At 41.4% G+C, this 72,089-nt stretch overlaps 1 protein-coding gene across 1 annotated transcript; it reads left to right on the top strand.

Moving 5' to 3' along the window:
* Positions 1–13,628: 13,628 nt before the first annotated feature.
* LOC134341080 (tubulin-specific chaperone cofactor E-like protein) lies at positions 13,629–69,700 on the top strand. The gene is made up of 7 exons (XM_063038829.1): positions 13,629–13,761; positions 15,299–15,438; positions 28,510–28,691; positions 33,577–33,833; positions 45,252–45,378; positions 54,764–54,877; positions 69,376–69,700. The coding sequence occupies exons 1-7, from the start codon at positions 13,629–13,631 to the stop codon at positions 69,698–69,700; spliced, it is 1,278 nt and encodes a 425-aa protein (XP_062894899.1).
* Positions 69,701–72,089: the final 2,389 nt, after the last annotated feature.

The raw sequence follows: 72,089 nt of genomic DNA, 5'->3' as shown, positions 1-72,089 counted from the left end.
GTTTGAACAATGTTGCAACATTATAAGTGATTTAAGCTTGCTGTAGTCAGGGTTGATAGAAAAATTTAGTCAGAAGTTCTAAAATTTCTTCATGTATGTTTTTTAATAACCTGGTATATATAATGTTTAGGATTAGATGTTTATCTACTTTAAACTGTCATCATCCTTAATTTTACTTTTGCTATATGGTTATCCTATCCAACATTTCAAACATATTAACATTCTCTGATTATTTGTAATCAACTTGTAAGTGAGCAGTTGGCAAATAAGAAGTTCCTTACTCGTGTTCATCCATCGTTGATGTGGATGAGGACCTTGACACCATTATGAATTCGTGATTTGAATTTAAGTGAGGGAGAGTTTCACAGTATCTGCCTCACTCGCTTTTCCCAATTCTCATCTGGATCCAGTGGCAGGACAGAGTCGAGATGACTGGAGATGGGACTATTCGCAGTGGATGACCAGGACGTCTTCTGTGTTTTGTCCTGATCTACACGTTCCACGACGCTTACAGAGACCGCCTTCTTGACCATTGGACCTTCCATTGGTCTCGTCTGCTCAATCCGCCGGAGTCTGTCTTCACATGCTGGGATAGACAACTCCCTGTCTCACCGAGGGTTTGAGACCCATCGGCTACCCTCACCCGGTTTAGCCGGCTTGTCGAAGCTGTTGCCCCGGGTGTGGCCGCTGTCGCATGCAAACAGCTACGGGGAGCCACAGGTGAGAGCTGAATGCCAGGTGGGGACCAAAGGTGGACTAACCGACTTGAAAAGGATGCGACATGTTCCTCCACCAGAGCTACCCCTCCCTGGCACCCCATACACCCCACTTACTTACATGACACATATACACATAGGTTGACTCTAATTATCAGCCATATTTCTTTATAATGGCTATTTTTAACCCCTGAAAAATTTCAAATTCATTTGAATTGGTTTATGAAATTCAAAAACTTCTAAATGGGGCATTTGATAATGTGGCAAATAATTGGAGACCAAAAGTCTTAATTATTAACAGAACTGTCAGCCTTGGCCCACCAAAGAATTTGTAAATTGTTTTAACAGATCTTGAAGTTCATTTTATAGGTAACTATCTAAACAGAAGTTCTTAATTTTCAACTTTTGGGGGGGAGAATATCAGTGCCTTATTATTCCCATAGAAGAATAATGTTCTGTATTTTGTAATTGCAAAATGAGCTTGCCTGTAAAGTTAAAGGTGCTTTAGATGTTCAAGATTCAAAATTATTTATTGTCTATAAAGGAAAAGAAAATAATTGTACTCAACATCTGATACAGTACAAAAAGACTCAATGGTCATAAAAAGCACAATATAAAAACAAAATAAATATAAATACATTTAATATAAACATATTTGTATATACCATATTTAATCCATAAGATTAGCAATATACATGTGGACTAATTGTATGTACATAAAATGACACTAGGTATAGGAGTACCTATACATAAGATGCCTGGCTGGAAATGATAATGTAATGGTGGTGTGGAGTGTGGTGGGGTAGGTTAATGGGTGGAGGGTGTAGATAAGCTTTCTTTAGTGTAAGTAACCTTTTTTGATTTTGGTGGTGTGGCGTGGATGCTACGTAGCCTCACTTCTGGTGGGAGTGAAAGAAACAGTCCATGACCAGGGTGGGTATTTCAATATAAAGGTGGCTTTTTTCAGGCACCTTGACGACTGGTAGGCGAGTGCTGGTGATGGATTGAACAGTCTTAACAGCCTGCTGAAGAGCCTTCCTGTCTGCCAGATCAATCTTTGTAATAAACTTAACTTTTCCAACCTTGTCTACACAATCATCCACTCTAGGGATTGGATAAGCATCTATTTTTGTTACAACATTCGCCTTTTGGTAATCAGTGCAGAATCTGGTACTACTATCTGGTTTAGGTACCATGTCACAAGGTGAACTCCAATCCAAAGTAGATCTAATAATATCATTTTCTAACATATACTCAATTTCTTGTTCAGAAAGTTTACATTTTTCAATATCCGTATGATATCGATGTTGTTTTATAGATGTGTTATTACCCACATCTACATCATGTAAGGCCACTGTGTTTCTTTTTGGGATATCAGGAAATAAATCCTTAAATTTCATAATTAACTGCTTCATCTGCTGCCGCTACTGTGGCTATAAATGAGCCAGTTTCTCATCAATATTTTCCAAAATAGTCAAATTTGTCAATCTGGCTGGTGTTACGTACCCCGTAACTGGGTTGCCAAATCAACAGAAATGGACCACTTGTTGGAGTCTGGTTTAACAGAAGATCATAAAGTTTTATTAAAGAAATAAGTAACACAGTACTCTAATTGTAAGGATATAAATGCAACAGGTTAGCAATGATAACACTCACATGTACACAGAACTAGGGTAATAGGAATCAACCAAACTCTATCGCAGTCTAGGGGTAAAATGATCAGTCTCAAGTGACGCAGAGCTCAGTTCAGCTTAGTACAGTTCGCAGTAATCGCTGTTGTGCCGTTGGAGAGAGAGAGAGAGATAGAGATATGCAAATCTGATTCAGCAGACCTTTGTTCTTCGCAGTTGGCTTTCGGGCGGACCCCTTTTTATGTCTTCTGTGGTCACCGACTGTGACCCCTCCACTCCGGATACAACCATTCTTCCGCGGTGAACCCGGCATCCAGGCAAGGACGGACACACACACCAGCTTCCCGCCGATCGTACCTTTTCACCCTGTCAGTCTATGGTTGGTTCCCTCAAACCAGACCTCCAAACTCCCACGAACTTGTGGGGGCACACCGCTCTTCCAGGGTCTCGTTATCTCGTGATCTCATGGTGTGTGTTGTGCCTTAGCGAACCTGTTCTTTTTATCCCCCTGCTGGGGTATCGCCTGTCCATCAAACTTCAAACAGTTCAGGTTCAAAGCAATCGGTCTGTCAATATCTGAAATGTGTTTCTTTCTCGTAAAACTCTCTCTTCTCTTTTATTAGCATTTTGAATGTTTCTTCATTGTCTCCCTTCTCTCTCTCATCAGCATCAATCTTCTGGTAACTTGGTTTGTTGTCACACCCCTATCCTTCAAAGGATTTTTACCGGGGTAAAAATTATAGGCATGAATACATTATTAGATACACACTAATATACAGGGTCATCAGCTATTTGGCTAATACAGAGAACTTTAAGTTTTCAACACCTTGACAGACAGTCAGCAATCACATTTTCCGTTCCTTTTATATGTTTTATTTTGAATATCAAGTTCCTCTAAGACCAGGCTCCAACTTAGCAACCTTTTGTTTTTATCCTTCATAGTGGCCAAAAACACTAATGGGTTGTGATCAATGTAAATTATTAGTGGTTTCCGTGCCGGACAGATGTAACAAAGATCATCCCACACAAACTTCGCATTCTTTTGCAAGAGCTTAGTAAGAGGGAGGGTAATATCCACAAAGTTTTTGCAAAACTTCCTATAGTACCCCCTTCTCAGGGCTCTCTTGTCTGTCGGGGTAGGGACTTCAGAGATAGCTCGCACCTTAGCCTGCATCGGTGCCAGCTGCCGTTGTCTTACCAACAAATCCCAGATAAGTGATCTTCGCGTGGCAGAATTCACTTTTTGCGAGGTTCACTGTCAGGCTGGCTTCAAACAGCTTTTTAAACAGCTCCTCTACTGTCGTAATGTGCTCCTCCCACGTGTCACTCCAGACCACTACATCGCCAATATACACTTCTGTGTTCTTTAGCCCGTTTGTCACTGAATTAATCATTCTATAGGAGTGTTGCTCACTAGGCTGACCTGATGTGGCAACAGCTCCATGTCCCAGCTCTTTACATTGCCTCGGGACATCTGGACCTATGTGGGCGTGCTGGTTAATTAGCTTTATCAGCGGCTCGCTCTGTTCGGGGATTAAGTGAGAGAACTCATCAGCAAAGTTGGCCAAAATAATGGAGTTTTCCCATCTGGTTGGCACCATACTTATCTTTTCAAAATGGGTTTTCCCCTTAATCAGGTGGCACCCTAGCCTCATTCATTTTCAACATCGACTAGCTCTGTTCTCTTATTGTGGCAAGCTGTTAGCATATCAATAGCCTGTAACTGTGTTAGCTCACATCTACAATAGTCAATAGAATCCTTCCTCCTGTGCGGCCAGTAAGACTCCTTCACGATTTTATCGACTGTTTTCCTCACCCCAAAATGTCCACCGAGGGGTATCTTGTGGGCCAGGTTAAAAATCTCATCCCCATAAATTTTCGGCACTATCACCCTCCCATTCCTCATCTGCAGGCACGGTACTTGGTCTCCATTTCCTCCTTAGTACTCCCTCCTTCACATAATAGCCCACTGGCTCCCTTTTTAATTCTGCTTCGGAGAGAGCTGTCTCCGTCAAAACCATCAGCTCCTCATCTCACTCCTGTGCCTGTATAAATTCCTTCCTCACTAATGATAAATCTGCCTCAACTCCCTCACTTCCTTCCGCTCCACTCTGCTCCTTCTTCACACTTTCTTACCCCTCCTGGTACAAGGCTGGTAAAAATGTCTCAGCTAAATCTATATTAGCTTCGGCAGCCTTTCTGGACATGCGCCGAGTCACTGCGCAAACGGGATAAACCTGTGAGTCTGTGGGTGGGGCCTCAATGCTGGCAGGCTGGCCTGTCAGTTTTACTGCTGAGAACACATTTCCGCTAGTGAGGTCATTACCGAGTAAGACCTCCACGTCATCCATCAGTAATTCGGGCCTCACCCCGATCGTGACCGGTCCGGAGACCAAGTCGCTTTTTGGGTGTACCTGGTGTAAAGGTACTGCTTCAGTCCCTTTCCCAATGCCTTTTATCACCCTGACCTCCCCAGTCTGGGTCTCTGAACTAAAGTCTAACACACTCTTTAATATCAATGACTGACAAGCTCCAGTGTCTCTCCAGATCCGTACTGGAACCGGGTTTAACCCCTCCTTCACCAACACCAATCCGACCGAGATAAACTTCTCGCGCCCTTCCTGAACTTTATCGGACCTCTTCTCCCCTAGCGGTTTGTTTGCTAGCTCAATACAGCCAGTCGGAACCATTTTTCCTTTCCCCGTCTCCTTCTTTGGGGCAAAGCACCTGGACGCAAAGTGACCGGCTTTCCCACAATTATAGCCTACGACCCCAGGAGACTTCCTACCAAACTGCTTCCGGTCTTCCTTATCCTTCTCCCTAGTCTCCGGCTTACTTTCTGGCTTTTCTGGCGGACTCTCCCCGCCCTCCTGACTACCCTTCCGGTAGCTTTTACTCGGGGTAAACTTTGCTTTGTGTGTTAACGCATATTCATCCGCTAACTTAGCAGTTACGGCTAAGGTTTCTGCCTCTTTCTCATCTAGGTAGGGTCTCATACCTTCAGGGACACAACCTTTAAATTGTTCAATCAGTATTAGCTGTAGCAGTCTATCATAATCTCCAGTGACCCCTTTCGAGGCGCACAAACACTCACAATACATCTGTATCTCTCGGGCAAACTCTAAATATGTGCGGTCCCACTGCTTCCTCGCATTCCGGAACTTCTGCCGGTATGCCTCCAGGACCAACTCATAAATCCTGAGTATCGCTTCTTTCACCACATCATACCTCTAGGCATTTTCTGCAGACAATGCCGAGTAAGCTTGTTGAGCTTTTCCTTTTAGTACACTCTGAAGCAAAACAGCTCCAGTCGTTTTACCCGGAACTCGTGCTCGAGTCTCAATTTTTCCATCTGCAGCTGTACTGCTTCTCCGCCAGGTTTGCCCAGAGATACCACCCCCAGCTCCCCTTGGGGAAACACACCTTTAGATACATAGTGCTCTATGATAGCTCTGTGCGTCTCCGCTCTCCTCATTGTCGACTTCCCCTTAAAAAGATTCAACCATTTGGCAACAGTTGCCAACTCTGATTTCCTGGCATCCTCTAATGCCTCCAAGGTTGGCGCCTTTAGAAATTCCTCAATCTCCATTTCTGCTGTTTGCCCTGTCTTTCTTTCGGGAATTTTAATCTAATCAATTTACCCAGTCCCAAATTTGGCGTTCAAAATCGCGGATGAGATCCCCACTTATGTTACGTACCCCGTAACTGGTTTGCCAAACCAGCAGAAATGGATCACTCAGTTGGAGTCTGGTTTAACAGAAGCTAATAAAGTTTTATTAAAGAAATAAGTAACATAGTACTCTAATCGTAAGGATATAAATGCAACAGGTTAGCAATGATAAAACACATGTACACAGAACTAGGGTAATAGGAATTAACCAAGCTGTATTACAGTCTAGGGGTAAAATGATCAGTCTCAAGTGATGCAGAGTTCAGTTCAGCTTAGTACAGTTTGCAGTAATCGCTGTTGTGCCGTTGGAGAGAGAGAGAGAGAGAGAGAGAGAGATAGAGATATGCAAATCTGATTCAGCAGACCTTTGTTCTTCGCAGTTGGCTTTCGGGCGGACCCTTTGTTATGTCTTCTGTGGTCACCGACTGTGACCCCTCTATTCTGGATACAATCGTTCTTCCGCGGTGAACCCGGCACCCAGGCAAGGGCAGACACACACATCAGATTCCTGCTGATCGTACCTTTTCACCCTGTCAGTCTATGGTCAGTTCCTTCGAACCAGACCTCCAACTCCTACCAACTTGTGGGGGTGCACCGCTCTTCCAGGGTCTCGTTAACTCGTGCTCTCGTGGTGTGTGTCATGCCTTAGCAAACCTGTTGTTTTTATCCCCCTGTTGGGGTATCAGCTGTCCATCAAACTTCAAACAGTTTAAGTTCAAAGAATCCGTCTGTCAATATCTGAAATGTGTTTCTTTCTCGTTAAACTCTCTCTTCTCTCTTATTAGCAATTTGAATGTTTCTTCATTGTCTCCCTTATCTCTCTCATCAGCATCAATCTTCTGATAACTTGGTTCGTCGTCACACTGGAATAATGTTTGCTTTAACCTAGGCCTCAGATGGATCAGCTAATAAATTTCCAACAAGCTCACATCCATCTTGGTTTACAGCAACCGCCATAGCTGCAGTTTTTCATGATACAGCTTAAACATATTTATGTGACAAGCTGCGTTGGCCTTTGTCTATCTAGGATTTTGGCTACATAGTCCTTATCATTAACTTTAGCCACAATTTCATAGGAACTATGAAACTTAGCCTGTAGAGGGTTGGTTTGTACAGGAAACAAAACAAGCACTTTATCTCCCCACTTGAATGACCTCATTTGGGCTTGTTTATCATACCAAATTTTCATTCTTTCCTGGGCTGATTTTAAATTTTCCTTTGCTAGGTTGCAACCCCTTTGCAATTTGTCCTTGAACTTCAAAACATAATCTAGCAAATTAACATGCAGGTCATTCTTAACCCACTGTTCCTTTAACAATGCCAAAGGTCCTTGGACCTAGTGACCAAACACAAGTTCAAAGGGACTAAAGCTTAGGGACTGTTGTACTGTCTCCCTTACTGCAAATAAAAGCAAATGAACTCCCTCATCCCAGTCCTTCTCATTTTCAATACAGAATGTCCTAATCATAGTTTTGAGTGTAGAATGGAATCTCTCTAAGGCCTCTTGGGATTCTGGATGATATGCAGATGATATAATCTGTTTGGCTCCCAGTTTCTAAACTACCTGCTGGAATAATCCTGACATAAAATTACTCCCTTGATCAGACTGAATTTCTTCAGGCAAACCAAATAAAGTAAAAAAACTTTACGAGAGCCTTCAACACAGTTTTGGCTTTTACATTTCTGAGAGGTATTGCCTCTGGAAATCTAGATGCCGTACACATGATAGTTAGCAAATACTGATGACCGGCTTTAATCTTTGACAATGGGCCAACACAATCGACAATAACTTTTGAAAAAGGTTCACCAAATGCAGGAATAGGCCGCGGTGGGGCCACTGGGGTGACCTGATTAGCTTTACCCACAATCTGACAAGTGTGACAAGTCCAGCAAAATGTTGCAACATCTTTCCTCAAACTAGGCCAGAAGAATTGTTTTAAAAATTTGTTCACAGCTTTCTTCACACCTAGACGGTCCCCAAGGATTTACTATGGATCAAAATAAAAATCTCATTCCTATGGGCTTTAGGAACTACAACCTGGTGAACAATTGCCCATTCCTCACTTGCAGGAATATCAGGTGGTCTCCACTTCCTCATTAACACTCCATCTTTGAAATAAAACCCCACTGGCACTTTGTCAATCTGCTCACCTGAGAGAGCTTTTTCTCTTAAAGCTTCAATCTCAGGGTTTCTGCTCTGTTCTGCTATAAACTTCTTCCTAGACAGAGATAAACCTTTATTATCAGAATTAATACCTGGATCCTGGTGAAACAATATTTCACCAGGATCCAGGAAAGTCCCTGACAAATCATCAAAATCTGATTCCCTATTTGGGCTATCATGAGTAGCCGAATCATGCTGCACAGGCCCATCCGTACTGGCAAGTTTCTTGGACTAGCTCGAGTTACTGCACACTAAGGATAAATGTTAGGGTCTGTCTTTGAATCATCATTGATTGTCTTAGTTGTCAGCTGCACTGCAGGAACAACTTTACCACCTGTTAGGTCATTCCCTAACAACAAAGAAATACCTTCCACCGGTAAATTGGGTTGTAGTCTTGTTGTAACAAGTCTTGAAACTGACTCTGACTTCAATATTACCTTGTGCAAAGGTACAGGAACAGCGTCGCATCCAATACCTCGAATAAGATTTACTTCACCAGTGACATTCTCATCACCAAACTTTAGAACACTGTCTAACATAAGTGACTGAGAAGCCGCAGTATCTCAAAGACTTTTCACCGGTACCCGGGTTGACCCTTCCTTTACTGAAACAAACCTATCTGATGTAAAATGAAGAAATTCTTTCCTAACCTGACCAGACGTGTTAGCCTTTGACAGAGCTTCATAATAATGTTAAGAACCCCAAGGGGTTCACAGGTGTTTCAACATTTTGAACACAGGCATCTGGATTTGCCTCCTTTTCCTTCTTTTCTGACATTCCAATTCCTACCATCACAGAGAACCCTGTTAAAAGTTTTGGGAATATGTTTGATGCCACACTCAGAGATAAGGTGGCAATAGGATACACCTGTGGGGAGTTTGAACAATGGTTGCAAGAGGTTGACAGGACTGGCCTTCCAGGACGGTTTAAGGCATGTATCTACCAGCACGGTATACTACCAAGAATCCTCTGGCCACTGCTCCTCTATGAGATTCCGATTTCCACTGTTGCTGAATTAGAGAGCGTTATCAGCCAGTTCCTGCGAAGATGGCCGGGTTTACCAAGGAACATCAGCAGCATCGCTCTGTTTGGGAATAACTGCAAACCGAGGCTCCCCCTGAAATCCATCGAGGAGGAGTTCAAGGTTTTGTGAGTAAGAGAGGTGCTGCAGTTCCGGGAATCTTCAGATCCAAAGGTTGCCGGAGAAAGAGTGGCGGTGAGAACTGGAAGAAAGTGGAGAGCAGGAGCTGCTGTGGAAGAAGCTGAGGCGCAACTGTGCCACAAAGTGCTGATGTGCTGGTGGGGCCAGTCGCCAAGGGAGGAGTTGGACCTGGAAGCCTTGAAGTCCCCCATTTTGACAAAGTACAAGGGAAAGAGCGACGAGAACTGGTCCAGAATGAAGTAAGGGCAGCTGTGGAGGAGGAGAGGACCAGCAGAGCAGTGGCAATGAAACAGCAAGGAGCCTGGACCAAATGGGAGCAGGTGATCGAGCGAAAGATCACATGGAATGATCTCTGGAAGGTGGATCCACAGCGCATCAAGTTCCTTATCCAGGCTGTTTATGATGTCCTTCCTAGCCCATCCAACCTGCACTGCTGGGGTCTTGCAGAATGACCAGCTTGCCCTCTCTGTGAGAAGACCGATACGCTAGAGCATTTTCTGAGCTGCTGCCCCAGAGCTCTTGCTGATGGCCATTATTGGTAGCGGCATGACCAGGTCCTCCGGACAATTGCTGAGACAATCTGCTGCACCCTTAACATCTGCCGGAAAACAAGTCCGGTCAAGAATACCATCTGCTTTGTCAAAGAGGGGAAAGCCCAACAGAACACCAGAAAGCAACTGGGTTGCTCTCCACTGCACAGGACTGGAAGCTGAAGGCAGACCTGGGAAACCAGTTGCAGTGTCCTCCCCATATCACAGAGACTACATTGTGGCCCGACATTGTGTTGTGGTCCGACTCATTGAAGCATGCTCTTATGCTTCAGCTTATGGTGCCATGAGAAGAATGTACGCAGGAGGCCTACAAGCGGAAAAGAGCCAAGTATGAAGATCTGAAGAACAACTGTCAAAGAAGAGGCTGGAGAGCAAAGTGTTGGCCCGTGGAGGTCGGCTGTCGTGGCTTTGCAGGCCAGTTGCTCTGCAAAGTATACACTGCACTTGGAATCACGGGAGAGAGAAGAAGGAGAACCATTTCTGCCACCATAGATGCAGCAGAGAAAGCATCAAGATGGCTCTGGATAAAGAGCGCAGATCCGTGGATTAATGCTAGGGCACAGGCTGGGGTCTGATCAATCTGGGCAAGGGTGTTTGATGTTGAAAGACCCGAAGCACCTGACTACCCCAGGTAACATCACTGATGATGTGCCCTAGCTTAGCATCATGCCGATGTTTCTGTGAGAAGAAAAATGAAGAAGAAGGAAACAATTAGACATTACATGACCAGGTTTCCTACAATAGTGACAAGTAGGACCAGAGGGCTTCTCCTTTAGTTGTTTCCCTTCATCCTTACCTTTGTCACTAGACCCAGATTTAATTTCTGGTTTACCCTGACTATCCATGCTACTCTTTTGGAAAGTCTTACTCAGGGTAGACTTAAACTTGTGGGATAAGGCAAACTCATCTGCTAATTTAGCAGACTCTTGCAAAGTGGCGGTATCCTTTTCATCTATGTATGCCTTTATGTCATTAGGGATGCACCTCTTAAATCTTCAATTAAAACCAACTCTTCAAGTTGTCAAAATCACCATTGACATTTTTAGATGTGCAACAGCGGTCAAAACACACCACACAAACTTCTCATAAGCAAATTCCGCATAAGTCTTGTTCACAGATTTCCTCAAATTTCTAAACCATTGCCTGTAGGCTTCTGGACCAATTCATAGGGTTTAAGTACAGCCCATTTCATGATCTCAAAATTAGCTGCATCTCCCATTGATAGGGCAGAATAAGCCTGCTGAGCCTTACCCTTAAATACACTCTGTAACAAGAGAAGCCAACTTTCTTTTGGCCACTTTAGGCTCTGAGCCACTTTATTAAAATGCTAAAAGTATTTATCAACCTCAGTTTCATCAAATGGAGGGACCAATTTAACTTCCCAACTGGCAACAAACTTATCACCAGAGTCAAATATTGGATCCCCTTGCTGTAACTTCTCAATCCTGTCTAGCTCAAACCTTTTTTTCTCTGTTTCTTCAGCTGCAAACCGCCTCTGTTTTTATGCTTCTTCAGCTTCAAGCTGTTTTTGTGGTAACTCAATCTCGAGCTGTTTTCCTCTTAACTCGGAGTGGAGCTGTTTTTGTTTTAACTCAAGCCTCAAACTAGTTTTTCCAACTCGAACTGGAGCTCAAGATCACTGGGTTTACTTTCAGGAACCCTTTCTAACACCACCTCATCAAACTTCCTCAAAGAAATATAGTGCTCAGCTACTCTCCTCTGAATCTGTACCTTTTTTATATCCCGTTTTACTGCAGTAAGTCCCTGCTCCTTAGTAATGGCCAACAAGTCATCCTTTCTGGCCTCCCCCAACGCCTTAGGGTCTGGTGATGCCAGAAATATCCCAATGTCCATTGCTGCTGGTTTCCCCACACAAGTCAATCAAAAGCATAGTAGCTAATGAAATCAATAATCAATCAATAATCTCCAATTTTGTTCATCTCCCGGACGAGGCCCCAGTTTTGTCATGATTTTGTAAAGTACCAGCAGCAAAGGATGACAAATTAAGTCAAGTTTTAATATTAAAACAACTATATTTATTTACATCTACTCAAAAATATAGAAAATTAAATAAACTACTTCCTTAAACAAGAAGTTAAGAGTGTTATGCATTTAGAGCTCCTAAACAGTCAAACTTAGAACCGGTTCTTAACAAACCTTACTCGAGCAGTCTTAAAGTGGCAGTTCAGAGAGTCCCAGTAATTCATGAAATAGATGAGAGGAGATACTTGTGGATTCACGATGCAACGACGAGGCGGTCACAATGAATTCCAAAGATTCCACGGCTAGTGAATGAAGAAACGGTTACTGAAGATCCCAGCTGAGGAATACTGTTCCGAAGTCCACAAAGAGTGATATCACAAAGTGACTGTCACAGAATCAACACCCATGGATCATACGAAGGCCGGACATGTCTCCACAAAGCATAGTGTGCTGCTGATTAACCCAGTCCTTTGGGTATGGGTAAGCATTAGACTTTTACCCTTCTCGATTGTGAGCTGTTCTCAGACAGCTTGAAGCCTGCAATCTTCACTCTCTGTCTCTCTCTCTCTCTCTCTCTCCTTCCTTCAACTCCCATCTCAGCAAAATGTCCACATTTCTTCTATACGGTCAAGATACATCATACGGTAACGCTAACAGAAACGAAACTGTGGACTCTAAAGTAAAACGAAACTGGGGACACGTGACTCCCACAGTAAACGAAACTATGGACTCTGAGGAAAACGAAACTGTGGACATGTAACACTATGCTCCCTCATGTTAGTCATTTCAATCCTGGGAAAAAGCCTCTGACTATCCACATGATCAATGCCACTCATCATCTTATACACCTCTATCAGGTCACCTCTCATCCTCTGTCACTCCATGGAGAAAAGGCCTTGTTCACTCAGTCTATTCTCATAGGGCATGTTCTGTATATGTAGAAGGTCATGAGCATCTTTAGGATTTAACTATCATTTTCTTAATCTTCTTAATAAAATATATTATTATCTATTAGTTTGGCCAGTAACGTGTGTTTCTTATTCCCTAATATTAAAGGTCTAGATTGGTGCAGGTTGCAGGTATTTTGTCATTGATGTGGGTTTGTTCATTAGTTAGCTCCTTTAGTTCTGTGTGACTTATACTCTCAGAGTCCAAGTACATTCACACCTCTGGTCATACCTTATTATTTGCAAAATAAAGCTCTTCTCCTGCAAGGTTCACCAGTTTATAGCTCTCTTTCTGAGATTTCATAGCATGTTGAATAAATGAAAATAACTTGTAATAGAAAAGTACTATGTAAAATAATGAAAAGCATGATAAAGAAGAATAGTTGTTCAGAACTTTAGAAATACAAAAGACAGCTGACTAGAATTCTTTTAACTTTCTTCTAAACTGTGAAATAATTGCTGTTAATACATTATTTCGGTTAATTTAATGAAATTGAATTACAATATTCATTTATACCCAAACATATCTTGCAGACTACAGAAGGGAAAAGTCATTCAGCATTGTGGCTTAAGACCTATTCTAGACAGTCTTGCATAGTCTTGAACATTTTCAATAAATTGTCTAATTTCTGTGGTTGTTATGGTAACTGTGTGCCCAGCTCAAGTACAAAAATAGATCAATCAGATCTTAATCTTATTTTAATTCTTTGTTTACATTTCACTAAACAGATCAGCCAGAAGTAACACAACCAATAGACTTCTTTTTGTCTCTACAGTCTGCAAATTGTTCTTGACAGTTGGAAGATGAGTGACACACGTGGACGTAGCTTTGTTGAGGTTATTTGTGAGAAGTATAGCCCAGAAAACTTCCCTTATCGACGAGGAATGGGTATCGGCATCCACGTCTTTACTGGTCCCCATGGTTCACCTGTGAAAGGTGAGTGAGCCTTTATGTTTTCCCCAAAACTTGGCTCATGTATTTTTAATACTGGGTCTTTGCAACTTCTAAGATCCTGAAATTAAATAGTAGTGGTGAATTATAAACCATTAGATTGCTCACAATGTTAACATATCCCAGACTTACATACTGCTAATTATGTATGTATTTATGCATCAAGGCTCTGATTAATTTCAGAGCACAAGCTTATTATTTCTAAAATATTTTTCTAGTAGGTGAATTATCAAGTTGAAACTTGATCTAATTTATAAAGAAATCCAAACCTTTGCAGGTATGACACTGTAGATACAAAAATTCAATGTTTTTAAATTATTTTCAAAATAATTATTTTTGTCAAAAGTAAGTTTCCCAGCCTTGATAAACAGGCAACCTTTTGGGCCTAAACATGAGGAATTCTGCGGACGCTGGAAATTCAAGCAGCACACATCAAAGTTGCTGGTGAACACAGCAGGCCAGGCAGCATCTCTAGGAAGAGGTACAGTCGACATTTCGGGCCGAGACCTTTTGGGCCAAAACCTCAGCCTGAAACATCCATTGTTTATTTTTCCCCATAGATGCTGCTTGACTTGCTGAGTTCCTCCAACTTTTTGTGTGTGTTCTTCTGGATTTGGAGCATCTGCAAAATCTCCTGTGTTTAGGATTTGCCAGCCGTAACACTAATTTTCTATCCATGTTCAGTAGCTGTCACTTCAAAAATTTGTTAATGCTGATGAAACAGTCCCAGTGATGATGATGCCTCGGTAACCTGAAGATTAGATTATGAACTTCATGGTAATGTAACTATCCGTGATATAACCTAGGAGAGCTTTAATTAATACACGTATGGTGCAGTTGAGATTATATACATATATCAAGATCAGAAGTGACTAACTGGCCATTATGTAGCAAATTCACCGTTTTAATATTTGAAATAAATTACTTGACTCTAAATTACAAATCAATATGTCTGAATTCTTGTTGGGAGATGTATTCATTCTTGTGTACTTGGGTTGCCGGAATTTTTTTGTGGTCTTGAAATAAGGAATGATTTTCTTACACTCAGACCTGGGTATCTGAAAAGTTCAAATTTATTATTGAAGTGCATACATGTCACCATAAACAACTCTGAGATTTGCTCTCTTGTGGGCATACTCAGTAAATCCAAGAAACATAATAGAATCAATGAAAGACTGCACTCAATAGGGCAGACAAACAATTAATATGCAGAAGACAACAAACTGCAAATATGAAACAAAGAAACAATAATATTAATAAATAAGCATTAAATATTGAGAACATGAGATGAAGAGTTCTTCAAAGTGAGTTCACAAATTATGGGAACAGTTCGTTGATCAGTCAAGTGAAATTGAAGGCCTAAATTGATAATTGACAGAGCCAAGTTTTCAATCTCATAGATTGACTGTATGGGGAAAATATGGCAAAAGGAAATGGAAAATAATTATTGGTCACAGCTGGTTGTTTACACTCTCTATTGTTTAAAATGAAGCAAAATATATGATATATATGTTTTCCTTAGCACGTTTAAACCTCCCTGCTGTCCTTGTGCTGAATGGTTGTGGAATTAACAGAGCTGGAGAGGAGAGTGACATTGCTGCCATCTGCTCACACGTTTCTGAACTTGACTTAACTGATAATAATCTTCAAGACTGGTTTGAGGTAAATAAGAGTTGCTAATTACACTATTTGTAAGTGCTGCTGTGTTATCAATAAGGTAGAAGAATACTTTAAAACATTCCTGAAATTGATAGTTTTTTCCCCTCATTTTGTTTATTGCATAAATGCATTTTTCAGTGTCAGTTTTCCCTGCTTCCCTCCTCATAGAGGCATTGCCTCATTGATGATGTGTATTCCATGGCAGTGGTTAACATACAAAACAGAACCTTATGGAATGATGATTGAGATCAATCAGCATTTCAGGAGGAATCAGCATTTTAATTTCACATTTCTCTCAGTATATATTGTCCAACAACTTGGCTTCACAGATATTAGTTCTGTCTTCTGATGTTCATACTAACTCTTTCCATGAGAGATTATTGTGTCAGACAGAAATATGTCTTTGAGATTTTTCTCTTCAGGTAGTGATGTGAAGCCATTTGCAGTAATTCTTAAAGCACTGTATTTCACACTAGTTCTGTTTAGAAATGTTCTCAGGGACAGAGTTTTATATGACTCAACTACACATAATGTAAACTTGCTTAAACATTTAGAAGCTCATAGATGAAATCTTTGTTACCTCTTCAGAACAACCTTTAAAAAATAGCAAATGGACAGCAAGAGCAAAGACAAAATATTTGGACTGGCTGATGTGTTGTATTGAATATTAAGTTTTCATTATATTGTAGGTTTTCACAAATAAAATGGCAGAGTCATTTTATGTTTCAGAAAAGTTGTAGCAACTTATTTATTAAACACTAAAAAACGAAAAAAAAGTGTGCTAAAAATCCTTTATGTAATTATGTCATCACATCAGACTAGCCTCTTGAAATTAACCCCAACTCGGTCATTATGAATTATGTACATTTCCACCAATTATGTTACCCTACACAAGCCCCTCCCCCTCAAGAATTAACTGAAATTGACATTGTGAGCCTGTCTGGAGCTCAGATGAGCCGCTCGTGTGATTGTACACATTTGTTTGTTGAGTGTGCTGTAATAGCAACCCAACAGTCCAATATGATCAAGGAATTGATTTTTGCTCTGGAAAGAGAAGTCAAGGAAACGCACGTAAGAAGAAATCTGCAGATGCTGGAAATCCAAGTAATGCACACAAAATGATGGAGGAACTCAGCAGGCCAGCTAGCATCTGTGGAAAATAGGACAGTCAGTGTTTCAGGCCAAGATCCTCAGGCAGGACTGGAAAAAAAAGATGAGTGGATTTAAAAGGTGGAGGAATGGAGAGAGAAACATAAGGTGATAGGTGAAAGGGGAAGGAAGTAAAGAGCTGCGGAATTGATTGGTGAAAAAGATAAAGAGCTGGAGAAGGGGAAATCTGATAGGAGTGAACAGAAGGCCATAGAAAGAAAAGAGGGGAGGATCCCGGAGGATATGATGGATAAGGAAATAAGGAGAGAGTGGGAAATGGGGATGGGGAATGATGAAGGGAGGGGGGGCATTATTGGAAGCTTGAGAAATTGATGTTCATGCCATCAGGTTGGAGGCTACCCAGACGGAATATAAGGTGTTATTCCTCCATCCTGAGTGTGGCTTCATCTTTACAGTAGAGGAGGCCGTGGATAGACATGTCAGAATGGGAATGGGATGTGGAATTAAAGTGGGTGGCTACTGGGAGATTCCGCCTCTTTTGGTGGACAGAGCCTATGTACTCGGCAAAATGGTCTCCCAGTCTATGTTGGGTTTCACTGATATACAGGAAGTCACACCAGGGCTGCTGGAAGGACTGTTTGGGATCCTGAATGGTAGTGAGGGAGGAGGTGTAGGGGCAGGTGTAGCACTTGTTCTGCTTACAAGGCTAAGTGTCAGGAGGGAGATCGGTGAGAAGGGACAAATGGAAAAGGGAGTTGCGTAGGGAGCTATCCCTGCGGAAAGCAGAAAGTGGCGTGGGAAAATAAAGATGTGCCTGGTGGTAGGATTCCATTATCCCTTGGAGGTGGTGGAAGTTATAGAGAATTATGTGCTGTATGCAGGGGCTGCTGGGGTGTAGGTGAGAACAAGAACCCTATCCTTGCCTGGTAGGGTGGCAGGGCAATGGTGTAGTAGTAGAGGTGAATGAAATGGAAGAGATGCAGTTGAGGGCAGCATTGATGGTGGAGAAAGGGAAAACACTTTCTTTGAAAAAGGGGGACATCTCCTTCATCCTAGAATGAAAAGCCTCATCCTGAGCGCAGATGCGGTGGAGACGGAGGAATTGAGAGAAGGGGATAGCGTTTTCACAAGTAACAGGGTGGCATGAGGTATAGTCCAGGCAGCTGTGAAAGTCCGTGGTTTATAATAGACATTAGTAGATAAGCTGTCTCCAGAGACAGAGACAGTGAGGTCAAAAAAAGGAAGGGAGGTGTTGGAAATGGACCAAGTAAATTTGAGGACAGGGTGGAAGTTGGAGACAAAGTGGATGAAGTCGATGAGTTCAGCATGGGTGCAGGAAGCAACACCAACGTAGTTGTCAATGTGGTATAGGAGAAGTGTGGGACGGTCACCAGTGTAGGCTTGGAACATAGACTGTTTATGTATCATAAATATTTTGCATCTACTGCACTGTACTACTAACACAACTAACACAAAACAACAAATTTCACAACATGTATCAGTTATTTTAAACCTCATTCTGATTCTGAGTTGGTTGTTGGAATATATTCATTGAAACTTTAGGAAGGATATGTGCCACATTTCACCTCTGAGGTAACAGCACCCGGAACAATGTAGCCTCAAATAAAAATGAAGTGCTACAAATACACAGCAGTTTAAGGTGTAACCATAAGATTGGAGTTAAAAAATTGTGTTATGCGAATCACTTAATTATAGTATAGTGGAAACAGAACTTGCTCTCAAAAAAATCAAAATAAGTTGGGGATTCATAGAACAAAGTAAAATACAGCAATAGATCGGGCCTTTTGCGCAATAATATCTGTGTCTACTCTGATTCCAAATTAAAAACTCATCTGCATATAATTCATATACCGTCATATCCTACATATCCATGCATAACTATCTAATTATCTGCTCATCAGACAAAACTTTCCTCCATTCTCATTACACTTCATGAAAGGTTTCTTTAAACTTTACCATTCTTCTCACTTTAGACCTCTACACCCTAGCATTCAATATTTCCACCTGGGGATATTGGAGGAGGGGAGTGAACAGACTCATAATTTTATATATTTTCAGGTGTCACATTGGATTTGGATTTTCTGAAGAAAACAATTCAGGTCAAAAAAGTTGTCTTTTCTGTTAGCCATACTCACTAATCCAGGTAACTTGCTGGTAAACCAATTCTGCACCTTTTTCAAAGTTTCCACATCCTTAGTGTAATGAGGTGACCAAAACGCACATTATACTTTAAATTAGCCTAACCAAAATTTTATATGGCTGCAGCATGATTTCCCCAAATTTTATATTTACTGCTACTATTAGACCATAAAACATAGGAGCAGAATTAGGCTACTTAGCCCATTGAGTCTGCTGTACCATTCCTTCATGGCTGATCCCAGAAGCTACTCAACCCCATACTCCTGCCATCTCACCATATCCCTCAATGCTCTGACTGGTCAGGAAATGATCAATTTTACTTTAAATATACTCACGGACAGCCTTCACTGCAGTTTGTGCCAATGCATTCCACAGATTCACCACTCTCTAGCTAAAAAAAATTCCTCCTTACATTTGATCTAATGGATTGCCTGTCAATTTTGAGGCTGTGCCATCTAGTTCTGGGTACACCCGCACCACAGGAAACACAATTGTCCACATCCAGCCTATCTAGTCCTTCCAACATTCGGTAGGTTTCAGTGAGATCTGCCCCCATTCTACTAAATTCCAGTGAGTACAGGCCCAAAGCTGCCAAACAATCCTCATATGTTAACCCCTTCATTCCTGGAATCATGTTCGTGAATCTCCTCTGACAACAAATAACAACATATCCTTTCTGAGAAATGGGCCCAAAACTCTTGACAATACTCCAAGTGTAGGCTGCCTAGTGTGTTATAAAGGCTCAGCATTATCTCTACTTTTATATTCTATTCCCCTCATTCAACTTCCCACTTACTTTTGCTACCTTATGTGCCCTTTTCTTGGTTTGTATGCAGTCCTCAACTTCTCTTGTCAGCCACGGTTGCATAGTCCTGCCATTTGAGAAGTTCTACCTCTGTGGGACATGGTCTATCCTGAGCCTTGTGAACATTTACCAGAAAACTTCAGCCATCTCTACTCTGCTATCATCCTCGCCAGTATCCTCCTCCAATCTTCCTGGGCAAGCTCTTCTCTCATGCCTGCGTCGTTCCCTTTATTCCATTGAGATACAGATATATATGATTTATGCTTCTCACTCTTAAATTGCAGTCTTAATTCAATCAGATTATGATCACTGCCTCCTAAGGGTTCCTTTACTTTAAGTTTCCTAGTAAGACCTGGGTTATTTCTCAACATCCAAACTAAGATAGCCTTTCCCCAAGTAGACTCAAGCACAAGCTGCTCTGAAAAGCCATCTGATAGGCATTCAACAAATTCCCTCTCTTGCGATCGGACAGCAACCTGATTTTCCCAATCCACTTGCATATTGAGGTTCCCCATTACAATTGTGTCATTACTCTTATTATATGTCCTTTCCAGTTCTCTTTGCTTTCTCAACCCCACATCTTGGCTAGTATTTGAAGGCTATAACTGATTCTCATAATGGTTTTTTCACTCTTGCAGGTTTTTAACTCGACCCACAAAGATTCAACTTTCTCTAACCCTATGTCACCTCTTTCTAAAGATGTAATTATATCTCTGACGAACAGAGCCACACCACCGCCCATGCCTTCCTGCCTGTCCTTTCGATGCAAAGTATATCCTTTGATGTTAAACCAACTATAGCCTTCTTTCAGCCACGACTCAATGATTCTCACAATGTCATACCAACCAATTTCTAGTTGCACCACGAGTTCGCCGACCTTGTTCCGGATGCTACCCATAGTTAAATACAGCACCTTCAGTCCTGCATTCTTCGTCCTTTTGAATTTTGTCTCTGTGATGCAATTTAACTCTTTGCTCTGGCTGCATTTGTGCCTAATAATTGGCTTGTCCTTCCTTACATTCATATTACGCCCATCATCTACTTGCAACACTGCTGGCTCATGCTCAGCTGCTTCCCATCCGCCTGCCATATTATTGAAAACGCTCCCAACAGCTCTAGGAAACATGCCTGCAAGGATATTGGACCATCTCGGTCCAAATTTATACAAGTCATACCTGCCCTGGGAGAAATCCAATGATCCAGAAATCTTAATCCTTGCCCCCTCCCCCGTTCTTCAGCAACGCATTTATCTGCCACCTCAGTCTATTCCAGTCCTCACTGTCGCATGGCACAGGCAGGAATCTCAAGGTTACTATCCTTGAGGTCCTGTTTCTCAGCTTCCTTCCTAACTCCTTATATTTTTTCAGGACCTCTTCCCTTTTTATTCCTATGTCGTTGGTACCAATATGTAGCATGACTTCTGGTTTCAGGATATTCTGAACAGGTTCAGAAGCATCCCCAACCTTGGCACCTGGGAGGCAAACTACCATCCATGTTCCCTTTTTGCATCCACAGATTCATATATTGTCTCCCTCAAGTAGGTCGTTCTCCCCAACAGTACTCAAAATGGAGTACTTATGGCCACAAGGGTGCTCTCCACTATCTGATGTTCTCTCCCTGCCTTCTCCTGACAGTCACCCATTTATCTGTCTCCCGTAACCTTGGGGTGACTGCCTCCCTGTAGCTTCTGTCTATCGCTGCTTTACTTTCTGTTACATGCCGAAGGCATCAAGCTGCAGCTCCAGTTCCTTAAGAAAGTCTCTAGGGAGCTGCATTTTGATGCATTTGTTGCAAATGTGACCTTCAGGGAAGCAAGTGGTCTCCTAGAAATCCTACATCTGACACCCAGGACAGAACTCTGGCCCTGCAAAAACACCCTTATTTTCTCTAGAGTTAATTCAGAAAAAAAAGTGCAAATAAGAATACTGAATGAACTTAGCTACTTACTTTGTCTCTGCCTGTTCTCACAGAAGCTTTATTACTCTGACTCAGACTGCTTGATGATGACCAGTTCGCTAGGCAGTACTTCACTTTTATAGAGACTGGCTTTTTAAAGCTCTTCATTAGACTTGCACCAGAATGTGTCTGTTGTGTCTGTGCATTACTCCAATCAACAACAAACCTAAGGCTGCAGAAAATGCAGAAAGAAAATTAGGAAAGCAAAGGCAGCATATGAAAATTAAAGGGCTAACAAGTATATAGTTGGGGTTATATGTAAAGGTGAAGAATGTGGTATGTTTCTTAATGAATATTCTGTCATCCTCTTCACAATGGAGGACAATGCTGGTGTTTTAGTTAAGATGAAAGTGAGTGAATTAAAAAGAAATAAACCGAGGTAAGCAAAATTATTGTAAATGTTTTGGAGGAACTGTATAGACTTTCAATTAAGAGTATTTAAAGACAACATGAACTCATAAAATTAATTTATGTCAAACTTGATTGAGCTTTTGAAGAGATGACAAGGAGAGCTGTGAGGGCAATACATTTGTGTAGACTGCTTGAAGTTAGGAAGTATTTTAAGAATATGGTCAGCTATCTAAGTAAATACAACCTGCTTGGAACTAAAATAGAGTAATAAATTCAATAGAAAATTAGATAAATAGATGCTTGCAGAGACCGTTTGACCTTCCATTGGTCTTGTCCGCTCAATCCGCTGGAGTCTGTCTTCACATGCTTAATATTATATTATATTATTCTTATTATTACACATATTATTATATTATTATATAATACATTACGTAGAGCCACAATGTTTACTATATAAGCATGTTAGTTACAGTGTTCCATCAACCATTATCCTATACTATTTTCTGCAAGCATCGTGAAACGTGTAGAGCAGGACAAGATACAGAAGTTGTCCTGGTCATCCACTGCGCCTAATCTCATCTCCAGCTGTCTCGACTTTTGTCTTGCCTCTGGATCCAAATGGGAATTGGGAAGAGAGAGTGAGCTTGATGCTGCGCAACTCTCCCTCACTTAAAACCAAATCAAGTGCTAGTCTCGACACCATCACCATGGTGTCGAGGTTTTCATTGATGCGATGGATAAACAACAACATAATATATTAATTATCAGACGATAAGACCATCCTCTGGCAAAGGAAATACATCCTCATCTCAGTTCTGAGGCTATGCCATCTAGTCCTATAGGAAGCATCCTCTCCACATCTTCTCAATCAAAAACTTTCAATGATATCGTTCCCCAGCCCCATTCTTGTAACTGCAGCAAGTACAGGCCAGAGCTAACAAACACTTGTTGGTTACTCTTCCATTCCCGGGATCATTTTTACGAATCTTCTCTATACCTTCTCCAATGGCAGCATATCCTTTCTTAGAAAAGGGACTCAAAACTGTTCATAGTACTCCAACGGTAGTCTGATCAGTGCCATATAAAGCATCAACATTATTAATTTTGCAAACACGAGGAAATCTGCAGATGCTGGAATTTCAAGCAACATACACAAAAGTTGCTGGTGAACACAGCAGGCCAGGCATCTCTAGGAAGAGGTGCAGACGATGTTTCAGGCCGAGACTCTTCGTCAGGACTAACTGAAGGAAGAGTGAGTAAGAGATTTGAAAGTGGGAGGGGGAGGGGGAGATCCAAAATGATAGGAGAAGACAGGAGGGGGAGGGATGGAGCCGAGAGCTGGACAGGTCATAGGCAAAAAGGATATGAGAGGATCATGGGACAGGAGGCCCAGGGAGAAGGAAAAGGGGGAGGGGACCCAGAGGATGGGCAAGGGGTATAGTCAGAGGGACAGAGGGAGAAAAAAGAGAGTGAGAGAAAGAATGTGTGTGTATAAATAAATAAGTAACAGATGGGGTACGAGGGGGAGATGGAGCATTAGCGGAAGTTTGAGAAATCAATGTTCATGCCTTCAGGTTGGAGGCTACCCAGACGGAATATAAGGTGGTGTTCCTCCAACCTGAGTGTGGCTTCATCTTTACAGTAGAGGAGGCCGTGGATAGACATGTCAGAATGGGAATGGGATGTGGAATTAAAATGTGTGGCCACTGGGAGATCCTGCTTTCTCTGGCAGACAGAGCATAGATGTTCAGTGAAACGGTCTCCCAGTCTGCGTCGGGTCTCGCCAATATACAGAAGGTCACAACGGGAGCACCGGATGCAGTATATCACCCCAGCCGACTCACAGGTGAAGTGTCGCCTCACCTGGAAGGACTGTTTGGGGCCCTGAATGGTGGTAAGGGAGGAAGTGTAAGGGCATGTGTAGCACTTGTTCCGCTTACACGGATAAGTGCCAGGAGGGAGATCAGTGGGGAGGGGGGGGGGATGAATGGACAAGGGAGTTGCATAGATTTGCTTTTATATTCTGGTCCTTTCAGATTTGCATTTGCCTTCCTTTCTGCCTAAACAACCTACAAGCTAACCTACAAGGACTCTGAAGTCCCTTTGCACCTCTGATTTTTAAATTTGCTTCCCATTTAGAGAATAGTCTATGCCATAATTCTGCCACTTTTCCTAATCTTCCTAAGACTCCCTGCTTCCTCAATACTACCTCTTCCTACACTTATCTTTGTATCACAAAGCCATGATTTCTGTCATCCAATTTGTTGACATATAATGTGAAAAGAAGTGGTCTCAGTACTGACTCCTATAATACCACTAGTCACCAGCAGCCATTTACAAAAGACCCCCTATATTCTCACTCTTTACCCCCTGCCTTTCAGCTTCTATCTATACTAATATCTTTCGTGTAATATCAGGCTCTTATCTCGTTTAACAGCCTCATGTCAAAACCCTGAAAATCTAAATATGTCATAATATAATGTATTGGTTGCTTCAACAATCAATTCAGACCAAGAATTGTACTAGAGGCAGCCACACCTTGCTGTAAATTGCCACGCTTCAAACAGTAACACAGCATGCTCACTGCTCACTGTACATCTTTGGAATGTGGGAGAAACCAGAGCACCAGGAGGAAACCCATGTAGTTAAGGAGAGAATGTACAAACCTTTTATATATAGAAGCAGGAATCAAACCTGGTTGCTGACACTATAAATGACTGAACTTAGCTGCCTTCCTACCACGCTGCCTATGCTAGTAAAAGACTTTACTTCCAATGGCATATCTGTATCAAGGTTATGGTGCAACCATATATAACTATAATTAGACCATGGCTTGAGTACTGGAGTTCAGAAAGAGGATTGTACTGGTGGGGATACAGGGAAGCTTACAAGAATATTGTCAGGGCTGGGTTATTTTCACCATCTGCAAAGATTGATTTAGTTGGGGTTAGAACAGAGGAGGCTGAGGATGATGTTAATGAGGAATAGAGAACAATGAGACCTAGATAAGGTGAATAGTAAGGTTTATTTCCTGTAGCAGAAGAGACAGGCAGGAGCAAATTGGTAGAAAGATTTGGAGAAGGAATAGCTGCTTCACCTTGAAGGTGGTAGGGATCTGCAACTCACTACCTCATCACATCTGAAGAATCTTTGAATGTGTATTAGAAAAATAATCTGCTGAGATACAAACCAGTTCCAGACAAAGGGATGCAGTTGAGTATTTGTGAACATGATGAGCATAGTGGACTGACAAGCTCCTAATACTTAACTTTTTAATGTTTTATTAAAGAAAATGCATTAGATTCCAGTTATCTGTAACACATGGGGAACAGTTTGACCCAATTAAGAGGCTACGCCAATTAGCCAAAGCTTCATGGAAATAGTTAAAAGGTATAAAAAAGATAAACTACTGTTTTAACTGAGTAACAATTTATTTATTTAAATAAAATACAAAACAAATTAGAAAACTGCCAATATCACTACATTACTATAAATTGTGCGTTAGCTCCTATTAGTTATCAACAGAGAACTTCATGTATTGTATTCTTTTGATTGTAAATGAACAAATTAATGCAGAGAATGACTGCCTTCATACAATGCTTTTGAAGGTTGCGTCCTCCAAATCTTCACTTCGATTTTAACATTCAAGCTGACTGTCAATACTTCCAAATTCCTCATAGTTCCTGACTTGTTGAAGTAGGGAAATGATTTCATTTTCACTTCTGGATGTTTTTAGAAACTTCAAGCCCAATTGCTTGAAACTTTAGTGAGCAAAACAATTCTGAATTGTCTTACTGCTTTTTTCTGAAAAACTATTAGTGACAAAAATCACTGCTTTTTGAACACAAACATATGCAACACTAAAAACTGATGCTCTAATCACAATACAGTATCTAATGGCTGCGCAAGGATACCCGACAGATGTTAGTTAGAAACTTTGACAATAGTCTCCTGCCCCAGTTATGTGGCATAGTATTCCATATAGATGAAGGAGATCCCAGTTACTTCCTCTATTTAATTTTTGTTCTTTAAGAATTATCATAAATGAATGGCTGTCCTGATTAACCGATGGCCCAATTAACTGGAAACCTCTAATTAGGAACAAAGGTGGTTCTTAAGATCATATTTTCGTAATTCAGTGGAGAGGTCAGAGCCAAATACTGCATTTGTACCTGCCTTGCTGAAACAATTGGGAGTAAAAATCATTTCAGACTCCGCCACAGAAGAGCCAATGGAGAAGGAATGTGTTATGGAAGTAGCATGGTGCATTCTGTTGCGAAGGTTTACTTTGGCTAGCATAGTTTGCTTCTCTGAGCACAGTTAAACTCATTGAGGGGGTGGAAAGGAAATCTTGAGAAGAAGAGTTTGAAAAGGAACAGGAACAACTTTTAAGAACAAAGCAGGAATAGAAAGTGTAAATGTAACAATTTGAACAGTGGAACAGCACAACTTGAGAATGAGTTTAGCTAAATCAATTACTGAACCCAACAATAAAGAAGTAGTAAATAGTAATATCAATATAAACTACATTTACACTATGTTTATTAGAGCAACTGAGGAAAAATAAAATGATATAGTATATAAATCAAAGAGTAAGGAATCAACAGATTGGAATAGATATGATATGTATTTAATTAAAAATATCATTGACTGTTGTGAAACCACTGACTCATATTTGTAACCAGTCTTTGATTGCTGGAAAATTTCCCAATAAAATGAAAATAGCCAAGGTCATTCCAATATACAAATAAACATGTATTTTCAAATTACAGACCAGTTTCTTTGCTCTTACAGTTCTCCAAAATATTGGCAAAGTATTTGTAAGAAGGTTGAATGATTTCATAACAAAACATAATATACTCTGTGAACAGCAATATGGTTTCAGAAAAAAACAGAACCACTACAATAGCATTAATAGATTTTGTAGGAGAAGTATCAAACACTATGGAAAGAAATGAATACACAATGGGAATATTCCTTGATCTAAAAAAAGCATTTGACACCATTGACCATAATTTACTGTTAACAAAATTAGAAAGATATGGTATTAGAGGGGTGGCACATGACTGGTTAAGTAGTTATTTGAAAGACAGGTATCAGTATGTACATATAAACAACTTGAATTCAAAACTTTTGAGGGTAACTTGTGGGGTTCCACAAGGTTCAGTGCTTGGTCCATTGCTGTTCATTTTGTATGTAAACAATACATGTGTGGTCTCTCAGACATTAAAATGTGTATTATTTGCTGATGGTACAACTATATTTTGTAGTGGGGAACATCGGAAACAAATTTTGGATACAGAGGAGAAAGAATTAAAAATTTTAAAGAAATGGTTTGATACTAACAAATTATCACTGAATCTAAGTAAAACTAAATTCATAATATTTGGAAACGTGTACCAAACTCATATAGTAAACTTAGAATAAATGATGTTGAAATTGATAAGGTATCTGAAACAACATTTTTAGGAGAGGTAGTAGATAGTAAATTAAGCTGGAAACCACATATAAATTATGTCAAAGCAAAAATGTCAAAATCTATTGCAATACTGTACAAAACGCAAGATTTCTTAAATCAGGAATCTTTGTATGCATTGTACTGTTCACTTATAGTCCCATACATGACTTACTGTGCGGAGGTATGGGGAAATACATGGAAGACAAATACAAATTCAATTTTTCTACTCCAAAAGAAAGTCATATGAATTGTAAATAAGACAAGTTATTATGAGCCAACCAATCCACAATTTATTCAACTAAACACTTCAAAATTCAGAGATTTCATAGATTTTAAAATATAAATTATGTATAAAGTAAAAAACAGTCAACATGATTTGAGAGGAACATGTATTTTCAAAAACAAAGGATAAGAACAAATGTAAAAAATCATTGTATTTCAGTCAGAGGGGTGAATCTATAGAACAGTTGTAGTGAGAATTTAAAAACATACACCACACTTACCAAGTTTAAAAAATTATTTAAAAATAATTTAATGAACAAATATGAAATACATTATTTAAAATGAATGGGAGTAATGCAAATAAATGATTTTTGGAATTAGAATTTGTGTTAAAGAATTATGAATTTTTTGTTTTTGATATGATGATTGACGCTAAATATTTTGTTGTATGAGTAAGAGGGGTAGGCATAATAAGCTGTAGCTTCAGCCTACACCCTTTCAGTCTGTTTTAAAGAATATATCAATTTTTTGTTGTAATTTTGTCCTATGAAATCATCATTGAAAATAACGCTTTTTTAATGTTTGTACTGACCGAAATAAATTTCATTCATTCATTCAAACATTCAAACTTTTGGTTGGACTATGGAATTGAAACATCTACGATGTGAGAAAATCTCTTATTTTTAGATTTATCTTGCAAATCTAAATTACAGCTCCCCAAAAAGAGGAAAGCTATGGGTACAAATCCATAAGTTTAATGTGCGTAATCACCTCATGAACAAAAAGTGCAGAACTAATGTGTATTTTATCCTTTCCTGATGTTGTGATCCAGGTAATGTCAATCTTCAATGGAGACAGCAATGGCAAAAAAAGTGTTGCTTGAAGCTGTCCAAGTCATTTTTAGATTGGTAAATTATAGGATATATGTTACTTTTAATTACAATAAATTAGCCATTCCTCACTTCATACTAATAATGCTCTACTCTGCTAATCTGTCCTTTTTCCTTTGCAGATCAGTAAAATTATGTCAAAGCTCACAAATCTGACCTTTCTGAATCTCACCTCGAATCCGCTGACAGAGGCAAGGTTAGATTCAACATGTGCTGCCTCTTTCTCACGAATACAGAGACTTGTCCTCAACAATACTAAGCTTTCATGGGAAACTATTCACATGTTTCTGCAGGAGTTACCAGGGTAGGAACTCTGAATTACTGTACATTTGTCTTTGTACCTTTCGCCTCTTCTTCTTAGCACAATTTTATGAATTTCTTTTCTAACTAAAGAGTTAAGTTAACAACAAAATATTTAACTATTATTTTCCTTCTCTATCATCACAACCTTTTGCTTTTGTATTATTTTTATTCTCCTGCAGGGATATAATTTAACCTTGAATTTAGATGTAATAGCTTGTATTTTTTACATATGAATTTCATTGCTCTTCCAACCCTCTAATCTACCTTGAGCTAGTAACCGATTTCCTACCTGTTCTGTTCTTACCTTGCCTGCATGCTTCCCTGTCCTCCATTCCCTTCTGTATATCTATTTAACTATAAAGATTCAGTTGAAGGTTTCTTCTTAATAATTGAGAATAATTTGAAGTATGAGACTTCACCACTGGATGTCAGAGTTTTCTTTAAAATGGTAACTACAACTATCCAAGAGTTTTTTCCAGTGTTTCTAACTAGGCCTGTTGTAGTTTCTAACTGTTACAACATGGTCTGCTGATTGTGCAGTATTCATAATAACATGAATTATGCTTATCTGTTACTAGTTTGCTCTTTCTTACCTTCACCTTTATTTCTGAACATTAATTGGAAACATTATATATAAATAGTGAATTGCATGCAAGAGAATTGATTAGCAGTTATTTTCCCATCCTACATGTTAAAGTAGTAAGTAACAAACTTGAAAAAGCTGCAGATGACGGGCTGGCTGGCGGTGCAACGACATCAGCGCTGGACCCGGGAGCAGAGGTTCCTGGGTTCGAAGCTAGTTGGGTCTGCTCCTGAGCACACTTTCCATCGTGCCGGGTTAAGTGTTGAGATCGCAACTCGACCTCGTAAAATAAAGGGGAAAATTTGCGAAAATATCTTTGTGGGGAGTGGTGCGCCACACAGTCTCTCTCTCACTCCACACCTTGTAAAAAGCCATGAAAAAGACATAATCACGGACACACGCACGCACACGCAGACGCACATGCACAGACTCACATGCGAGCAGACACACGCCAAAAAAAAAAGAAAAATCTTCAGATGCTGGAAATCCAAATTTACATACAAAATGCTGTGAGACCCTTCTTTGGGGCTGAAACAGAAGGGGGAATGACAAAATAAAAAGATGAAGGGGAGGGGAAGGAAGCTGGCTGGAAGATGATAGTAGAAGCCATGTGGTTAGAAGGTAAAGGACTGGCAAAGAAAGAATCTGATATGAAAGGAGAGTGGACAATAAGAGAAAGGGAAGGAAAAGGGGACCTAGTGGGAAGTAATAGGCAGATGAGAAAGTCAGAGTAGGAAATGGAGGTGCGGTGGATTTATTTACCAGAAAGAGAAATTGATATTCATGCCATTAGGTTGGGGGAGTGCGTACCCACAAGGAATATGAAGAGTTTCTCTTCCAGCCATATTTGCCACAAGAGGAGGCTATGGATTGACATAATGAAATGGGAATGGGATTAGGAATTAAAGTGTTTGGCCAACATGAAGTCCCACTTGTGGCAGATGGTGTGGAGGTCATGGACAATGTGGTCCCGCAATTGCGATGGTTTCACCTACGTACATTGGGAACACTGGGTATAATCGATGAGCCCAGCAGATTCACTGGTGAAGTGTGCCTCACGTGGAAGGACTGCCTAGGGCTCTGGATGAAGTAAGTGAGGAACTTAAGATGTTTGCAGTATAAGTGCCTGGAGGGAGATTAGTGGGGAGGGATGTTTGGACAGAGGGAGTGATCTCTTCAGAAAGTGGGGGGAGGCAAGATATGTTTATTGGTCAAATCCCTTTGGAGATGGCGGAAGTTGCAGAGGACAATGTGTTGGATGCAGAGGCTGATGGGGTGCTAGGTAAAGACAAGAGGAACTTTTATCGTTATTAAGGGAATGGGAAGTTGGGGTGAGTGTAGATATGCAGGAAATGGAGGAGATGCAGGTGAGGGCAACATCAGTAGTAGAGGGAGGGAAACCCTGTTCTTTAAAGAGGAAGGACATTCCCTGGAATGGAAAATCCCATCCTAGGAACTAATGTAGCAAGTGAAAAAAGTGAGAAAATTGAGAAAAGGGAGTACTGGAGACCGGGTGAGAGGAGGTATAGTTAGAATAACCGTGGAAACCATTTGTTTTATAAAAGATGTCAGTTGACAGTTTGTCTCCAGTGATGGAGCCAGAGAGATTGAGAAAGGAGAGGGTGGTGTTGAGAGATGGACCAACTGAATTTAAGGGTGGGGTGGAAATTGTAGGCAAATTTGATAAAATTGCCGGGCTCTGCATGCATGCATGAAGCAGCACCAATGCAGTGGAGGGAGAGTTGGTGAGTACAACTGGGTAAGGCTTCGAACATAGATTGTTCTACATAGCCAACGAAGAGTCAGGTGTAACTGGGGCCCATGCGGATGCCCATAGTTACCCCTCGGGTTTGGATAAAGTGGGAAGAACTGAAGGAAAAATTATTGAGGCTGAGGACCAGTTCTGCCAGATAGAGGAGGGTGCTGATGGATGAGGATTGGTTGGTCCTTTTGTCAAGAAAGAAGTGGAACGCTTTGAGGTCTTCTTGATAGCAGATAGTAGCACATAGAAATTGAACGCCCATGATGAGAATGAGGTAATTGGGTTAGAGAATTGAAAGTTATTGAGGAAATCAAGGGCATGAGAAATGTTGTGGATGTAGGTGGGAAGGGAATGGAGTAAGGAGGATAGAATGAAATTGAGATATGAAGTTACACATTTAGTAGGGCAGGAGTAGGCAGAGACAGTAGCCATTTCAGTTTGTGCATCTTGCATAGGAGGAAGAAATGAGCAGTGCGGGGAGCTATGAGTTTGGTGGCAAGTAGATGTGAGTTCTTCAGAGTGGATGAGGTAAGCGACAGTGACAATATTTTTGATGGTGTGAAGAGGGGTGCTTCTCAAGGGGTAGGTATGAGGAAGTGTCTGAGAGTTGCCACTTGGCCTCAGCAGGGAAGGTAGAGGTTAGTGCACCACACTACAACATCATCCCCTTTGTCTGCGGGTTTATTGGTAAGGTTGGGATTAGTGCAGAGAGAGTGGAGGGCAGTGTGTTCAGAGGGAATAGGGTTCAAGGAGAAGAGAGGAGAGCTGAAGTTGAGACAGTAGATGCCTCATCAGCAAATGAAGTTGGAAAGATCCAAAGCAGGCAGAGAACAAGAGCGGGGTGTCCAAGATGAGGTCCAATAAAAACGAGATACTGGAAATCCAAGCAATGCACACAAAATGCTGGAGGAACTCAGCAGGTCAGGCACCATGTATGGAAAAGAGTAGAGGGTTGACGTTTCAGACTGAAAACCTTCATCTGGACTGAGAAGGAAGGGGGAGGATGCCAGAATAAAAGATGGGAGAGGGGAAAGAGTCTAGCTGAGATGTGATATGTGAAGCCAGGTCAAGGGCTATAGAAGAAAGAATCTGTGTAGAAGAGGAGAGTGGATGTGGGAGAAAGGAAAGGAGGAGGAGGGGTCCCAGGGGATATAATGAGAGGAAGTAAATGGTCAGAGTGGGGAATAAGGGGATGGGGGTGGCAGAATTGGTTTACTGGAAACTTAACGTTAAAATTTCCAGTCTTCGTAATCTTACATACACGTGATTAAGATAAAATAGCTGGGAATAATTTTGTATCTTGTGTATCTCTTTGGGTCAGCTACAAACGCCTAGCTGAATTATTCACAAAATGTCTGCTCCCTCAGTCAGAGAATAAACACGCTTAATATCAGATGCCATCATCGATGTGGTTTATGGAATGTTCTTAATCATTTGGTATTTTTAATCTTCCAGTTATCTTTTATAAAACTATTCTAACTGACAGTTGTAATGTATTGTATGTTTTACCATTGCTTTTTAAGGAATGGTTTAGTTTGGTTTGCTGAAGATGGATGACCTCCCAGATTATTTCCAATATGGTACATAAGTGTTCCCTATAATAAGCACCTGTATTTTTGAATAATATATTGGAGATATTAGCACTTAACATTATTAAATTTTTTTCCCTTTGTGGGACAATACATTTTTTTAAGTCAGACACTTGCTCTAATCTGTACTCTATGGTTCTAATTCTTAAGTGATGAGGATAATTAATTCTCCTAGCTCTGCAAATGGGGATGATTGATTTGCTACAGGTTATATATGAACCTAAGACCCATGACAATTGATTGAGTTACTGCTTAGATTTAGGAGTGTATCGTGACCTTGCTTTATTCATGTATCTGCATGATTTTGAATGCAGTGATGTAGGATATTTATCGTACATCTGTACTTCTGATGAATTTTTGTTTCACTGCAATTTGTTAATTTGGTCCCCTGTAGTGAATATCCTGTGATGGGTTATAATAGTAGCCCTAGGCTGTTCCATTATTGTAAGCATGTTAAGCCTGTTCCAGATGTGTTCAATTTTTAACGCAAATTCACAATAACTGTATTCCACATAGAGTGAAATGAGCACTTATAAATTCTTTATTTCAAAATATAATGTAATATTACCCAAATTAGAAAAGCAAAAAGCCCTTTTTTCTATTACTTCATAATTTTATTTCTACCATTAGTTTTAATTTTACTGCATAAATCTCCATACATTTAAGGATTCAAATGGAGTGTGAGCAGGTTTATCAGCTTTTGTGTATACGTATATCTTAAAAATACGAATTTTAAACTGAGATAATGTGTAAAATAAATTAGCTTACCAATTTAATGAAGTTTTCTGTGTGTTTCACAAAGAATTGTACTAACTTTTTCAAATTATGAATAATTTACTAAGCAATGTGTGTTTGTGAAAATGTGATCTATTTTTTAATCCATTCCTTGTATTTTCTTGGGTATACTCTTATTTTTGTTCTGTTGCATTCCCACATGTCTCTTCAAATGTAGGTTAGAGGACCTCTTCTTGTGCCTTAATGACTACAGGACAGTCTTATTGTCACCTTATTCCTATCCATCACTTCGACTCCTACATATTACTGACAATAATCTCGCTGACTGGGGAGAGATACGCAAACTTGGGCAAATGTTCCCAAGTCTGGACACGTTAATCCTAGCAAACAATCCTCTAGTCAATATAATGGATTCACAGGCAACTTTGGGACAACTTTTCCAAAATCTGCGATCAATAAATCTTCATAACTCAGGTATGAAATATGATTTGAATGTTTAATTTCATTGTGCTTAGAATAAAAATTAAAGTTGTTTGTAACTAGCAACTTCAGACTGTTTTGCACATGGAGATTGCATTTATTGAGAATTTTATTCCTGTATCTCTCAGTAAGTTCTGAGACAACTTGTCAGTTGTACCATTAGCTCTAGATCTGATCATGCCTGTCTTTTTTCTTGGTCCTTTAATGAGAAATTTCATTGGCTGAAGTGATTATAAGGTAATAATTTTTTTATCTATCAGAACAGATTAACATTATTGAAAATAATACCTTAACTTGAGAAATTATCTATCTTCCTGAGAAAGTAAATTCTGTGGATTATCCTCTGAGAAGTATATGTAGTTAGTTTAGGAGAGTGGTATACATTAACATAAGTGATAGAGCCCTTAGAACTTGTACCACTGAAAGTGAGTCCTGACCTGAAACATCAACTATTTATTCCTCTCCATAGATACTGACTGACTTGCAGTATTCCTCTGAATTTCCAAAATCATTAGAATCTCTTGTATTTATGTTATAGGAATAATTTGGTCTAATGTAATTTTCTTGAATTATTTTAAAATGATAGGGTAGTATCTGGCTCCAATCTATTTGTGGCTAAAATAACTCACTTCAAATAATCCCCAGCAAGTTAAAAAAAAAGTACCTTGTTCACAAACAAGAGAAAATCTGCAGATGCTAGAGATCTAAGCAACACACATAAAATGCTGGAAGAACTCAACTGGTCATGCAGCATCTATGGAAAAGAGTATGGTCAATGTATTGGGCCAAGACTGTTCATCAGGACTGCAGAAAAATAGATGAGGAGTCAAGGCTGATTTATACTTGTGCGTAGTAGCCTATGCCATAGCCTGCAAGTGGCCTATGTTGTGAGCATTTATACTTGTGCGATGGTGTGTCTGCGTTACTCTGCAATTCACTGCCAAAATGCTGGTTGGCGGGGTTTCAATGCCACTGTGTTGATTTCTTCATGTTGAAATTCAACACGAAGAAACTCAAACTTCAAACAATGGCGACTGAAACTGAAGGAGGGTAAATTTTCTGTGCTTGTCTGGCCACTGAGAGACATGGATGAGGAAATGCATTTCAAATATTTTCGGATGTCGGCAGGTAGATTTGACAATTTGGTTCATCATCTCCATTTATTTCACTTCAGTGTACGCACAGTATACTCAGAGACTGGCAATCACCATTTGAGTTTTAGCTTTGGGTGGAAGTCAACGGGCTGTAGTAGCTAGCTACAAACTGGTGTCAAGCACAGGGTCCTCCATAATTTCGGAGGTCTGTAAAGCTTTATGGAAAGCATTGCAGTCAAAGTTCCTCCCCTGCCCTTCAGTCGCCCAATGGGGAGCTATTGCAGCGTAGGAGGAAATGCAGTGCTACCAAGCGGACCAATCACAGTTGTTGCGGTCTGCATCGCTACAACACATAGTTACAGTGGGGAGGTGCGCGTCAGGCTATGGTGTAGGGTACGGTGTAGGGTACGCAACTACGTCATACCTATAGCGTCGATTTGATGCACAAGTATAAATTGGCCTTCAGAGTTAGAAGATTGGGGGAGGGGAGAAAGAAACACAAGGTGTTTCCAGGAGAGAGGGAGGGTGTGATGTAAAGAGCTGGGAAGTTGATTAGTGAAAGAGATACAGGGCTGGAGAAGCGGGAATCTGGAAGGAAGAAAAGGGGGAAGGAGCATCAGAGGGAGGCGATAGGCAGGTAGGGAAACAAGGTGAGAGAGTGTAAAGGGAATGGGGAATGGTGAAGCGAGGCATTACTGGAAGATTGAGAAATTGATGTCCATGCCATCAGATTGGAGGCTACCCAGACGGAATATAGGGTGGTGTTCCTCCAACCAGAGTTTGTCCTCTTCACAACAATAGAGAAGGCCATAGACCAACATATCAGAGTAGAAACGGGAAATGGAATTAAAACTGGCAGGGATGTTAGCAAGGTGATTGAAATTTCTGAGAGTAGTTTCCAAGACACAGTATAGATATGTCCCACAGAAGTAGATGTTCTCAAATGACAGGAGAAATCAACCATGGCTGATAGGGCAAGTTGGATGTTCGAGAAGCTTATAAAAATCCAGCAAAAGGCAACTAAAGGGAAAAGATGAAATATGGGGGCAAACAAACCAGTAATATAAAATAGGATACTAAAATGTTTTTCAGTTATAGAAAGAGCAGAGGGGAGATTAGAGTTGATATTGGAACACTGAAAAGTGATGCTGCTGAGGTAGCAATGGGGATGAAGAAATTGCAGATGAACTTAATGGGTACTTTGCATCTGTCTTCAATGTGGAAGACACTAGCAATATGCCAGAGGACTGAGTGTCATTGCTAATACAAAGTAAAAACTGCTAGGTAAACTAAAAGGTCTTAGGTCAGCTGGACCAGATGGACAACATTCCAGAATCCTGAGAGAGGTTGCTAGAACGATAATAGGTGTATTGGTCTTGATCTTTCATAAATCACTTGATTCTGGCATGGCCCAGATGGCTAAGATTGCAAATATCATTCAACACTTTAAAAGGTAGGAAGGCAAAAGAAAGGGAATTATAGACCAGTTAGCCTTACCTCAATGGTTGGGAAATTGTTGGAGTCTATTATTAAGAATGCGGTTTTGAGGTACTTGGAGACTAATGATAAGTCAAAGTTAGCGAGATTTCTCTGAAGGGAAATCTTGCCTTACAATCTGTTAGAGTTCTTCGAGGAAGTAACAAACAGGATGGACAAAGGAGAGGCATTTACTTGGATTTTCAGAAGGCATTTCAAAAGGTGCTACACATGAGGCTGCTTAACAAGATAAAGCATTATGGTGTTAAAAGAAAGATACTGGCATGGATAGAGGAATGGCTGGCTGACAGGCAGGCAGCTTCGGGAATAAAGGGGCCTTTTCTGGTTGGCTACTAGTGACTAGTGGTGTTCTGCATTGGTCAGTATTGAGATCTCTGCTTTTCATGTGGTTTGTTAATAATTTGGATAATGGAATTGATGGCTTTAGGAATGTTTGCAGATGGCACGATGATAGCTGGGGGGGTAGTTTGTGCTGTGGAAGCAATGTATTTGCAGTAGGACTTAAACAAATTGGAAGAATGGACAAAAAAATGGTAGGTAGAATACTGTGTTGGAAAATGTATAATAATGCATTTTGATAAAAGGAGTTATAGTGTGGACTATTACCTAAATGGAGAGAAGATTCAAACATCAGAGGTGGAGAGGGACCTGGAAGACTCCCAAAAGGTTAATTTATAGGTAGTGTCTGTGGTAAAGAAGGCAAATGCAATTTTGGCATTTATTTCAAGGAGAATAGAATGTAAAAGCAAGGAGATAATGCTGAGCCTATAAATGACACTAATCAGGGTTCCCTTGGAGTATTGACAACAGTTTTGGGTCCCATATGTCAGAAAGGATGTGTTTGTTAGAGCTGTTGGGAGTGGTTTGAACTAATAAGGCAGGGGAATGGGAACTCGTGTGATAGAGCTGATGATGAGCCAGCATATTTCAAGTAGTTGATGGGTGCAGCATGAATGTAAGGAAAGACAAGCCAATGACTGGGTACAAACACAGACAGGCAAAGAGTTAAATTGTACCACAAAGGCAAAATTCAAAAGGGTGAACAATTCAGGACTGAAGGTGCTGTATTTAAATACACATAGCATTTGGAATAAGGTAGATGAGCTCGTAGGGCAATTGGAGATTGGTCAGTATGATGTTGTGGGCATCACTGAATCGTGGTTGAAGGCCATAGTTGGGAGTTTAACGTTAAAGAATATACTTTGTATCGAAAAGACAGGCAGGAAGTCATAGGCAGTGTAGCTATGTTGCTAAGAGATGGAATTAAAGAGGTAATACAGAGTCAGAGAATGTTGAGTTTTTGTGGGTGCAGTTAAGAAATTGCAAAGGTAAAAAAAAAAGCCATTTTGTGAATCATATACAGGCCTCCAAATAATACCCAATAACGGTATGACACAATTGTAATAGAGGACTGCAATATGCAAGGGGATTGGGAATACCAAGTTGGTGTCAGATCACAAGAAAGAAAATTTTGTTGAATTTCTTTGAGATGGCTTTTTAGAGCAGCTTGTGCTTGAGCCTATTGAGGTAAAGGCTATCTTAGATTGGGTATAGTGTAATAACCCAGATCTTATTAGGGAGCTTAATGTAATGAAATCCTTAGGAGGCAATGGTGGTAATATGATTGAATTCATATTGCAATTTGAGAGTAAGAAGAATAACTCACATCTATCAATATCACAGTGGAATAAAGGGAATTACAGAAACGTGAGAGAGCATCTTGCCCTGGTGGATTGGAGGAAGATACTGGCAAAGGTGGCAGGAGATCAGAGATGACTGAAGTTTCAGGGAATTGTTCACAAGGCACAGGATAGATATATCCCACAGATGAAGAAGTTCTTAAGTAGCAGGGATAGGCAACCATGAAAAGACCATATGACATAAGAGCAGCATTAGGTATTCAGCCCATTGATTCGGCTCTTCCATCCATCATGGCTGATCCTGGATCCCATTCAACTCCATACACCTGCCTTCTCACTGATGCCTTCACCATTCAGGCAACGATCATTTTCTGACTTAAGTATACTCAAAGATTTAGCTTTCACTGCAGTCTGGCAGAGCATTAGAGCATTCTACAGATTTACTACTCCCAGGCTAAAAAAAATCATAGAAACATAGAAAACCTACAGCACAATGCTGGCCCTTCGGCCCACAAAGCTGTGCTGAACATGTCCTTACCTTAGAAATTTTTCTGAACTCCATGTACCTGTCCAGGAGTCTCCTAAAAGGCCCTATCGTCTCCACCACCACCACCATCGCCAGCCGCCCATTCCCTGCACAAGCCACTCTCTGTGTAAAAAAACTTACCCCTGACATCTCATTACCGACTTCCAAGCACCTTAAAAACTGTGCCCTGTCATGTAGCCATTTCAGCCCTGGGAAAAATCCTCTGACTATCCACTCGATCAATGCCTGTCATCATCAATGCCTCTCCAAGGCAAAAAGGCCAAGTTCACTCAACCTATTCTCAAAAGGCACGCTCCCCAATCCAGGCAACATCCTTGTAAATCTCCTCTGCATCCTTTCTATTGTTTCCACATCCTTCCTGTAGTGAGCATCATTTCCTAGTGGTCTAATATCAACTCTCACCTCTCTTTTACTCTTTATATAACTGAAAAACATTAGTATAACGCTTTATTTTATTGGCTAGTCTGCCTTCATATTTCATCTTTTCCCTTCTTACAGTTTTTTTATAGCTTTGTGTTAGATTTTAAAAGCTTCCCAATCATCCAACTTCCCATTCACTTTTGTTAACATATATGCCCTTTTCTTGGCTTTTATGGATCCTCAACTTCCTTGGTCAGCCACCATTGTCTACTCCTGTCGTTTGACAACTTCTTCCTCAATGGGACACATCTATCCTGCAACTTGCAAACTATTCCCAGAAACTTCAACCATCTCTGTGCTGTTGTCATCCCCACCAGTATTCACCTATAATCCACCTGGGCAAGCTCCTCTCTCATGCCTCTTGTAATTCCCTTTATTTCATTGTGATACTGATACATGTGACTTGTGCTTTCCCCTCTCAAACTGCAGTATAAATTCAATCATATTAAGATCTCTGCCTCCTAAGCTTTCCTTTATGTTAAACTCCCTAATAACTGGGTTATTGCACAACACTCAATCTAAGACAGACTTTCGCCGATGTAGGCTCAAGTAAAAACTCCTCTAAAAAGCCATCTCACAGGCACTCAACAAATTCCCTCTCTTGCGATCCAGCACCAACCCGATCTTCGCAATGCCCTTGCATATTGAAGTTCCTCATTACCCTTATTACATGCCTTTTCCAGCAACCTTTATAATCTCCACCCCACATCTTGGCTACAATTTGGAGGCCTAAATATGATTCCCATAATCTTTTTTACATTTGCAATTTCTTAACTCCATTCATAAAGATTCAACATTCTTTGGCCCTATGTCACCTATCTCTAAAGATGTAATTACATTTCTTACCACCAGAGCCACATCACCACCTATGCCTTCCTGTCTGTCCTTTCAATACAAAAAAAATTTGATGTTAGGGTCTCAACTATGGCTTTCTTTCAGCCACGACTCAATGATGCATACAATGTCATACCAATCTCTATTTGCGTCAAGAGTTCATCCACCTTATTCAGAATACTACGCGCATTTAAATACAGCACCTTTTACCCATGTGGTAGAATTTTACAATTTGCTCTGTCTGCATTTGCAGCCAGTCATTGTCTTGTCCTTTTGCACATTCATATTACACCTATCATCTACTTGTAAACCCGCTGGCTCATCCTCAACTCTATCATACTGGTTCCCATTCTCCTGCCACATTAGTTTAAACCTCTCTCAACAGCTCTAGTAAATCTGCCTGCAAGAATATTGGTCCCCCTCGGATTCAAGTGCAACCTGTCCCTTTAGTACAGGTTCCACGTGCCCCAGAAGAGTTCCTAATTATTCAGAAATCTGAATCTTTGCCCCCTGCCCCTTCAGCCATGCATTTATCAACCACCTCAGTCTATTCCTTTCCTCACTGTTGTGTGGCACAGGCTGCAATCCCAAGAATACTACCTTGAGGTCCTGCTTCTCAGCTTCCTTCCTAACTCCCTACATTCGTTTTTCAGGACCTCCTTCCTTTTTCATGACTTCTGGCTGCTCGGCCGCCCTTTTCAGGATATTGTGGATGCATTCAGAAACATCACAGACCCTGGCACCTGGGAGGCCCACTACCATCCTTGTTTGCTTTTTGCATCTACAGAATCACCTATCTGTCCCCCTGACTACAGAGTGAATTATTACTCTTCCATTTCCCTAACCTTCTGAGCCAGACTCAATGCCAAAGACATGGCCACTGATGCATCCCCGCAACAGAACTCAGAGTGGAGTACTTATGTTGAGGGGGATGGCCACAAGGGTACACTGCCCTATCTGATGTTCCTCCTTCCCTCTCCTGTCAGTCACCCATTTATCTGTTTCCTGTAATCTTGGGATGACTACCTCCCTATAGTTCCTGTGTATCACTTCTTCACTCTCCCTAACATGCTGAAAGGCCATTGAGCTGCAGCTCTAGTTCCCTAATGTGGTCTCTAAGGAGCTGCATGCACCCCGAAATCTCACATCTGACACCCAGAACTGAACACTGGCCCTGTAGACATACCCACTATTCTCTCAAGAATTAAATAAGAAATGAGGAATGAACTTAGCTACATAGCCTGCCTCTACCTGTTCTTGCCGAAGCCCTGTTGAGTCAAAGCCTTACCACTCTGACTCAGACTGTTACAACGATGACCTCTCCCACATTGGCTTTTTTGTAGGCAGTACCTCTCTTTTATAGAGACTGGGTTTCCGGTTAGAAGTCTTTGTCGGATCTGTGTGGGAACATCAATCTTTGCAGAATTCCCAACTACTTCTGTTGAAAAACTTGAGCTTTTTCAAGCTCTTTGTCGGACAAGGAAGTTAAGAACTGAATAAAAGCCAAGGAAAGGGCATATAAGATAGCAGAGTACTGGGAAGTTGGAGGATAGGGAAGCTTTTAAAATCCAAACAAAAACCAACAAACAAAGCTATAAGAAGAAAAGTTGATATTGGACACTAGAAATGATGCTGGTGATGTAGTAAGGGGGAATATTAAATGGCAGATAATGAATTCTTTGCATCTTTCTGCACTGTGGGAGACAGCAGTGTGCCAGAGGTCCATGAATGCCATTGCTGTTGCAAAAGAAAAAGTGCTAGGCAAACAGAAAGGCATTAAGGTGAGTCATCTGGACCAGATGGACGACATCCCAGAGTCCTGAGAGAAGTCGCTGAAGAGATAATGGATGCATTGGTCATGATATTTCAAAAATCACTTGAGTATGGCATGGACCTGTAGGACTGGAAGATTGTAAATCTCACTCCACTCTTTAAGAAGGGAGGAAGAAAGAAGAAAGTTAAATATAGGCCCATTAGCCTAACCTCAGTGGTGGGGGAAAGTGTTGGAGTTTATTACAAAGGATGAAGTTTTGGGGTACTTGGAGATTAATGATAAAAGGACTCAAAGTCAGCGTGGTTTCTGTGAAGGGAAATCTTGCCTTACAATCTGTTAGAGTTCTTCAAGGAAGTAAGAAGCAGGGTGGATAAAGGAGAAGCAGTGGATGTCATTTATTTGGATTTTCAGAAGGCATTTGATAAGGTGCCACACATGAGGCCACTTAACAAGATGAAATCCTGTGACATTACAGGAAAGGTACTGGCGTGGATAGCGGAATGGCTGACAGGTAGGAGGTAGTGAGTGGGAATAAAAGTAGCCTTTTCTGATTGGCTGCCAGTGACTAGTGGTGTTTCTCAGGGGTCAGTATTGGGACCACTGTTTTTCATATTACTTGTCTGTGTTTTAGATAATGGAATTGCTGGTTTTGTGGCAAAGTTTGCGGATGATAGAAAGATAGTTGGATGGGGTAGGTACTGCTGAGGAGGCAATGCGATTGCAGCAGGACACAGGACTTAAACAAGTTGGAAGAATGGGCAAGAAAGTGGCAAATGGAATGCAGTATTGGAAAATGTATTAAATTGGATTTTGGTAAAAGAAACAATAGTGCAGATGATTATCTAAATGGGGGAAGGTTCAAACATCAGAACTGCAGAGGAACTTGGGAATCCTTGTGCAAGAGCCCCAGAATGTTAATTTACAAGTTGAGTCTTTGGTAAAGAGGGTAAATGCAATGTTGTCATTCATTTCAAGGGGAATAGAATATAAAAGCAAGGAGATAATGCCAAGCCTTTATAAGACACTGGTCAGGCCACACTTGGAGTATTGTCAACAGTTTTGGACCCTTTATTTCAGAAAAGATGTTCTGCCATTGAAGAGATTCCAGAGGGGATACATGGGGATGATTCCAGGAATGAAAGGGTTAACATGTGAGGAGCATTTGGGATCTTTGGGCCTGTACTCACTGAAATTTAGAAGAATACATGTGGATCTCATTGAAACCTACTGAATGTTGAAATGACTAAATAGGGTGGATATGGTGGGGGCATCCTGAACTAGAGGACACAGCCTTAGAATGGAGGTAAGGTGGAATTCTTTTTAGCTAAAGAGGAGTGTATGTGTGGATTTCTCTGCCACAGACGGCAGTGGAGACCAGATCTGTGGATATATTTAAAGCGGAAGTTGGTAGTTTCTCGATTGGTCAGGGCATCAAACGATAAGACAAGAAGGCAGGTGTATGGGGTTGAGTGGGATCTGCGAATGGCTATGATGGTATGGCGGAGCAGACTTGATGGGCTGAATGGCCTAATTCTGCTCCTATGTCTTATAGCATTATAGGCTGCCACCGCTATTTCTGTCAGAAGGAGTGTAGGTGTTTGGTAAAGCAGACTCCCAATCTATGTCGTGTCTTATTGATATATAGGAGGACACAGCGGGAGCACAGGACACAGTATATAACCCCAACAGACTCACAGGTGAAGTGTCGTCTTACCTGGAAGGAATGTTTGGGGCTCTGAATGATAGTGAGGGAGGAGATGTAGGAACAGGTGTGGCACTTGTTCTGCTTGCAAGGATGAGTACCCAGAGGGTGTTCAGTGGGGAAGGATGAATAGATAGGGGAGTTGTGTAGGGGGCACTCCAAAGCAGAAAATAGATTGGAGGTAAAGATGAATAATTATGAACTGGACATGGAGGCTAGTAGTTGAGTACAAGAGGACCCCTATACCTGGTGTGGTAGTAAAAGGATATGTTAAGGACAGACATGTATGAAATGGAAGAGATGCAGTTGCAGGCAATGTTGATGGTGGAGGAAGGGAAGCCCCATGCTTTGAAGAAGGAGGACGTCTCCTTAGTTCTGGAATGAAAAGCCTCTTCCTGAGAGCAGATCCAGTGTAGACAGAGGAATTGAGAAAAGGGAATTTCATTTTTATACTAACAGGGTGGGAAGAGGTATAGTACAGGTAGCTGTGAGAATCCATAGTACATGTAATATCAGTAGTTAAGCAGTCTTCAGATATAGAGGCAGAGAGATCAAGAAAGGGGAGGGAGATGCTGGAAATGGAACCGGTAAGTTGAGTTCGGGGTGGAAGTTGGAGGAAAAAGCTGATGAAGTGGATAAGCTCTGCAAGGGTGCAGGAAGCAGCACCAATACAGTTGTCAAAGTAGCATAGAACAAGTAAAATAGATATCAGTACTCCTTTTACTCCCCCAGTGACAGTATCATCCTATATCAACAATCTGTTTATAGTTTCGTTTCTTTTGATCAGTTCTTCATTTTGCACTGTTAGTCACTCAGTTTCCTTAATCTTTTTAGTGTGTACTTTTACCCTTTTCCTCAAAATTTAAATTTCTCTGGGTTATTCAGTTTCTTTCCACAGTCTAGATTCATACAGTTTGGTAGGTTAAGTAGTCATTGTAAATTGTCCCTCAATTAGGGTAGGTTTGAAATGGGAGTTGCTGGAAGGAGGCAGCTAGAAGTCCCTATTCTGTGCTGTATCTCTAAGTAAATAGATTCCCTTTAGTTAGTTGCTGAAGATTGACCTGCTGAGTATTTCAGGACTTGTATCTATCTAGTCCACCATGTTCTCCCTGTCAACTTCAACATGTGCAGAATGTTATAGCACAAAACTTGTCAGATCAAGCAACTTCTTGCTTGTATGGGCATAGTTATTCTCTCACTAAAATTCTCTGCTCTTTTGTGTATTCAGCTCTCGCATCTTCCAAATTATTAACATGTTTGGTGAAAAGATGATTCAAGTAGATCATGTGATGTAGCCCAATTTGCTATGTCCACTAACTGGAGACCATTTCCCTTCACCTACGTAAACTCGAGGAAATCTGCAGATGCTGGAAATTCAAGCAACACACATAAAAATTGCTGGTGAACGCAGCAGGCCAGGCAGCATCTATAGGAAGAGGTACAGTTGACGTTTCGGGCCAAGACCTACGAAGGGTCTTGGCCTGAAACGTCAACTGTACCTCTTCCTATAGATGCTGCCTGGCCTGCTGAGTTCACTAGCAATTTTTATGTGTGTTGCTTCCCTTCACCTTCCAGTTTGAACCAATTACCAACTGTGTAACTTTGAATTCAATGCACTTTTAGTTTCATTTCTATTTTTAATGAAAGCTTTTAAATTTTGACCAACTAGTTTGGAATTTCCATACTAATTCTTTAATATTCTAGGATGGAGTTAATCCAATCCTAAAGATCTGCTTTCAAAACACTATTTTCCTCAATATATTTTCTTTATTCAGATTACATCTAGGCAATTTTTTTCTTGTTATGGGTTAATTTCAAATCAGTTTCAAAATATGGTTATGCTTTAAGCAAAAGAATACTCAAATGTTAACTTCTGGAACTAATAAAGCACTGTTTTCTAATAGGACTAAATTCATGGGATGATGTTGATAAACTAAAAGCATTTCCTAAACTAGAAGAAGTGAGACTTCTGGGAATTCCATTACTGCAGAATTATTCTGAGGAGGAACGACGCAAGCTCGTCATAGCTAGGTAATCAGTCTGGGGAATATGCTTTGCATAGGTGTTCTGATGCATGAGCTTGTGGTTATGGAAAAGCTTATGTGGCATATTTTGTATTCTGCTTGGTATATGGAGGATATTCCTTTGATGTTAATTGCAGAGGAAAATTTGTTTTAGGCTGATAGTATAACTCTTTGGGAAAAATTTGTTTACTTTATTGTGGCTTCACCTATCCATCCTTGCAGTGTTTAGTTTGTTCTAAATGTTTGCCTATAGTTGAATGGTTTATTGGTTAATATCTGTTATCCAATTCTTATGAGATGAGAGAAGTTTCACTTTAAGCATCTTAAAATTTGTTTTGCTTATGTAATTCAGAGCTTAACATATAATTTATAGTTTATAGTTGTCTATATCATTGTTGTCCTGTCAGGTTTTAAGTATAATTTCTACTTCCTCTTCCTCTTGTAACCCAACTTTCACATGTATTGAATTGAATTGTCTGTATTTCTGACATGCTTCACGTACATGAGGAGTAAAAATCTTTACATTATGTATCTGTCTGAATATGGAATGTGCAATGATAGTAATTTACAATAAATAGATCAGTCAATCTAACATAGAAATACACTCAAATCAGCATGAATTAATCAGTCTGATGGCCTGGTGGAAGAAGCTGTCCTGGAGCCTGTTGGTCCTGGCTTTTATGCTGTGGTACTGTTTCCCGATGGTAGCAGTTGGAATAGATTGTGGTTGGGGTGACTTGGGTTCCCAATGATCCTTCGGGCCCTTTTTACACACCTGTCCTTGCAAATGTCCTGAATCATGGGAAGTTCACAACTACAGATGCGCTGGGCTGTCCGCACCACTCTCTGCAGAATCCTACGATTGAGGGAAGTACAGTTCCCATACCAGGCAGTGATGCAGCCAGTCAGGATGCTCCCGTTTGTGCCCTTGTAGAAAGTTCTTAGGATTTGGGGCCCACACCAACCTTTCTCAACCGTCTGAAGTGAAAGAGGCGCTATTGTGCCTTTTTCACCACACAGCTGGTGTGTACAGACCACATGAGGTCTTCGGATATGAGTATGCCGAGGAACTTAAAGCTGTTTGCCCTCTCAAACCCAGAACCATTGATGTCAATAGTCTCCATTCTTTCTGTAATCCATAATCAGCTCCCTTGTTTTTGCGACATTGAGAAAGAGGTTGTTTTCCTGACACCACTGTGTCAGAGAGATGACTTCTTCCCTGTAGACCACCTCGTTACTGTTTGAGATAAGGCCAATCAATGTAGTGTTGTCAGCAAATTTAATTAGCAGATTGGAGCTGTGGGTGGCGACATAGTCATTGGTGTACAGTGAGTAAAATAATACGGAGAGTGGTTCCCAGCAGGCAGCACAGCACGGCAGTAGCGGCTTTTCGGATCCGGTGTTACTTTAATTTAATTTTTAAATTTAATTTTAAGGCACAATTTTTGATTAGGGCACAAGGATAGCAGAGCGACTATCTACCATCGCCAGATACTGCTACAATACAGAGACCGCTCAAAAACAAACCTTCATGAAGATCTGCTGGTTAACTGACGTGACCTCAGCTTGCTGAGGGGATCGGGCCTACAGCCCTCAGAGTTGCCTGATGCCGGTGGCCAGAGGTGGGGACGTCGTAAGCAGTGTGTGAGGAAGCGGAAGTGAGGTGAACAGGCAGGAGTCTGTGCCAGGCAAAAAGCAAACCCTAGCCGGCCGGCTTCCTCTCCATTCTGCTCTCCAGTGTCCGCTCCCTGGACAATAAATTGGACTACATCCGACTCCAACGAAATACCCGGCGGGAGTGCAGAGTCTGCTGTGCATATGTTTTCACGGAAACGTGGCTCTCCAATGGAACCGCAGACACTGCCAGTCAGCTGGATGGGCTCGCCTTGTTTCGAGCAGACAGGGGTGCAGCTCTTTCCGGTAAGACTCGCAGCGATGGCTTGTGTGTTTACATCAATACGGAATGGTGCAAGAACTCTGTGCTGGTTTCAAAACACTGCTCATCGCTAGTGGAGTTTGTGACTGTTAGATGCAGACCATTTTATTTGCCACGGGAATTCACCACTGTCCTTATAGTCAGTATGTACTTTCCCCCCAGCGCTAATGCTAAGGAGGTGCTCCATGATCTGTATGGGGGCTATTAGCGAACTGCAGAACGCACACCCTGAGGGACTGTTTATTCTCGCCGGAGATTTTAACCACATGAACCTTAAGTCAGTGCTCCCCAGATTCCATCAGTATGTGGACTTTGCAACGAGAGGGGAGAATGCGTTGGACTTTGTTTACACAAACATTCCCAGTGTGTACTGGGCGGAGCCCCACCCCCACCTCGGTTACTCAGACCACACCTCTGTTACGCTAATCCCAGCATACAGACCGCTCGTCAGGCGCTCCAGACCAGTTCAGAAGCAGGTGAAAACCTGGCCAGCGGGAGCCATCTCTGCTCTTCAAGACTGCTTTGAGCACACTGACTGGCACATGTTCAGGGAGGCTGCAACCGATGGCGACTCTACCAACTTAGAGGAGTACACGGCATCAGTGACCAGATACATCAGCAAGTGCATCGATGACCTCACTGTGACCAAGACCATCACCACACGTGATAACCCGAAGCCACGGATGACCGCGGAGGTGCCTGCGCTGCTGAGGACCCGTGACTCTGCCTTCAGAGCAAGTGACAAGGCAGCCCTAACAACAGCGAGGGCCAAACTGTCCTGGGCCATCAGAGAGGCAAAGCGTGCACACGCTCAGTGAATCCACAGCCACTTCCAGGACAACGGTGACACGCGGCGCATGTGGGAGGGCATTCAGGACATCACCAACTACAAGACAACACCACCTGACTGTGTGGGTGATGCCTGCCTCCTAGATGCGTTGAACAACTTCTATGCTCGTTTTGAGGCAGAAAATGACGTGATGGCGAGGAAGACCACCCCTCCTCCAAAGTGATCTCACTGACATCTTCATCATCTCCCTGAGCAGCACCATCGTTCCTACGTGCTGAAGAAGTCTTCAGTGTCCTGCCTCAACGACTGCCGTCCTGTCGCACTCACATCCATCATCATGAAATGTTTCCAGAGGCTCGTCATGAGACACATCAAGACTCTGCTGCCCCCCTTACTGGACGCCCTGCAGTTTGCGTACCATCCAAACCGTTCAACAGATGATGCCATTGCCATCACCTGCTACCTGGCCCTAATCCACCTGGACAAAACAGACACGTACGTTCGAATGCTGTTCACAGACTTCCGTTTAGCATTCAACACAATCATTCCTCAAAAACTGATTGGAAAGCTGAGCCTACTGGGCCTGAACACCTCCCTCTGCAACTGGATCTTAGACTTCCTGACTGCGAGACCTCAGTCGGTCCGAATCGGAAGCAGCATCTCCAACACCATCACACTGAGCACAGGGGCTCCGCGGCTGTGTGCTCAGTCCACTGCTGTTCACTCTGCTGACCCACGACTGTGCTGCAACACACAGCTCGAACCACATCATCAAGTTCGCCGATGACACGACCGTGGTGGGTCTCATCAGCAAGAACAATGAGTCAGCATACAGAGAGGAGGTGCAGCGGCTAACGGACTGGTGCAGAGCCAACAACATGTCTCTGAATGTGAACAAAACAAAAGAGATGGTTGTTGACTTCAGGAGGACACGGAGCGACCACTCTCCGCTGAACATCGACGACTCCTCCGTAGAGATCGTTAAAAGCACCAAATTTCTTGGTGTTCACCTGGTGGAGAATCTCACCTGGTCCCTCAACACCAGCTCCATAGCAAATAAAGCCCAGCAGCGTCTCTACTTTCTGCGAAGGCTGAGGAAAGTCCATCTCCCATCCCCATCCTCACCACATTGTACAGAGGTTGTATTGAGAGCACCCTGAACAGGCGCATCATGGCCTGGTTTGGAAATTGCACCATCTTGGATTGCAAGACCCTGCAGCAGATAGTGAGGTCAGCTGAGAAGATCATCGGGGTCTCTCTGCCCACCACTACAGACATTTACACCACACGCTGTATCCGTAAAGCAAACAGCATTATGAAGGACCCACGCACCCCTCAGACTAACTCTTCTCCCTCCTGCCATCTGGCAAAAGGCACCGAAGTATTCAGGCTCTCACGACCAGACTGTGTAACAGTTTCTTCCCCCAAGCCATCAGACTCCTCAATACCCAGAGCCTGGACTGACACCAACCTACTGCCCTCTATTGTGCCTATTGTCTTGTTTATTATTTATTGTAATGCCTACACTGTTTTGTGCACTTTATGCAGTCCTGGGTAGGTCTGTAGTCTCGTGTAGTTTTTGTGTTGTTCTTACGTAGTTCAGTGTAGTTTTTGTATTGTTTGATGTAGCAGCATGGTCCTGAAAAACATCGTCTTGTTTTTACTGTGTACTGTACCAGCAGTTACGGTCGAAATGACAATAAAAAGTGACTTGACTTGAGTAAAGGAGGGGACTCAGTACACAGCCCTGAGGGGCTCCTTTGTTGAGAGTCAAGAGGGGTGGAGGTGAGGGAGCCCACTCTTACAACCTGCTGGCGATCTGACAGGAAGTCCATGATCCAGCTACACAAGGCAGGGTGAAGGTCGAGGTCTCTGAGCTTCTTGTCGAGCCTGGAGGGAATTACGGTGTTTAATGCTGAACTGCAGTCCAAGAACAGCATTCTCACATAAGCATCCCTCTTCTCCAGATGTGCAAGGATGGTATGTAGAGCAGTGGCTATTGCATCATTGTAAATGAATATATAATTCATCTATGTGCACCTGAACAAAAATGTCATAGTTCCATGTCATGAGAATCGATACCAGTTGCACTGTGGGTAGGCACCCTTCTTTTATGAATCAGGCGATGGCAATTGAAACTCAATTCAAAGATTTGAACACAGAAATCTAGGGTGACTCTTCTGTGGATAACTGGGGAATGCTACACTGTCAGAGATGTTCTGGGTTATGTGAAACCATGGCCCATTTTCTCTGTCAAGTATTTGTAAAAGTTCCTTTGCCATTATTTTACAGAAGGGCAGAGAAATTGACTTAGTATTATGGCTAGTATTTATTCATCAAATAACATTGCTTAATTTGTCTAATTATTATCAGATTACTGACAGTAAAACACATTGGGATGATTGGAAGCTCTGAAGAATACATCTTTAAAATCAACCAGCAACAAACTGAACACTCAGCTCAGTGGTCTGTATTCTGCCTCTTTACAGAACAATCACCCCATTTTTTCATTTTCACTAACCTTAATTTGTTAAACATCTTTCTTATTCATCTTTGAAGGAAACTAGACTATGGGGTGACCCGTTAGGGCACCCTTTCAGAGAAGGATGTGATCAGAATGAACATTAAATTTTCTTGAATGCTACTGGTATTGCTTTGCTCTGGAAACTGAAGGAGAAAACCTCATTTTATTAAAGAAGAATGACGCATAGCAAAGCAAATATAGCTCCTCCTCGTTTAAGAAAGGACACTTCTCATGGCATCATTTGTGGTTTATCTGCCACCCTTGTGCCTCTTGTTGTCATTCTGGAGACGTGCAGTCCTTTCATCCCCTGTCTCCTCAGCTCTTCTGCTATTTGTTGTTTGTCTCTGATCCTGGAGATGTCCATGCCTCTCCTCCTCTGTCTCTTCTTCTCTCATCTTTTTTGTCCTGACTCTTTGATCGTGGAGTCGTGTGGCCCTGAGCTCATCCGATTCTTGTTCTCTCCCTCTCCTTGACGCTTCCCGACGACATCTGGCGTCATCTCTTGACCATAATGTTCCCCTTTCCTTTCCACGCAGCATAATTAGGCTGACCATTTTTTTACCCTAATGCTGGATAGAAGAAACAAAGGACTAACACCAAAGGACGCTGATTATTCTTGATGATGTGGTTGGCGCTCTCCTAAATGGACGTGATATAGTCACCGCTGTCCTTTGACTGCAGCAAAGGGTTTTATGGGTGTCTCAAAGTACATCATTACAATAAGATTTAATTATCTCTCATTGATGGGTGACAGTTAGATCTGTCCCAATCCTGTACATGCTGATGGTGATTAGCAGAATGTGACCCCTCGAAATAGAGCTGCCCTGCCCTTTTGCTCCAGTAGGTGTAACTGCTGAGGCTGGCGGTGCACATGCGTCGGGCTGTCGCGTCGCGATTTCCAAGATGGCCAATCGGCTCTCGGGTTAAAAGGGAGCCTGTTGATTTTGGGGAATGAGCAATTTTATGCGAATATATAACCCTGAACTTTGCCTGCATTCTGTAACTTAGCCCATTTTAATTCGATTTAGACAAAAAAAAGTGCGGCTGTAATGCACCGTTTGCACTAATTGGAGGTCACAAACAGACAGACAGACAGAGCATGGGAGTTTTAATAGTATAATAGATTAAGAATTATACAGCAGCAGCTTTCAGCAATATAGAATTACACAAGCTGTTTCATGGGAGTATTAGCTAACAAATTCTGACCAAGCTACCAGATATATGTAGACAGATGATCCAAAGCCCCATTAAAAAAACTGCTTTTAAGAACTAACCATGAAATAGAAAACCTGACCCCTATAGGTATGGGAGTTTAAGAGCAACTGAAGAAAGAGTCGCCAGAGGTGCGGTGATTAAAAGTGGAATCGTGAAAACTGGAATTGGAAAAGTACAGGAGCCTGAGGATTGTAATGTCGAAGTACTTTAGAGATTAGGCAGATTTGAAATCTGGGATGAAAATTTTTAAACATGAACATTCCCAGAACAGGAACTAATATAAATCAGACACAATGGCTGAATAAAGAATGGAACTTTGTAAAAGTAAAGATGATAGGCAAAATTTTGGATGAGTTCACTTATTAAGAGAATTATAATTTCAGTCCCTTCCTTTTACTGTAAACTATTTAATGTTGGGGTCAGGTCATCTGTTTATTTCTAATTATTTCATTAAAAGCATCCAGAAGTCTTAGTACACATTGGCACCAATGACATAGGTAGACAAGATGAAGAAGTCCTGAAAGATTTTAGGGAGCTAGGTAGAAAACTGATAAACAGAACCTCCAGGGCAGTAATCCCTGGATTGTTGCCTGTGCCAGGTGCCACTGAGGTTAAGAATAAGTGATTTGACAGGTAAATGTGTGGCTGAGGAACTGGTGCAGGGGCAGGGATTCAGATTTATAGATCATTCAGATCTTCTACGTGGAAGGCATGATCTGTGGGTACAGATTACACGTGAACCAGAGGGGATCCGGTATCCTTGTGAGCAGGTTGACTGGAGATGTTTGGCTGGGTTTAAACTAATTTAGCGGGGAGATGGGAATGGGAGTGCTAATGCTGAGGATGAGGTAGCTGATTTACAAGCAGAGGTGGTGTGTAGTGAGACACCTAACAAGGACAGGCTGAAGATAAGGCAACATATTTTGCATCAGTCTTTACTGTGGAAGGCGCTAGGAGTATGGTCGAAGTTCCAAGTGTCAGGGGTCATGAAGTGTGTGAATTAACCATTACTAGGGAGAAGGTTCTTAGGAACCTGAAAGGACCGAAGGTGGATGAGTCACCTGGACCAGATAGTGTACACCCAGGGTTCTGAAGGAGGTGGCTGAAGAGATTGTAGAGGCATTAGTAATCATCTTTTGAGAAACACCAGGTTCCAGAATGGTTCTGGAAGACCGGTAAATTACAAATGTCACTCTACTCTTCAAGAAGAGAGAGAGACAAAAAAAGGAAATTATAGGCCAACTAGTCTGACCTCAGTGGTTAGGAAGAATTTGGAGCTAATTGTTAAGGACATGGTTTCAGGGTACTTGGAGGCTAATAATAAAATAGGCCATGGTTTCCTCAAGGGAAAATCTTGCCTAACAAATCTATAGGAATTCTTTGAAGAAGTAACAAGTTAGATAAACAAAAGAAATTTGGTTGATGTTATGTTCTTGGATTTGCAGAAGGCCTTTGATAAGGTGCCATACATGAAGCTGCTTAACAGGCTATGAGCCCATGGAATTACAAGAAAGATTATAGCATGGATAAACCCGTGGCTTATTGGCAGGAGGCAAAGAGTGGGAATAAGTGGAGTCTTTTCTGGCTGGTTGCTGGTGACTAGTGGTGTTCCACAGAGCTCTGTGTTGGGACCAACTCTATTTACATCATGTATGTCAATGACTTGGATGATGGAATGGATGGCTTTGATGCAAAGTTTACAGACGATATGAAGATAGGTGGGTGGGGGTCTGGTAGTTTTGAGGAAGTAGAGAGGCTATAGAAGGACTTAGACAAATTAGGAGAATGGGCAAGGAACTGGCTGATGGAATACACTGTTGGTAAGTGTATGGTCATACACATTGGTAGAAGAAATGAAGGAGTTAACTATTTTTTAAATGGAGAGAAAATATAAAAAACTGACGAGTAAAGGGATTTGGGAGTCCTTGTGCAGGATTCCCTAAAGGTTAATTTGCAGGGTGAGTCTGTCGTGAGGAAGACAAATGCAATGTTAGCATTGATTTCAAGAGGACTAGAATATAAAAATAAGGATGTATTGTTGAGACGTCATAGAGCACTAGTGAGGCCTCACTTGGAAAATTATGAGCAGTTCTAGGTCTTCGAAAGCATGTACTGGGGCCGGCTGGTGGCGCAATGACAGGTTCCCAGGTTCAAAACCAGTCGGGTCCGCTCGCGAGTACGCTTTCCATCCGTGCTGGGTTGAGTGTCGAGAAACGCAACTCGACCGCGTAAAATAAAGGGAAAATACTGTGAAAATGTCTGTGTGAGGAGTGGCACGTCACACAGTCTCTCTCTGTCTCGCTCCACGCCTTGTAAAGGCATGAGAAAGACATTATCACAGACACGCACGCAGGCACACGTCAAAAAAAAAGAAAGGAAATACTGAAACTGAAGAAGGTTCAAAGGTTCTCAAAATTGATTCCAGGATTAAACAGCTTGTCATATGAAGAATGTTTGACGGCTGTGGGCCTGTATTCACTAGAATTCAGAAGAATGAGGGGTGACCTCATTGAAATCTATTAAATTGTGAAAGGCCTTGATAGAGTGGATGTGGAGAGTATGTTTCCTATGGCAGGGGAGTCTAAGTTCAGAGTGCGCAACCTCAGAATTCAGGGTGTCCTTTTAGAACTGAGATGAGGAAGAATTTCTTTAGCCAGAGAGTGGTGTATCTGTGCAATTCTTTGCAACAGGCAACTGTTAAGGCTGTCTTTATGAATATTTAAGGCTGAAGCTGATGGATTCTTGATTGGTCAGGATATGAAGGGATACAGGGGAAAGGCAGGAGTTGGGGCTGAGAGGAAAAATAGATCAGCCATGTTGAAATTGTGGAGTGGGCTTGATGGGCCAAATGGCCTAATTCTGCCCCTATATGTTATGGTTTTAAAAACTTATTTCAAGAAAAACCTTAATTGTATTTTTCTAAACAGATTACCATCTATTATTCTATTAAACGGGAGTAAAGTTGCAGAAGAAAGGATAGATGCTGAGCGATTTTTCATACGTTACTACTTAAATCAGCCATATGAAGATTTACCAGAAAGGCAAGTGATTTGAATTCAAGATTTGCACCTTGATACCCTTTCTCTGATGCCCATTTAGCTTATTACTTCCATTGCTGCTTCAAAACTTACTTTTCTTTATAAGAAAATATAATTTAAATGGATATGCTCTGAATTGCACAGTGATACTGAAGAGCCTATTGGTCTTTTCATTTTGCTTCCTCCAGATTGAAATCTCAGTTTTTTTCCTGGTTCTACGTTTAATTCCTTATCCAAATCATTGACAGGCTTTCTGTCAACAGGTTTACCCCAGGAATTCAGGCATTCAAAAATTCAAAGATTCAAAGTACATTTATTATCAAAATATGTATGCTGTATACAACTATGAGATTTACCTCCTGCACACAGCCATGAAACACTATGGAACTCATTCAAAGAAAACATCAAGCAGTCAATGTGCTAAAATAAGAACAAACTGTACAAATGACAAAAATCAAGTGAATAACACACAGAATATTAAATATCAAACTGAAGGCTCCTTGAAACAGTTGTAATTCTCGCTTCAGCTAGCGGCTTAATATAGGGGATGATAGCCCCCGGCCCAGCTAAACTTAAGAAATCTTGTTTGCATGAATGCTGCACGGTGTCCCCAGTTACAAATCAGTACCACGAAATAACAAACAGTACACAATATGCGATTAAACGATTGAGATTTATAATTCTGAATTTGACTATATGGTTAGTACGGAAAACAAAAAAGAAAAAGGGCCCATTCTTATGAAACAAGTCTGTTGTGCAAGGTTGGAGCTCACTGATAAGGTCGTTCGTCCACCATCGACCTCCTCCGATCGTCACTGACCTTTGGACCCTCGTTCCAGGTCTACTCCATCTGGTGGTCTACCATTCATGTCTTCTCTCCGGCAAAAGACCCATGAATTCCCTCTCTAGGCTTAACCCAAACATTACTTCAGCAGTGGAACATTACGAAGAAGCCATTCCATTAGCAGTGAAACCTTACAACATGTTACGCAGTCATTTTAGTTCAGTTCAGTTCAGTTCAGTTCAATTTAGCGCCATTCCATTCATTGACCAGTTCACAGCAAAGTGTCCCAATCAATATTATATAAAATAGCAATAATAAAAGATGTAAACAGAAACCTAAAAAAAATATAACATGAACTGCAGGGTTCTCTAAAAGAAGTCAAATCCATGAATCATATTGACCAAACCTTACCCAGACCCAAGATTCCTGCACCTTTTTCTGACGGCAGGAGCAAGAGGGAGCGTGAGACTGGTCAAGTGTAGGCAGATGGCGTTGTACACCCATTCGTCTTTTGTTCTCGCCCTCATTAATTTAACACTTGCTCAATGCTTTAATTCCCAAGATCAGTCAGTAATGGAGCCATTCAGAATCGGGTTTATTATCACCAGCAGGTGACATGAAATTTGTTAACAGCAGCAGCAGTTCAATACAATACATAATACAACAGAGAAAAAATAATAATAATAAATAAAATTTTAAAAATAATAAGTAAATCAATTACTGTATACGTATATTGAATAGATTTTAAAAATGTGCAAAAACAAAAATATTGTATATTAAAGAAAGTGAGGTAGTGTCCAAGGGTTCAGTGTCCATTTAGAAATTAGATGGCAGAGGGGAAGAAGCTGTTCCTGAATCGTTGAGTGTGTGTCTTCAGGCTCCTGTACCTCCTCCCTGATGGCAGAGGGGAAGAAGCTGTTCCTGAATCGTTGAGTGTGTGTCTTCAGGCTCCTGTACCTCCTCCCTGATGGCAGAGGGGAAGAAGCTGTTCCTGAATCGCTGAGTGTGTGTCTTCAGGCTCCTGTACCTCCTCCCTGATGGCAGAGGGGAAGAAGCTGTTCCTGAATCACTGAGTGTGTGCCTTCAGGCTTCTGTACCTCCTACCTGATGGTAACAGTGAGAAAAGGGCATGCCCTGGGTGCTGGAGGCTTAATAATGGACGCTGCCTTTCTGAGACACCACTCCCTGAAGATGTCCTGGGTACTTTGTAGACTAGTACTTAAGATGGAGCTGACTAGATTTACAATCCTCTGCAGCTTCTTTCAGTTCTGTACAGTAGTCCCATTCTGCTGCAGCCCAGACAGTGATTCAGCCTCTCAGAATGCTCTCCACAGTACAGCTATAGAAATTTTTCAGTGTATTTGTTGACATGCCAACTCGTTTCAAACCCCTAATGAAGTTTAGCTGCTGTCTTACTTTCTTTATAACTGTGTTGATATGTTGGGACCAGGTTAGATCCTTAGAGATCTTGACACGCAGGAATTTAAAACTGCTCACTCTCTCCACTTCTAATCCCTCTGTGAGGATTGGTATGTCTTACCCTTCCTGAAGTCCACAATCAGCTCTTTTGCCTTTCTGACGTTCAGTGCCAGGTTGTTGCTGTGGCACCATTCTACTAGTTGGCATATCTCACTCCTGTACGCCCTCTCGTCACCATCTGAGATTCTACCAACAATGGTTGTATCATCAGCAATCTATAGATAGTATTTCAGCTATGCCTAGCCACCCAGTCACGTAGAGTAGAGCAGTGGGCTAAACACACACCCCTGAAGTACGTCAGCGTTGATCATCAGTGAGGAGGAGATATTATCACCAATCCACACAGATTGTGGTCTTCCCGTTAGGAAGTCAAGGATCCAATTGCAGAGGGAGGTACAGAGCCCCAGGTTCTGTAACTTCTCAATAGGGATTGTAGTAATGGTGGTGTTAAATACTGAGCTATAGGCGATGAACAGCATTCTGATATAGGTGTCTGTGTTGTCCAGGTGGTCTAAAGTTGTGTAGAGAGCCATGGAAAATGTTTCTGCCATTGACCTATTGTGGCGATAGGCAAATTGCAAACAGTCTAGGTCCTTGCTGAGGCAGGAGTTCAGTCTAGTCATGACCAACCTCTCAAAGCATTTCATCACTGTCGATGTGAGTGCTACCGGGCGATAGTCATTAAGACAGCTCACATTTTTCTTCTTAGGCACTGGTATAATTGTTGCCTTTTTGAATCAAATGGGAACTTCTGCCTGTAGCAGTGAGAGGTTGAAAATGTCCTTGAATACTCCCGCTAGTTGATTGGCACAGGTTTTCAGAGCCTTACCAGGTACTCCATCAAGACCTTCTGCCTTGTGAGGGTTCACTCTCTTTAAAGACAGTCTAACTTCAGTCTCTAAGATGGAGATCACAGGGTCCTCAGGTGCAGCAGGGATCTTCACAGCTGTAGTTGTATTCTCCCTTTCAAAGTGGGCGTAGAAGGCATTGAGTTCATCTGGTGGTGAAGCATCCCTGCCATTCATGCTGGGTTTTGCTTTGTAGGAAGTAATGTCTTGCAGACCCTGCCAGAATTGTTGTACATCTGATGTTGTCTCCAACCTCGTTCGAAATTGTCTCTTCGTCCTTGAAATAGCCCTCCGCAAATCATACCTGGTTTTCTGGTACAGGCCTGGGTCACCAGACTTGAATGCCACAGATCTAGCCTTCAGCAGACGACGTACCTCCTGGTTCATCCACGGCTTTTGGTTTGGGAATGTACAGTAAGTCTTTGTAGGCACAAACTCATCCACACAGGTTTTAATGAAGTCCGTAACAACTGCAGCATACTCATTCAGGTTTGAAAATGAATCCCTGAATACAGTCCAGTCTACCGATTCAAAGCAATCCTGTAGGTGGTCCTGTGCTTCCCTTGTCCAAACCTTCTTGGTCCTCACTACTGGTGATGCAGTCTCTGCCTATACTCAGGGAGTAGAAGTACAGGTGATCAGACTTCCTGAAGTGAGGGTGTGGAACAGCACGGCAGTCACTCTTGATGGTGGTGGAACAATGGTCCAGTGTGTTATGGTATTGCAAGTGATCTGTTGATGGTAATTGCTTAGTGATTTTTTTCAGACTGGCCTGGTTAAAATCTTCTAAAACGATGGTGAAGGCGTTAGGGTGTGCTGTTTCATGCATGTTGATCCCATTGCTCAAATCATCTAAAGCCTGATTGACATTGGCCTGAGGTGGAATGTAAACTGCTATCAAAATGATCCCAGAGGACTCCTGTGGTAGGGAAAAAAGATGGCATTTTGCTGCTAGATCATCTAGGCCTAATGAACAGAATTGGGACGGCACTGATACGTTTGTGCACCAAGAATAATAGATCATGAGGCATACTCCTCCATCTCTGCTTTTGAGAGACTTTATAAATCTACCCTGACTGTGTATAGTAAACCGATTGCTGCATCTGGTACGGAAGATGTTAACCAGGATTCCGTGAAACAAAGGACACATGCGGTCCTAATGTCCCTGGGGTGATTCAGCACTCTAGCTCTGAGATCATCAATTTTGTTCACCAGAGACTGCATGTTTGCCGGCAAGATAATCGGTATAGGGAGTTTTAAACCCCGTTTCCATAAATGCACTTGTAAACCCGCTCTGCACCCACGCTTCTTCCGAGGTGTTCTACGTGGGCACTTCCCATCCCAATTGGTATTGTTTCCATCAGTTTTAAGCAGCAATAGTTTGTTTAAATGCTGTAAGACATCTTTATTGACTGTACTGACCTAGGAAGCAGTGTGCTTTTTAGCTGCATCAGGCTGAAATGGGAATATTTAATCATATTCCTGAGTTCACACTCCACTGTTAGGCCACATATTCCATTCTCAGCCTCACTCTCAGCCATTCCAAATACCCTTGGAGACAGCAAAAGTGCCAAGTCACTCAGTTGCCCCAAACACAGTGTCAAAATGTAAGTTACAGTCTCTTATTGCACACAGATTAGAAGTGTATTTAAAAGAGAAAAGAGAAGTAGTTTTGTGAACTGTACAGGATGTCGACATTAGTTGCATTGGTTGTTAGAGTCATCTTGATAGCAATCCATCAATTTTATAATACCAGATGAAACAATAACGCTTATTAAGATGTTGTTGAGTAAAAATGGAAGTTGAAAGAAAAGAATATTACTGATTCTTTGAGCAAGCTTCCTACTTGGTCATGGAAATTAGTTTAATCCCATGACAAGGCACAATTTCAAGGTAGACATAAAAGTATGTGGTGCACACAGTAATTTTAACCATAAAACAAATGCAATTCTTTCCACTTTCATGAACCTGGATACCTTGTCTTACAGGATGTTCAGTCCTATCTTGTGAATTGTTCTCATCAAAATAACTAAACGCTAGATATTTTGGCAAGTTTCTGTAACCTTCAGGCATGGTTAAAATATGATTCTACTCATCATTTAGAGTCATAAAAAAGTACAAAACAGAAACAAGCTCTTTGGCGCATCTTGTCCATGCCAATTCATTTAAACTGCCTAGTCCTATTGACCTGCAGTTGAACCATAGCCCTCCATACCCTCCCACCCAGGTACCTAACCACATTTCACTTAAATGTTGAAAACAAGCTAGCATCCACCATTTGTGCTGGCAGCTCTTTCCACTTTTCTACACGTTCTGAGAAGAAGCTCCCCCTTATGTTCCCCTTTCACACTTAACCCATGACCTCAAATTGCAGTCCCCCCACAACCTCAGTGAAAATGTCTGTTTATGTTTACCCTATCTATACCCCTCATAATTTTGTATATCTCTATATAATATAATCCTAACCTATTTAATCTTTTCTTGTGTAACCCTCTTATTGTAGGCTCACAATGAGTTAGCTTTTACTGTGAGCTCAACTTACAGCAACATAAAGTGTAAAAGAGAGGCGGGAGTGGATATTGGACCTTGTCAAATACCCCTCCTGCATTTGGCTTCACTTCAATGATGTGAGGAACTTGCACTTTGAATCAGAGACTGAGATCGCTGATGTATTTTCTTAAATACTAACACCAGCTCTCTTGACTCCCTCACAGCTACTGCAGTTTTCTCTTATGCCCTTATTCTGCTATACACCCTGTATCTTTTTCATTCTACACTCAGCCATTGATATTGACTTTTCCCCTCAAGATTCTGTTCTTTTGATAACTCTACTCTCATACCTACGTAGCCTAGAAAAAGTCTCTACCTCATTGTCAGCAAGTAGCTAACTCTAATTTTTCTTTCATCTCTAAGATTTGTCTTTTCTTCAACGTTTTATTTCACCAGAATCCTTTCATGCATGCTTGAATCTAGTTTTCCTTCTCTCAGCACCATATATTGATTATAGTCTGAAACAGTGTGCTATGAGTCTGATATTGAGCTCTTTAATCCAATTTGACATTGTTTAGTTTCTTTTCTCCTTTCACCGCATTCCTTAATGGCTCATCCTGGTGAAATTTATCATCTTAAGCACCCTTGCAGCTTAGCTATCTGACATTAAATTTTTAAGCCTAACACCAGTAGCACTGTGAAGTGGTCCTAGAAATTGCATGCTTACCTGCAGTTAAAGTTCAAATTTACTGTTATTCAATATATCCAGCTAAATGAAATGTTGTTCCTCTTGGGCCAGGGTGAAATATACAGTACATACAGTCACAAAATAATAACAGCAAAGGTCCCTGAGTGGCAAGACCTGAAGATTGACAGGTTGACATAAAGTGCAAGATGCCTGTTTACGTAAGACAATATAATGTCACTGCGAGTTTTATAATAAAACAAACAGTTGTATAAATATGTGAAACAGCAGCAATAAAAGATTAGAAGAGACTTGTGGAGGATGAGAATACGCCTGAGTTGGGAGCCGGAGGCAGAGCATTCAGACTTGGTAGTGTGCTGGGTGGCAGCAGGGGGATAAGAAGTCTTAACAGCCTGGGGTGGGTGAAGGGAAGCTGTTATCCAGCCCAATTGCCAAATTTTAAAAACATAGATGGCCATTTGACTGTTTGCTCCAGCCTAGCTCTTTGAAGGAGCTACGAAATCCCATTTCCTTCTCCATAGCACTGTAAATTTTACCTAAGTTGGAATCTTCCTTCCTACATTAATTACTCCATTTTAAGGAGTTGGAGCTGCAGCTGGATGAATTTCTGAGCATTCGTGAGGCTAAGTGGGTGATAGGATATATAGAGAGATGGTTATACCAAGATGTAGGACACAGGAAACTGGGTGACAAGAAGGGGAAAGGGATTAAGCAGGCGGTGCAGAGTTCCCCTATGGCTATCCTCCTCAGCAACATATACTATTTTGGATACTGTTGATGGGAGAGGGGGTGGGGTGGGGGATGACCTAACAGAGGAAGGTCACAGTGGTCAGGTTTATGACTATAACTCTGGTTCTGCGACTCATTAGCAAGGTGGCGGGGGGGGGGAAGAAGAGGTGAGCTGTGGTGTTAGGGGATTTATTAGTTAGGGTAACTGAAAGGAGGTTCTGTGGACAAGAACAAAATTCCTGGATGGTATGTGGCTACCACATACCGGGTCTGGAATAGGCATATATTTTAATGCAAGAAGAATCATAGGAAAGACAGATGAGCTCATGGCATTGAGCAACCTGGATTATGATATTGCAGCCATTAGTGAGACTTGGTTGCAGGAGAGGCATGACTGGCTGCACAATATTCTGGGATTTCATTGTTTTAAGCGTGACAGAGCAGGAGCAATTAGGAGGGATGATGTCATGGCAGTGCTCCATCAGGATAGACTGTAGATCTAATCTAGTGAGGCTTTTTGGCTGGAATTGAGGAATAATAAAGGTATGACCATGTTAATGGGACTATATCGCAGACCACCCAAAAGACCTAAGGATTTAGAGAAACAAATATGTACAGAGATCGCAAACTGCTGCAAGAAACATGTACCCAAGGTGGTGAAGGTCTGCATTGTCAGAGGCTCAGAATGTAAGGGTTGGGACTAGCTTGTTGCAGTTTTACAAAACATTGGTTAGGCTCAGTTAGAATATTGTTGAGTAGTTCTGATCACTTCTGTCAAATCTTCTCTCAATCTTCTATGTTCTAAGGAGTAAAGTCCTAACCTATTTAATATTTCCATATAATTCAGGTCCTCCAGACCCAGCAATATCCTTAGAAATTTTCTCTGTACTCTTTCAACCTTATTTATATCTACTTAACATTCACAAAGCAATGCGGATCAAGTACTATCCAAGTACTCATATAGCTGGTCTCTTAGAATATTTTTCCCACTTCTGATGGATGTCCTGGTTTATTTTTCCCAAAGAATAATTTCCTGCTTTAATTTTAGAGCCACTCTTAAACAGTAGAACAATATTGGCTTTCCTGTGAAACCTCATCTGTCACTGTTTGATTTAAATATCTCTGCTAGGGCCCTGGCAATTTCTGCACTTGCATCCTGTAGAATCTGAGGGAGCACCTTCTCAGGCTCTGGGGATTTAAGAACCCTGATTTGCTTCAAGACAGCAAACACCTTCTCTTCTGTGATCTATACTTGGTCCATGAAGTTGATGCCACTTTGTTCCACTTCTATAGACTCTGTATCCTGAGTAATAACAGATGCAAAAACCTTCATTTAACACCCGCCCACCCCCCCCCCCATTTGCTTTGGCTGCACATGTAGATTACCACTCTGGTCTTCCGTCCCTTGCTCTAATGTATCTGAAGAATCCCTTAGGATTCTCCTTCATCTTGTCTGGTAGAGAATTTCCATGCCCTCTTTTAGACCTCCTGATTTCTTTGTTTTATTACGTAAGTATCTCACTTGTTCCTACGTGCCTATACCTACAATGAACTTCCTTTCTTTCACTTGAAAACCAAGGTTCCCTACACTTGTTATCTTTACCTTTTATTCTGTCAGGCACATGCAAGCTTTGTACATTGCTTGGCAGCACAACAAAGAACATAACATAACAGATCTCAACAAGCAGCAAGATAGCAACAGCAAAACAGACCCCATTCATCACTGCTATCCATGCACATAATACAGGCTTTTAACTCTAAGGCAATCCATATTCTTCAGCCTCCAGCTTTCCAGTGGACTTGCATTCAGTTGTGGATATAATGACATCGGGTTTTGACTACATCAGAGGTTTGATGACACAGGCCTGTATCCACTGGGTCTCAACTTCTGGACTTCTAACGTAATCCTCAGTCTTCAATCTTCAGGACTGACCACAGGATCCTCCTCAGAATCTGTACTCACCGATGACGTGATCCTGAATACTAAGTCTCTGATCTCCTAATTTGTGATCCCAGTTTCAAGTTCAAGTTCAGGTTTAATTGTTGTTGAACCATGTATGAATACAGCCAAACAGCATTACTGTGGGGCGAAAGAGCAGAACACTTTTCTATGGTGACTCTAAATTGTATAGAATCTGTTCCTTTTAAAATTCATATTGTCAATCTAGTGGTAAATTTTTCTCATCAGATGTCCTTCACTTTAGCTCAGATCCACAACACTTCTCCCTTGTCCATTAATCCCTACTGGAAGACAGGAGGTAATATTCAAACCCACTCAGTCAACTTGTGTCGACTTCCTTCCAGTTCAGACGAAGGGTTAATCCCTTGTTCCTTACATAGGTGACGTCTGACCTGCTGAATTCCTCCAGTATTTTATGTGCTGTGTGTTTAGTCATATTATTCTTTTTCCTTATTTATAAAATAATTCTATTCATAATTATATGTTTCAAATTAAGTAGCATAGAACATAGAATAGTACAGCACATTACAGGCCCTTCGGCCCACAAAGTTGTGCCAACCCTCAAACCCTGCCTTTCATATAACCCACCACCTTAAATTCCTGCATATACCTGTCTAGTAGTCTCTTAAACTTCACTAGTGTATCTGCCTCCACCGCTGACTCAGGCAGTGCATTCCATGCACCAACCACTCTCTGAGTGAAAAACCTTCCTCTAATATCCCCCTTGAACTTCCCACCCCTTACCTTAAAGCTATGTCCTTTTGTATTGAGCAGTGGTCCCCTGGGGAAGAGGCGCTGGCTATCCACTCTATCTATTCCTCTTATTATCTTGTATACGTCTATCATGTCTCCTCTCATCCTCTTTCTCTCCAAAGAGTAAAGCCCTAGCTCCCTTAATCTCTGATCATAATGCATACTCTCTAAACCAGGCAGCATCCTGGTAAATCTCCTCTGTACCCTTTCCAATGCTTCCATATCCTTCCTATAGTGAGGCGACCAGAACTGGACACAGTACTCCAAGTGTGGCCTAACCAGAGTTTTATAGAGCTGCATCATTACATCGCGACTCTTAAACTCTATCCCTCGACTTACGAAAGCTAACACCCCATAAGCTTTCTTAACTACCCTATCTACCTGTGAGGCAACTTTCAGGGATCTGTGGACATGTACCCCCAGATCCCTGTGCTCCTCCACACTACCAAGTATCCTGCCATTTACTTTGTACTCTGCCTTGGAGTTTGTCCTTCCAAAGTGTACCACCTCACATTTCTCCGGGTTGAACTCCATCTGCCACTTCTCAGCCCACTTCTGCATCCTATCAATGTCTCTCTGCAATCTTCAACAATCCTCTACACTATCTACAGCACCACCAACCTTTGTGTCGTCTGCAAACTTGCCAACCCACCCTTCTACCCCCACATCCAGGTCGTCAATAAAAATCACGAAAAGTAGAGGTCCCAGAACAGATCCTTGTGGGACACCATTAGTCACAATCCTCCAATCTGAATGTACTGTCTCCACCATGACCCCCTGCCTTCCGCAGGCAAGCCAATACTGAATCCACCTGGCCAAACTTCCCTGGATCCCATGCCTTCTGACTTTCTGAATAAGTCTACCATGTGGAACCTTGTCAAATGCCTTACTAAAATCCATGTAGATCACATCCAGTGCACTACCCTCATCTATATGCCTGGTCACCTCCTCAAAGAACTCTATCAGGCTTGTTCGACATGATCTGCCCTTCACAAAGCCATGCTGACTGTCCCTGATCAGACCATGATTCTCTAAATGCCCGTAGATCCTATCTCTAAGAATCTTTTCCAACAGTTTTCCCACCACAGACATAAGGCTCACTAGTCTATAATTACCCAGACTAATCCTACTACCTTTCTTGAACAAGGGGACAACATTCACCTCCCTCCAATCCTCCAGTACCATTCCCGTGGACAACGAGGACATAAAGATCCTAGCCAGAGGCTCAGCAATCTCTTCTCTCGCCTTGTGGAGCAGCCTGGGGAATATTACGTCAGGCCCAGGGACTTATCTGGCCTACTGTGTTTTAACAACTCCAACACCTCCTCTCCCTTAATATCAGCATGCTCCAGAAAGAACATCAACCTCACTCATATTGTCCTCACCATCATCAAGTTCCCTCTCATTGGTGAATACCAAAGAGAAGTATTCATTGAGGACCTCCGTCTCCGCCGCATCTGCTCTCAGGATGAGGCTTTTCATTCTAGGACGAGGGAGATGTCTTCATTTTTTAAAGAAAGGGGCTTCCCTTCCTCCACTATCAACTCTGCTCTTAAACGCATCTCCCCCATTTCACGTACATCTGCTCTCACTCCATCCTCCCACCACCCCACTAGGAATAGGGTTCCCCTGGTCCTCACCTACCACCCCACCAGCCTCCGGGTCCAACATATTATTCTCCGTAACTTCCGCCACCTCCAACGGGATCCCACCACTAAGCACATCTTTCCCTCCCCCCCCTCTGCATTCCGCAGGGATCGCTCCCTACACAACTCCCTTGTCCATTCGTCCCCCCCATCCCTCCCCACTGATCTCCCTCCTGGCACTTATCCATGTAAGTGGAACAAGTGCTACACATGCCCTTACACTTCCTCCCTTACCACCATTCAGGGCCCCAAACAGTCCTTCCAGGTGAGGCATCACTTCACCTGTGAGTCGACTGGGGTGATATACTGCGTCCGGTGCTCCCGATGTGGCCTTCTATATATTGGTGAGACCCGACGCAGACTGGGAGACCGCTTTGCTGAACACCTACGCTCTGTCCGCCAGAGAAAGCAGGATCTCCCAGTGGCCACACATTTTAATTCCACATCCCATTCCCATTCTGATATGTCTATCCACGGCCTCCTCTACTGTAAAGATGAAGCCACACTCAGGTTGGAGGAACAACACCTTATATTCCGTCTGGGTAGCCTCCAACCTGATGGCATGAACATTGACTTCTCTAACTTCCGCTAGGCCCCACCTCCCCCTCGTACCCCATCTGTTACTCATTTTTATGCACACATTCTTTCTCTCACTCTCCTTTTTCTCCCTCTGTCCCTCTGAATATACCTCTTGCCCATCCTCTGGGTCACCCCCCCCCCCCGTCTTTCTTCCCGGACCTCCTGTCCCATGATCCTCTCGTATCCCCTTTTGCCTATCACCTGTCCAGCTCTCGGCTCTATCCCTCCCCCTCCTGTCTTCTCCTATCATTTTGCATCTCCCCCTCCCCCTCCAGCTTTCAAATCCCTTACTCACTCTTCCTTCAGTTAGTCCTGACGAAGGGTCTCGGCCTGAAACGTCGACTGCGCCTCTTCCTATAGATGCTGCTTGGCCTGCTGCGTTCACCAGCAACTTTGATGTGTGTTGCTTGAATTTCCAGCATCTGCAGAATTCCTGTTGTTTGCATTGAGGACCTCACTCACTTCCACAGCCTCTAGGCACATCTTCTCACCTTTAACTCTAATCGGTCCTACCTTCACTCTGTCATCCTTTTGTTCTTCACATAATTGAAGAATGCCTTGGGGTTTTCCTTTACCCTACTCGTCAAGGCCTTCTCATGCCCCCTTCTTGCTCTTCTCAGCCCTTTCTTAAGCTCCTTTCTTGCTTCCCTATAATCCTCAATAGAACCATCTGATCCTTGGTTCCTAAACCTCATGTATGCTGCCTTCTTCCACCAGACTAGATTTTCCACCTCACTTGTCACCCATGGTTTCTTCACCCTACTATTCTTTATCTTCCTCACCAGGACAAATTTATCCCTAACATCCTGCAAGAGATCGCTAAACAGCGACCACATGTCCATTGTACATTTCCCTGCAAAAACATCATCCAAATTCACACCCGCAAGTTCTAGCCTTATAGCCTCATAATTTGCCCTTCCCCAATTAAAAATTTTCCTGTCCTCTCTGATCCTATCCTTTTCCATGATAATGCTAAAGGCCAGGGAGCGGTGGTCACTGTCCGCCAGATGCTCACCCACTGAGAGATCTGTGACCTGACCCGGTTATTTACTTAGTACTAGATTTAGTATGGCATTCCCCCTGGTCGGCCTGTCCACATACTGTGACAGGAATCCATCCTGGACACACTTAACAAACTCTGCCCCATCTAAACCCTTGGAACTAATCAGGTGCCAATCAATATTAGGGAAGTTAAAGTCACCCATGATAACAACCCTATTATTTTTGCACCTCGACTCTGCCAGGGTTAATATGACTTGCTAAAGACAGGTTATTTGATGTTAGTGTATATTTTTGATGAGATGAGATTAGTAGTTGTACCATTCTTTTAAATTCTTTACATCTTTTGATGAAATCTATTTTGAACTTCATTTTAGATTGAAGTCACTATATGATCCATGTTTATGTACTAATTCTTGTTCTTGTATTCAGTCAGCATTCACTATTTTTACTATAACATCAGTAACTCCCACAATAATGGACATGTACTTTTGAAGTAAGAAATAGATAGATCTATAAGAAATGACATAGAAGAAATTTACTGTGGGGTTGAAAGTAAAAAATGGTGCAAGTCTCCAGTATGACACAAAGCATTGAGGAAAGCAGTACAGAGTTCTGCTAAAACCAAAAGAGATTTGAATATTATAAAAGAGTTTCAAACGTTAAGTGATAGATGCATGATATTTATTTGCATGGCTGAAATAATGTCTAGGAGAGATCGTTTCAACTTCTTGGGATAATCAAGTGCTGTATGGAAGCATTTAATTGATTTGCAGAGAATACAGAAACAGCAGTTACAGCAAAAGAAACATGCAGAATGGGGTTTAATAAAGTGGCAATAGCTAAGGGACATCAATTTATAGTGAATCAGTTCTATTAGTTTAAGTATCGATTGAGTTCAAATTAAGGAATAAAAAGCAAATTGTTGCATTGTTGGGATTATTTTGGATTCTGAGGGATACAGCTAACAGTAAGTCAGCTAACAGACTTGAAAGTCAGTTGTGGCCTTATCAAACATTGGAAGACACGCAGGGGCCCGAATGTATTCCTACTTCTGTTTTTTATGTTCAATTGTGAAAAGGAGATAGAAAAAGAGAAAAGCATCTTTCATTTTTTTGAAAAACAGAGTAGAATTGTAGATTTACATTGAATCCACAAAACAAAATGAGGTTTTTTTAGTGCTTTAATCTCCATGTGAGCTATTCGGATTTGATCACTTTAGTCTACAAAGTTTATTCTGTGTTCCAGCTACCAAGCTTTCCAGTTTTCTGCCCCTCCCTGATCTCTCTTTAGTTTCTTATGTTGGGTTCTGCTAGATCAGTGTAAGGTCCGTTATAATGTCACACCTCACAGTTTTCAAGACTTTTAACATTGGATTCAGATATTTAAGATAAGTAGACTTTCCCATTTATGCAAAATTGACCAGTTCCGAAGAAAGTCAATAACATTATCTTAGATTTCATCTTTCCTAGTTAGCATTAGTATTTGGGCTTTGTCTGACCATAATGGTTGTCCATTTATGTTCCAGATACCACGAACTGGTAACACAATATGGTGTGTTGGAACCATTGGCTGTGGTTGACCTCCGACCCCAGAGTCGTGTTAAGGTAGAAGTTCATTTTGAGGGTAAAATTGAAGTAATGAACATTCGTCTCGATCAGACTGTAGCTGATCTGAAGAAACAACTTCGGAATGTTGTGCATTTGTCAACCAATAATATGCGCTTGTACTACATTGACCAGGACATGGTAAAAGCTTTTGGACCCGAAGAAATGAAATACAGCACACGTGCTCTTCACTCTTTCAGTATTCGAGATGGAGATGAGATTCATGTAGAATCCAAAACAAAATAGTCTTGTGAATTTACTCCAAGTACTTATTACACAAGAATTTTGTTTGCTGATTCAAGTGTTGCTGGGTTACAGTATGTTTTCACAATTGTAACTGTTAAAGAGTTAGTGATCCATGTACAGGTTACTGATTAATGCTGAAACTAGTTCACATAAAAGATCAAAGTCCCTGCCAGTAATGAAAGTTTCTATAATGGACCTCAGTGAAATCTGATTGAAGCAACCCAGTAGTTACAGAAACTAAGATCACCATTAATCTTTGATCATTAGAGGTGTGGTGTGAAATATGCCATTCATTACAATGGTGTAAGGTATTACTAATTACCGTGCAATGTATCAAACATAAGCAGGCATTGAATGAGGTAGCAGAATCTCAGTTTAGAGCCTTTCTGTAATTGTTTAATTACCAATCACTCCAAGTTTTATGAACACTGATCACCACTGTCACACAATATAATTTATTGTGAATTGTTCTATGGAGGGCAGAATGCTGAGATTATGTTCAGAATACAAACAATTCTTGCTCATAGTTAGCACTGAACAATACCATCCCATGGTTTCAGTTGCATCACTCAACCTCTTGCCATCAAAAAGTGTTTATAATATCCTTAAAACAGTCTTTTAAACAATCTACAGCATGTATTTCAGCAGCAACTTTTAAAAGAAATGGATATATATTTATAAAGGGGAAAAACATACAGGCCAGTAGAGAAAGGACAGAGAAGTAGGATGAATTGGATTTCTCTTCAATGATTTAGTCCAATATGATCATTTTAAATGCCCACATTTTGATATTTTCATTATCACAATAATTTTTGAAGCAATGACTACTCAATTTAGCAGAATCCATTTCTTAGCACTTACAATATCTGATTCGGTCATGTTTGAGATATTTATATGTCATAAGCAATGAGCACTAAATGCATATTCCGTGCCTAGAATATAATTCTACACTTTGAATGTCATTCCACGCTGGCTGCAGACTCCGTATGCACTCACAGCACTTTAGCAGTTGTAATTCTGTAGTATGTGGCTTCTGCATGCCATTTAGTGAGCTAACTGCCCAGTGTGCCCACAAGCATATATAAAATGTGTGTGTGTGTTTTTTAATTTTGATAACTAATGTGAGAAGAAATATATAATTATATTTGAAAGATGAGAATACCTTGGGTATTCTGTCATTATTATTTTCAACCAGATGTTTGTTTTGCTTTACTTCATTACATGTTTGATTTTGTGCAGATATTTAATGTATTATTCAGAGAACTAAATTATTTTGTTTGTATCTTTTTGAGTATAATTATTCTCCTGTGCACCTGCAATTGCTGTGAGCATCCCATCTCAGGGTTCATTTTCCTCTCATGGTTTAAAATGCATTCCTTGTCTCCTTTGAGAAGATATTAAGGCATTGATACTTCCATGCAGCTATTTGACAAAAGTGTGTAATTTAATCTAGTGTTTGCTGCAATGAAGTGAACTGATTTGCATTTTGAATTAGGCACAACTCAAGATGTGGCCTAAGCAGATTTTAACATGAAAAGAGACTTGTTCTCCAAGCGGGTAAACTGAATATATTTAGTATGTGACAATTTGCTGCATTCAAAGAATAATTACATCTAAACTCCAAAGTTTCATGCTGATGTAGCTTCATATGTTGAATTATGTCAGTATTTTCCTTTCTGTAGCTGAGAGAATATATTTGTTACTTTATAATAATAAGTGTGAAATCAAGCATCCAGTTATCTGATTATGGCATTGTTCTCGGAATGATGTTGGTGACTATTTCATGTTAGATATTAGTTAATTTAGGACTCTGAAGATGAATTCATCTGTAAATGCAGATTTCTTATGTATGCAAATTATAACTAATGAGGAATTATGCCGTGGTACAATAACTAGATAATTACTGAGGAAAAGGTGGTGATGGTGAGGAAAATCTAAATCTCTATCTAAGAGAGATCCAACAAGCTGTGGAAGTCCGTGACTTACTCCAGTCAGTACTCATTCGGAGGTAGTAACTGACTTGTGCCCCACCCCACATTATAGAACTTAATTTCTTGGCAAAATGAAGAAGAGAAAGTTAAGGAATTCATCTGCATTTTAAAGAATGAGTATCTTGGAGATTTAGAGACACATCACAGTTTTACTACAGGAGATAATTCATGCCCAGTGGCATTGACATAATATGAGACAGTCTTGCTGCACTTCACAAAAGCCTGACTTACAAAATGTCAGCCTTGGAAGTGATACCCACAGCCAGTAAGTGAATTATTAAAATGTGGATAAAGGTGTGTCCCGCTTCTTACACCCAGGGAACTGAAATTTCAAGAGGACAAGAATTTAAAACCAAGTATGTAATGCTGATGCTTAATAGGGCATTGGTCAGACTGCA

The sequence above is a fragment of the Mobula hypostoma genome, chromosome Y (assembly GCF_963921235.1).
Source record: "Mobula hypostoma chromosome Y, sMobHyp1.1, whole genome shotgun sequence".
In the NCBI taxonomy this organism is placed as follows: domain Eukaryota; kingdom Metazoa; phylum Chordata; class Chondrichthyes; order Myliobatiformes; family Myliobatidae; genus Mobula; species Mobula hypostoma.
Note: the sequence above shows the minus strand (reverse complement) of the source record. Positions and strands in the feature narration are given on the sequence as shown.

Coding starts and splice junctions, on each gene's coding strand:
- LOC134341080 (XM_063038829.1), top strand. CDS start 13,629: ATGAGTGACACACGTGGACGTAGCTTTGTTGAGGTTATTTGTGAGAAG. Junction 28,692..33,576: donor TTTCTGCAGGAGTTACCAGG/GTAGGAACTCTG, acceptor CTTCAAATGTAG/GTTAGAGGACCTCTTCTTGT. Junction 54,878..69,375: donor TATGAAGATTTACCAGAAAG/GCAAGTGATTTG, acceptor TTTATGTTCCAG/ATACCACGAACTGGTAACAC.